General features: G+C 33.0%; 2 protein-coding genes across 4 annotated transcripts; both read right to left on the reverse strand.

Annotated features, from left to right (window-relative positions):
- Positions 1 to 20,727: 20,727 nt before the first annotated feature.
- LOC120092461 (probable protein phosphatase 2C 41) lies at positions 20,728 to 26,005 on the reverse strand. The gene is made up of 6 exons (XM_039050553.1): positions 25,775 to 26,005; positions 24,598 to 24,842; positions 23,281 to 23,565; positions 22,574 to 22,691; positions 21,605 to 21,828; positions 20,728 to 21,100 (listed from the first exon to the last, which is right to left on the reverse strand). Exons 2-6 carry the CDS (start codon positions 24,820 to 24,822, stop codon positions 20,906 to 20,908), a joined length of 1,047 nt encoding a protein of 348 aa, XP_038906481.1. The 5' UTR covers positions 24,823 to 24,842; positions 25,775 to 26,005; the 3' UTR covers positions 20,728 to 20,905.
- An 11,880-nt stretch (positions 26,006 to 37,885) lies between these two features.
- Positions 37,886 to 49,311, reverse strand: LOC120067147 (phospholipase D zeta 1). 3 transcript variants are annotated; one of them, XM_039018592.1, is made up of 20 exons: positions 48,746 to 49,311; positions 48,114 to 48,215; positions 47,504 to 47,619; positions 47,257 to 47,398; positions 46,328 to 46,498; positions 45,104 to 45,277; positions 44,639 to 44,881; positions 44,403 to 44,519; positions 43,346 to 43,485; positions 43,094 to 43,243; positions 42,676 to 42,832; positions 42,026 to 42,556; positions 41,468 to 41,578; positions 41,179 to 41,325; positions 40,882 to 41,079; positions 40,332 to 40,433; positions 39,899 to 40,030; positions 39,656 to 39,721; positions 38,457 to 38,518; positions 37,886 to 38,370 (listed from the first exon to the last, which is right to left on the reverse strand). In XM_039018592.1, exons 1-20 carry the CDS (start codon positions 48,989 to 48,991, stop codon positions 38,124 to 38,126), a joined length of 3,354 nt encoding a protein of 1,117 aa, XP_038874520.1. In that variant the 5' UTR covers positions 48,992 to 49,311; the 3' UTR covers positions 37,886 to 38,123. The 3 variants fall into 3 exon arrangements, with proteins under 3 accessions (XP_038874520.1, XP_038874521.1, XP_038874522.1); XM_039018593.1 differs by having other exon boundaries at positions 47,504 to 47,594; positions 48,746 to 48,785; XM_039018594.1 differs by having other exon boundaries at positions 47,504 to 47,644; positions 48,746 to 48,768.
- Positions 49,312 to 62,719: the final 13,408 nt, after the last annotated feature.

A 62,719-nucleotide genomic window follows, 5' to 3' on the forward strand; every position in this document is an offset into this window, starting at 1 on the left:
TCATAGATAGAAGTGAATAAAATATCATATATTATTAATCATAGAAAATGTTTGTTCATACATGGTTTACAAACTATGGGACCCTACGAGATTTAGGGCATCAACCCCAACATGGTACCTTATTCTAGTAACATTATTGAATGCGACCTGCTTTGTAGGTAGTATAAACGATATGATCCTAAATCGTCCATGTGGAGACATGAGAAGTGGGGGCGTCCTATGCAATGAGTTTTCATAAGATCAGACCAAGAAATAAGTCACTCTTACTTTATAACGTTATTTAATGTTTAAGACTGATTGTTTCAAATAGATGACCTAAGTAACTCGACCTTAATCCTAAGCTAACTATGAACTCCTGTTTATGCGGGATTATCCTTAGATTTGCATAAGTGATGGTTGGGTAAATAGCATTAGCTCAATAAACCTCTCATTTCAGGGGTAAGACCGAGTAGATAGCTAAGGACATAGGGTGCAAGATGGAATTCGCACCTACCTGATTTAGGGATAGTAGAAAGGTTGTTCTATTAAGTACTAAATCCAGGTCTTGAATAAAGGGCCCCACCCTTTCATTGGCTTGAGAAGGGCTTGGTTTAGTGATTGGATCACAAACTAATTATTCATTAGAGGATCAGTGGGACTTAAGGAGCAAGAGGTAATTTCGGGGATAAAACAACATTTGACTCAACCATTATTACGAACAATTTACGAAAGGTCGACTTACTAGTTATGGTTAAATCAAGTGGACAGAAATATATCTATAGTGAGAAGAGTGCAACTACTAAGCTATAGTGGTGTGTCTCGGTAGTTAACGAATATTGATTAATTCGATTTAAAGAGTTTAGCCAATTAATCTCAAATCGTTGGAGCTCATGATCTGTAGGTCCATAAGGCTCATCTACTAGCTCGTAAATTGTTTATTAGTATATTGAGTGAATTTGAAGCGTTCAAATTTACTTTAGGAATTCAATTTGAAGTGTTCAAATTTTAAATTAGGGTTTGAATTTGAATTGTTCAATTTCAACCACGGTAGCACCTAGTGTGGTCAGAACCAATTGTATTCAGGTCACAAAGCTTACACTCATTCACATTGGTTCATCCAGCTATGCCTCAAGCCTTTTGCTCTTCTAACATAAAAAGTGGTCGACCATTCGTCAACGCTCAGGAATCCGCTTGACATCTCAACGGCGAGATTGGATACCCACATCTGATCGAAGTTAGGGTATGAATAATTTTATTCGATATAATTAAATGTTTAATTTATCGAAGTTAAATGAAATTAGAGAGTTTACAATATTTTAATGTTGGTTTAAATATTAAGTTACATGCATAGGATTCATTTATGAATTAGGTATTTGATTAATTTAATATTTGATATTAAATTATTATTTAATTAATTAAAATCAAATTAATTTTCAATTTTTAATTCAATTTTAGAAATTGATTTAATTTTGAATTAAATAAAAAATATAATTGAAAATATAATTGTGTTAGTGGGGAAATCCATCTTACAAGGTGGATTCATCTCCATAACAACACCTAGCCCACTTAATTGTTCCAATTGAAGTGTCAATGGGATACCTCCTTTAGTGGCGGAATGTATATGATACATAAAAGCTCAAATTTTTCCAGATTCGAGGGGGTGAATGCTGGAATTTTGGAAATTCTGCACAATTCTCTCTCCTTCTCAAACCCTCTCCTTTACCTCACTTAATTCCCATCAATACTGAGTTCCACCATTTAAATCTAAATTGGGGAATAGTAGAAAATACTCCCTTGGTGGTTCACTACTTATTTGAAGGTCAAATTCGTGGAGAGCAACTCAGATTTGGAGAATTCTTCAAAGGTATATGTTCTCGAAACCCTTCTATTTTGTAAATCAGTTTTGCATGCTTTTAGAACTCAAATTAAGTGTAATTAGAGTGCTTATCGATTCTAATTACTTCTGTTGCATGCCCATACTTTCCATCATTTAATGTATCTCATTCATTTAATAATAATAATAAAAAATCAATGTGTCACACAAAGCGGACGTCGTTGATTTCGAGCTAGTTGTCGTCGTCGACTTTGAACTTGAGGTTACTTTGGTTTCTCTTGATGTTGCTCTGATACCTCTGTAGGCGCTTCATAGTATAAATATTCATTATGATCTCCATGGCTACACCCATGTCCATGCAGGTATGAAGACGATGGACTAGCCTCTAAATCATAATATCATTAACCAAATGCTGACATCGTCATCATCATTAGACTAACATAACCAGTCTGGCCCTATATCTAAGTCATAGGAGGAAATTTTTCCATATCATGGGCGACCTCATCAAACTCATCTTCTTCTACTCGAGCAGGTCCCCTATGTCTAGGAACTGGTGGAGGAGTAATAGGTATATCATATATATAATGTATCTCCTCTATATAGGTCTCGTTGTTACTACATATAGCAAGAACTTGGTTTTGATCATTTGCAACATCACTGAGGCTACTGTTGTTCGATCTCTAAGAATTATAAACGATTAGAAAAATTTTAAAATAAAATAAAATTAGAAATAATTAAATAATATTTATTTATGTACCAGATGACCCACAGCTGCTCCGGATGAGTAACGACCTTGTAATATTATTGTACCAATCGATGTAATTTTGAGTATCATCTCTATCAAATTGTCCAAAAGAAACCCCCATTGCAATAAACCTTACACGATAATGCCACCACATTACCAAATGTGCAACTTTTTCAGACCAATCTCCAGTTCTTAGGTCGATGTCATGCAGTAGAGGTTCAGTAATACAAGGTGATGGGACATTCTGTTGGAAATCAAATTGTCTTATTACCCTGTTAGGAAGATGACATTCACCAATGTAAAAACATAAAAGAGGACTTATTGTCCACCATATATTTTGACCGTTTGTACAGAAATTAGGCAAAGTGTCTATGACAACTTCATAAGACTCCCAAATAATCTGAAACATAAAATATTATATTAAAAACAAATACGTTAAAAATTTGTATAAAAAGTTCAATTTGGTTCAATATTCATGTACATGATCAGGTTGAAGTAGATCAAACATGTATCTGTACTAACAAACTACTTGTGTAGTTGTCCTAGTCACACAAAATTTGTCTCTCCACCTATATTGTTAAATTAAAATTTTAGATTTTAAATTAACTAGATCAGTCATATAAAATAATTTGTTAAATTAAATTGAATTAAAATAATATACCAAGAACCGTAAGCTCGTCCAGCTAATTGAGCGTCATTTACATGTTGGAGCAATGAAACCATTGTTGGAAACCGTACCTAAGCCCATAATTGCAAAAATATCAGAGGCCCAACGATTTCACGAACTTCAGGTTTTGTTGCTTTGCATAGCTGTCTATACAGCTATGCCAAATATGCTCTACCCCAAGAATACCGTCCCGCATCATAGAGGTTAGCTAACAATAGCAAGAACATCAAGTGAACGAAATGACTTGATTTGTCAGAAAACAGACTTCCACCCATCATCTGTATTATATATGCTCGCGTATATCTTAGGACGGCTTCCTTGTCTACATCATCGACAAGCTCATGAAATTGTGTCCCTAACTATGTCAAACTTCTCGATCATTTAATTTTATCGGTGGGTGGGGTCACACCGAGTAACAGTTGATAAATATTCAACTAGTCATCATGCATTACTCTGGAAACTGGCTCGCCGTCAACAGGTAATCCGAACAACACTTCTATGTCCTGTAGGGTGGGGTGGGAAGTGCAATGAACAACTGCCTCTCAAAATTTAGATATCTCGCCAGTGGTATGATCTTCCCATACAATTGATGATCGATGAATCAATTGATCATACAGAACATCAGGATCAATCGATTCTAGATTCAAAGTCATGATCCAAAAGAAAAAAAATTATTTATTTCTCGAGTAAAACATAAAAATAATGTAGAGCTTCATAAATTATAATAATAATAAAAAATAACTACACAATAAAAATAATATTTACAAGTTAAAATATTAATAATAAAAATCCCTAACTGTCTGGAGCTTGTCTTTGTAACAAATGACACTTCCTTCAATTATGACCTAACTGATAGGAACAAAATTTATAATTCTTTTTAAAAAAATTAAAATTTAATAGAGTAAATATACAAATCTCACAATTTGATGGACGAATGTGGAGAAGAAGAGGATTTAGTAACAATTTTTTGAAGAAAAAGAAGGAAAAAGATGATCTTGTTAGGGTTGATGCCCTAAAGTCTCGTTTCCTGTAGTTTGTAAATAGTTTATACGAACGCTTGTGTTTTATAATATATGATATTTACTTCACATCTTGTATTTTGCTCAGTTGTATGTTTTATTTGCTTTACCACAAACCAATAAACATAAAATCTCTGGTTATCTGTATGTGACTCAAGCATGTATGTGGTGACATACAAGTGGATTATGTCTTGAGTGATAACCAAAATGGTCTATAGTATATGGATATAGGAGGGAAACCTTATCCTGGTAACGCTATGGACGCGACCCACTTTGTGGAATGGTCACAAGTGTTGTGACTTGTCACAAATGGTCTGATCCTGATCATTCGTGTTGGGGACATACGAGCGAGGGCGTCCTATATAAAGAGTTTGTATAAGACCTGACCACGAAGCTGTCTCTTATACACATCTAGATGTGTATAAGAGACAGAGCGAAGGTGTCCTATACAAAGATTTTGTATAAGACTTGACCTCGAAGTGTTAACGTCTCGTTATATAACATCGTTCATGACAGAGACTTCACTTCACTAGGATGACCATAGGTAACATGATCTCAATCCTGAGTGAGTTGGGAACTCCTACCATTGAGGGTGGTTCTTTGATTTGTATGGGTACGAGTGGCCAGGTCGCCGATTCAAACCTACCATTTTGGGGATTCGTTTGATTTGGGAGCTGGGAACTCAGCTACACAAGATGGAATTCACTCCTTCCCCGAGGTAGGGGTAAGTAGATAGATAGCTCCCTTAAGGGCTGATTCTGGGGCTTGAAGGATGTGGCGCCACACACCTTCTCTTGGCCCAAGAGGTGTTCACACATAGTTGGACTATGTTGTATTGTTCATGAGAGGAATCAGTGGTACTTAAGGAGTGAGATGTAACTACAGCGGCAAAACAGTAATTTGGCCCAGCTATAGTTACGAGCATCTGTGAAGGGTCATCGTACTCATGATTGGTTATATCCAATGGACACATAAATATATATGTGGTAAGAAGAGTTCAGCTGTTACTTTATTGGAATGCCTGACAGTTAACGGATGATGGATCTCGTGGCTAAAGAGTTTAGTCAGCTATTCACGGTTAAAGAGGTAATAGGACGGTTAAAGAGGTAATAGGACGACGTCTCTTCTATTTTCATAATGGATAAGTAAGTTGAAAATCACTTTGAGACTCTTAAATAGCTCACGATATGTTAAGCATTGGATGCGCGGACATTGTGTTGAAGAGTGTCATCGCTTACTTATACAATAGTGCTGAGCGATTGTTTAACGATTACATCCGCGCGTGCTATTTACTAAACGACCGTTTACCTTTTCCTAAGTGATTGTTTAACGCCCGATATTTATTAAACAATCGTATAGACGATCACTTAGCTTTTCTTACACGACCGTTTAGACGATCGCTTACCTTTTCCTACACGATCGTATACTTCACCTAAACGCTCAAGCATTTTTGTCTATACGATAAGCGAGCCTATCTCCTACTTGCTTGATCGTTGTATACGATCTCCCTTCCTCCTTCCCTCTACCAAATCCAAACAAAGCCCACCCTTTGGATTCTCACTCTAATAATACTGAGGGCTTTGAGTGATGGTGTTGTCCTCGTTTCTTTCTGTTCATGTGGAGACTGTTCGAGGTAGACGATTAGGTTTTGTTGAGCGATTGCTTACCGTCTCAGCAAAAACGAGGTTTGTTGTGAAGAATAAGTCTACAACTGGTATAATCTCTCGATCTCTTATTTATTGGTCCTTTGAGCATGTCAATAATTTAGCATTATGAATGTGTATTAGTATGCTTGAATGTATATGTGGAAATTTTATGACAATGAATTGGAAAGATCTACTTTTGCTCATAGGTACTCTTGAATAAGAGTTCCTTCACACTCCACTAAAGATATATTGTGTCCATTTTAACCAATCAACAGTGCGACAACCCTTCACAGATCGCTCGTAAGTACAGCTCAGCCAATAACCGTTATGCCCCTGTAGTTACATCTAACTCCTTAAGTACCACTGATCTCTCTAATGAACATAAATTATAGTCTTACTATGACTGAGTCCTCTCTTCCAAAGTGAAGTTGTGGCCACTATGTTCAAGCCTCGGAATTAGCCCTTAAGAGAACAATTAATCTACTTACCCCTGCTTCAGGGAAGAAGTGAATTCCATCTTGTGTAACTGAGTTCCTAGCTCCCAAATAAGACAAGTCCCCAAAAAGGTAGGCAGGTTGAGTTGGCAATCTGGCTACTCTCACCTATACTAATCAAAGAACCGCCCTCAAAGGCAGGAATTCCCAAAACACTCAGGATTGAGGTCATGTCACCTATGGTCGTTTAGGTGAGATGTAAGTCTCTAGTATCAACTGCGTTATATACAGAGACGAATCATCTCGTGGTCCGATCTTATACAAACTCTTTGTATAGGACACCCCCGCTCGCATGTCTCCACATGAATGGTAAGGATCTACCATATATAGTAGTTCACAATACTTACAAACCTCTACAATGCGGGTCGTATCCGTAGTGTCACCAGGATCAGGTATCCCACCTTAATCCTTATACTACAAACCTATTTAGGTTATCACTTAAGGCATGATCCACTTGTATATCTCATATACATGCTTAAGTTTACATACAATAACCATGGAGCTTTGTTTATTGGATATGAGTAAATGCCAGAATGAAATAACTCATATTTATTCAAAACAATGTGTATATATTAAAAACAACGAGACTCTGGGAGAATTAGGACATCAATCCTAATAATTCCCTACTAATAATCATTACGTTTGTATAGAAAAAAGACGCTTGCAACAAGAACGCCGATCTAAGAATAAGTACAATCATCGAATTTCAATTAAAGGTTATGCTAACCTTGTTGAGGAGATGGTAAGAATTTAGTATATGTTCTCACGATTCCTAAATTTATTACAATATCTAATTTTTTTTCTTCATTTGAATGTAGAAGAAAGTATCATCAAACGAAAGTGATTTCGATCGAGCTAAACTATGGAAGAAGGCTCGAGTTAATAAGAAAGGAGAATACGACAAAGAAGATGTTTAAGAAGTCGTCAATCGAATAGTAAGACAAGTATTAAATTTACATGAAGTATATGACATATAGCTTGATTATATTAAAGATAAGTATTAAATTTACATGAAGTATATGACATATAGCTTAATTATATTAAATTCCATTTCTTTTTAGGATGAGATCTCAAAGAATAATACAGATTCATTGTGCCACAAACATCACTCTCCCAATGATATCTTAACACAAGCTTTGGGTACTCAATAAAAGCACGGGCGTGTGCATGAGGTTGGTGGTTTTGTTACTCCAACGGCTTACTTTCATACAGTGAAGCGAAAGTCAAAACATGGGAATGATGAAAACAAGAAAATTGTATGTGAGAATGAAACACTTTGTCAACGTGCTAGGAATTAGAAGCTCGTCTTCAAATTTCATCTTCTACAGCATTTTCTGGACATGGAAGTTGCTCCAAGCAATTTTTAACAGATCAGATCGAATCTCAAGATAAACAAAAAGACAACATGAAGATTGCATATGAAAGAAAAAAAAAACAGAAAGAGAAGATTAAGGTGGAGGAGATTAAGTCTCTAGAGAAACGAAGAGACAAGATAAAGATGAATGTAAATTGCAACGCAAAAGATTTGAAAATGTTTAAGGTAAGTGGCACTAATAAAATCAATTAAGTTTTCTGCTTTATATACTTTTGTTGTTATGATTTTACTGCATTAGGAGAAATATTCAATGGAAATGATTAAGAAAAAAAGAAGTTAATGACTCAACATCGGTTCTTCCTGTATCTTTATATCCATTCTTAGATATGCTGAGAAGGTGATGGCAAAAGAGCCTAGTATTTCTTTACAACTTTCAGTTGGACTTTTTGGCATCAGCCGAAAGAGTTGTGTCCTGCGAGAGGACATAATTAACTTTTGTAACATGTATGAAGTCAAGAGAATGACTTTGGTGGCTTACATGGCATAAGTAATGTTATTACTTTTGTAAACTTCAGTTCTGACGTTTCTTTCCAATTTTGGTCATCTATATTTATGTTATAAATCTTTTGTAGATACTTGCACTCATCTTTTATTGATTCAAAGGAAAGTTCACAATACACTATGGTAGATCCATCTCTCATTTCCTCTAGACATAACTCTCAGGAAGTTAAAACTCGAAACCTATGTAATAGACTGATGTTCTCAAAAGAAAACCAATCAGTTCTTGCTCCTTTTAATCCTGGGTGAGTTAAAACACGTTTTGTTTTTATCAATTTCCATTAGCATTAAAAATACTAATTATATTTTATTAACTAGTGATCATTGGGCACTACTTGCTATAAATGCATACGATGATACTGTGTACTACCTAGACTCAATAAAGACAACATCACAGGCAGGTGAACGATATATAACTGACACGTAAGTTAACTTTTTTTATTTGTAGTGTTTGTTTTAAAGTTTACTTTCTCTTATAATAATTTGTGGTTATTTCTTGACAAATAGGGCAATTGGGATGTTTCAGTCTCAAAAGAATATTAAAAAAAAAGCTGGAAACAAACCTTATGGAGAACAGTAAAGGCAAGTATAAATTAACAATGACTACTTATTCATCATATGTGTAAGGATTACTTCATTCTTTTTTACTGGTTTTTTCTCTATAGTGTCCTTTACAAGTTGGGAGCATCGAATGTGGATACTACGTCATGAGGTATATGAGCGATATTGTGACTAAAAGAAGCATTGTCATCTCAGATTTGGTATGCTATCGTTATTTTGACATTTCAAATAGCACAGAGAAAAATAGAATCCATTATATTATTTGGCTTTTATGTTTATAGATTGATACAAGGAAACCGTACTCACAAATCGAGTTAGATGAGGTGCGGATAGAGTTGGCTGATTTTTTAGGTTGCTACATGTGATCGTGGTAGGTCATTTTGGATGTGTTTGTTCCGGCTGATCAATTTATGGATTTACTTCATATCCATATAGGTGTAAATATGTTTTGGTATTGTTCAAATATGCACCCGAGGGGGGGAGAGGGGGTGGGATAGTTTTGGATTGATACATGTGTGGGTAGATAGATGGTTTTGTTGATAGAAGTTTTGGAAATATATTTTTTAAAATTGTTCATATTGGGTTGACTGTTAGAATTATGTTCCTTATATTGTTTTGGAAGTGTCCGTATGAGTTGACAGTTAGAATTATATTCCTTAGGTTGTATATATTGACAATGTTAAAGAAGTTAAGTTTTTATAAAAAAAATATATTGGTGGTTTTTTGTTGATATATAAGTTTGTCAATGTGTGTATATTGTTTATTTGATTGATGAATGTATGTCATATATATACCAAATGTGGTTGTTAGATCTAAATACATGAGCAAACGTCAACATTGTAGATTTTCCTAAAAAAATCACAAGCAAATTTCTTGACCATTTTTAAATGTCAAGTTCACAAAATCTCTTGACGTTTTTTCCTTGTCAAGAATGCCCATATTCTTGACATTTCAAAAATGTCAAATGTCTGTGTTTCTTGACGTTTTTTAAATGTCAAGTTCACAAAATTTCTTGACGTTTTTTCCTTGTCAAGAATGCCCATATTCTTGACATTTCAAATATGTCAAGTGTCTGTGTTTCTTGACTTTTCTAAATGTCAAGTGTCATTTTTCTTGTCATTTTTAAAAAGTCATGAAACACTATTTCTGTAGTAGTGAGAACAAGTTCCTCGACATTGGTTCAATCTTTCATTCACGAGTTATAAATATACTTTATAGCCTCGTGTCGAACAGAAGATGACGGTTGCCCAAATATATCCTATAATGACACCATAATTTCATGGGCTGTGAACATGGCTTCATGTTTCTTGTTGAGCACATTGGATGTGCTCGCTAAGATATAGGCCCTTGACTTTTCATTCTCCCTTACCCACCTATCATAAGCATCCCGAACGCTTTGGTTTGCAGTCGAATTGGGAATAAGAGGACATTCCTCCGTTAACACAAACCTCAGATCATCAACTACTAATATTGTGTTTAAATTTGACTTCCAGTTGGAACAACCCTCTCCATTAAATTTGTCAGAAGTTAGAAGTTTTATTATTGGTTTGACATGCTGAAAAAATTAAACAAATTCTATTAATAATGTGCATCTAAATCCAATTTTAGCAAAAAAAAACTAATAAAGTTCTCATATATCTTTATTTATTTCCAACGATACTATAGTGAGTTAGAATAAGTGCTACCTGATGATGTCAAATACTTATTCACTAAAGCAAGACATTCTTGACTAAATACTGTCTCCAGAATATCTCATATTCTAACAGTCATTTAGCTATCGTCTTTCGATCAAGAACTTACTTAGTAATTCTATAAGTGTGGCCTGTCATTTTCAGATATGATAGAATGGTATGAACATGCCCCCAAATTTGAAGACAATGTACAAGATGGAACTATAAGACAATATTCATTTATGAAACTTGAGCTGTTCTAAATCCTATGTTACAACCTTCTGAAGCGATCGCCGCTGTTAACGACTAGCTAGTGCCACCTAAAAACGACAGCAGACACAACATAGGAATCTCACGGTTCAAACTAATGGAGGAGACCGTAGGATACATTGACACGTTTCCTTCACCCACTTACTATGAAATACTTCCCTCATTCACTTTGTTATTGACTCATGCAAACACTTTTCGAATGAAGCAGTCAAGATAAAATCAACACAAAGTCGAGCATGGATCTCACGGTGTGAACTCTTGAGAACGTGAGAGCTAAAAACGATATATCGTATATATGTTAATACCACTGAAGAGTTCTAAAAGTTTGGGTATTCTATAACTTAGGTTTATTACGGCTAATTTTAAACAACCTAAGTCTATATGTTTATTATCCAAGTATAACGTTTATATTTGGATTTAACCTACGATATTAAAACTGATTTTAAACCTCACACCGCTCACACAATACTCATAAAACCGGTTATCAATTCTCATTATTTCAGTCATAATCCCCATGTAGGAGGTGTTATGTAAAGCGTCAACTTAAATACTCTCAACCTTAGACAGGATTGTGAACTAATTGAGTTTGTAACCAAATTTTATAAGATAACGACCTATTTTAACTATTAAAACAAGTTACTAACCTAAGTGAGCATGCTTTTTATCTTTATTATGGATTTTAATGTCTAATTTAATTTTATAACAACTTACAAAAATAGACATGTTAAACATCCATAACATGCATAAAAGGCATTCAATATTTAACATAACCTTTATATTAAAACAATTGAAACCCTATAAATGCATACTATACATTATAACAATTTTATAACATACTTCAATACACGTAACATGCTTCCTATGGTGGGATTTTAATTCTACATGGCATACTTTATACACATACAAGATTTATTTAATTATAACATACATCAGATGCATAAATAATTAAACACAAAACTGATATGGTTTTGGTTTTGGCATTTCCAAGCAAACAAAGGCCTAGATATTACATAAATCAGAAAAATCGGCTTCAAAGACCTTCTGGACCGCTTGAACCACCTTGAATCGGGAAAAACCCATCGAGTATTAGCAAGCAATGAATACCATCGAGCATACCACTCAGCATCGAGTATGCTAGTGTGCATTGAGTATGACATCAAGCATCATCGAACATCAATTATTTCACAATATACCGTCGAGTAGATGCCATCGACCATCAAGTAAGGCATCATGTATCGAGCAGTGAGTATTTCATGAAATATCATCGAGTGAACGAATCGAGTATCATCAAGTATGGCATCGTGCATCGAGTATTTCATGAAATATCATCGAGTAAACGCATCAAGCACCATCGAGTATGGCATCGTGCATCGAGTATTTCATGAAATACCATTGAGTATTCCATCAAGCATCGAGTATTTGACAGTGATTTGAATTCCCAGTTCCTGTTACTTGACCTTCTTCACTTCTTTCTTCAATTACATCCTAATTGCAATTCTAATGATTTCAAACGAATTACAGACACTTAAACACACATTAAGACTCATCAAATAAGAGTCAATTACAAGAGTTACAACATAATTGAAAAGATTTAAATGCTAAAACACTGAAAACCCATATCAGTTCACCATTTTCGTACAATTTATGAAGAACACTGTTGTGACATAAACTATATAATGATGCAAGAAAGGTTCAAGTCCATGTCCCCGTTACCAGTTCCCCGAAAACGGCGCTATAAACTTATAAAAAAAATTTATCTTATGCATCGTAAACTTGTAATGTAGATTTTATGCGATGATATGTGATACTACTTCTAGATATGTGTTATTAACAAATGTTCTTGTAGTATGTTGTGCATTGTCACAAGTTTCCTTGCGTTGAAACCAAGTATAATTTTACCACAAGTTTCTTGGTGTGATCCGATGTCAAACACAGGGACTGTTTTAGGTTATTGCATTATGTTTGTGATATATGTGACCAAGGGTTTTTCAATTTATAAAAGAATTTGTGTACAAGTAATTAAACATGCGATAAAGTAAAGTAAAGCGGTAAAAATACGATGATAACATAAATTGCATTAAAGTAAATTACGATAAAGTAAATCTAAGCTAAGATGATACAAGATACAGGATTCATGATACAAGATACTGAGGTCAAGGCTGGCTGTGAAGATTATGCAAAGATCGTGTAATGCGGTGACAAGTCTTATGTACGAAGCAGAAACAGAAAAAATAACTAATATAAATAGCACAAGTTCCTTAATTACGTTAAAGATATAAGTATCGTTCCGCTTTTCCCTTGGCGTACACCTCTCGGTGATCGGCCATGTTCCCACATCTCTGTGATGAAACAGGGATGAACGTATGAACGCAAGGTTGCTTCCATCTCTGGAAGTACTACTCACTTTAGTTAACGCATTCTTCTAACTTCGCTCGACAGATCAGAATAACATCTTTCACTTCTACTCTCACAGGTGTAGATGCCGTCTAGCATGCTTAGCTAATCATTATCTCTTTAGCACAGATTAAGTTATTCGTTTAATCCATATTTAATTACCAAGGTATTAAGAAAACTTCATGGAGAAAACGATTAGAATAGGAACGGAAGTAGACAGAAAAAGTGGAAGTGAAGTGATCGAGACATTCAATAAAACTATTTAGCGTCTGATACATGATTTGTGAATGAAGAGATTTATGAAGATGAAATACACTTTTATAAAATAGAGTTAGAAACAATACAAATAAGCGGCAATGTCTTAGCGCCGATCTGAATAGAGATTTGCTTGCCGGCGTGGATGAAGTGAACGGAAGGATGAGCTTCCCTCTCAGGCTTGCTCAACCGGTAGCAGGGATCTAAGCACAGAGCTTCACAACGACGATCTGGCAAATTCGCACTAAGACTCACCTCTCGGCCTTCTTTGTTGCCACGCATCTTCTCAGACCTTTTCCCGGTTAGATAAACAGGAGTCGTAATTATTGTCGAAGACTGAAAAACATCTCATGGAAAACCTCGACTAACTCCTCCAAGTAATCTGAAATATTGCCATCATGCATTGTTGGAACGTGCCTGGCGCATTGCAGAGTCCAAATGGCATGCATCGAAATATAAATGTACCAAATGGGCACGTGAATGTTGTTTATCCTGATCTTTTGGCGCAATTGCTATTTAATTGTACCCTGAATAGCCGTCAAGAAAACAGAAAATTCATTTTCCGCAAGTCTGTCTAACATCTGATCAATGAACGGGAGTGGAAAGTGGTCCTTTTAGTAGCCAAGTTTAATTATGATAATCCATGCAATTCTCCACCTCGTAGTCGTTCTTATGGGAATTAATTCGTTTTTGTCATTAGTACAACTGTCTCCCCCTTTCTTTGGAACACTGCATTGGGCTCACCCAGTGCTATCAGATATGGGTAGATGACTCCTGCGTCCAACCACTTTACTATTTCCTTTTTTCAACCTCCCTTATAGCCAGGTTCAAGTGGCGTTGCCTTTTCTACGTCATGTCTATCCTTTTTCCAAACGAATCTTGTGCATACAATACGAGGGACTGATTCCTCGAATGTTCGCCAAGGTCCATCCTAAGCCTTTGCGTTATTTCTAAGGATCGTATGAGCGCTATATTTCTCGTTACTCAGCGATACGAAATGATAACTGGTAATGTGTTGTTACTTCCTAAGTAAGCATTACTTAAAGTGCACGGGGCAACGGCTTTAACTCTAGTACAGGTGGCTCTTCCAAAGATGGCTTAATGCATTGTGAGGTCCATTCAGATAAACTTGTCGGTTCAAAATTTGATTCAGTATGAATTTGCGGCGCAGTCCTCCTCCATATTGTGCGATTTCAAGATCTTCCTTCAGCTTCTTTAGGAGTTTCATGCCAATGTTCTTCCCGCATTTCCTCAATATATTGGAGTTTTCCATGTCACCTGGGTACTTCAATGCATTGAACACGTTGAATTTTACTTCCTGATCGTCACCCTGATGGTCAATTTCCCTTTTTGCACATCAATCAGTGCTCGCCCTGTTGCCGAGAAATGGGTGACCCAAGATGATAGGGACTTCTCTGTCAGTCTCGTAATCCAATATGACAAAATCTGTCGGAAAGATAAACTTGTCCACTTGCACGAGTACATCCTCTATCTTGCCCTCAGGATGCTTTATTGATCTATCGGCCAACTGTAAAGTGATCGTAGTTGGTCTTGCATTGCCGATATCCAGCTTCTTAAAAATCGACAAGGGCATTATATTTATGCTTGCCCCTAAATCGCACACGCGTTCCCGACCATCTTCCCTTCTATCGTGCAGGGCAATGTAAAACTTCCAGGGTCCTTCATTTTAGTGGGGATATTGTTTTGAAACAATGCGCTGCATTCATATGTTAGCGCAACTGTTTCATTTTCCTCGATCTTTCTTTTATTGGCAAGGATATCCCTGAGAAATTTTATATAACTCGGCATCTGCTCTAGTGCTTCTATTAAGGGAATGTTAATGTATAACTGTTGGAGAACGTCCAAGAACCTCTGAAATTGCTTACTATCGTCTTTCTTCTTCAACCTGGATGGGAAAGGTGGAGGATACTGCCTTACTTCTTATTGTGTTGACTGTTTGATGAGGTCATATTCTTGTTGTGTTTCATTATCTGGAGGTTGCGTTGATTGAGAATTCAAGCCTTGAGGAGCTTTATCTTTTGTAGATGAACTTGCTTTTGAACTGGTACTTTTGCCACTATTGGGTGACTAGTCATCTTCAACAGTCAAATCTACTGGTGTTGTTGTCGCCTCTGATACTGATGGCATAGGGGTTGTTGTTTTGCCACTTCTCAATGTCACTGTGTGACATTGTTCTTTACCTCGCTGCCCTGATGCCCCTGGGTTACTGTGCCACGTACCAGACGCTCTCTTCTTTAATTCCCTTGTAAGTTGATCGATCTGCTTTTCTAATTCTTTAAGGGAGTCATCTTGCGATTGTCTCATTGCCTCGCTCTTTTCAATGTAATGTTTTAACGATGTCTCTAAAGACGAGGTGCTGCAAAAGGTATCATATAAGAATGGTTGGTCACAGGGTGATATACCCTGAGAATTACCTGGGTTACAGTCCGAAGTAATGAAGACCGGAGGGTTGCCTCTATCCTCTTGATAACTGTTCTGATTGAAACTAAGGCTCCCCTGGTTGTGATTCCCGTCCCAACTTGAAGTTGGGTGATCCCATCAACCAGGGTTGTAGATGTTGCCAACCGATTCATCGTAGACAGAATATATGGGTTGTTGATTCCATGGGGAGACTTCTACTGGATGTCCCTCTCCATATTGGACGCAATTCATTGCGACCATGTGAGTCACTGCATTAACTTGCGCTGATCCTTAAGAGAGAGTTCTCTGTTGGTTAGCCACCGCTCTGCGAAGTGAGGTCACTGTGGTCATTTGATCGACAATGCGCCATTGTATCAAATTGACACATCGGCACTTTCTACTCTTTCTTGCTCTAGACCTCTACCTCAAGCCCCGTATCAATCCACTCATCAGAATGCGCGAGATGCGATCCAAAATATTCTTTGCTTCTGTATATGATCTGTTATTAATCCTCCTTCTGTGGAGGCATCGGCAACTGCTTGCATTGATTAGTCTAAGCCATTATAAAAGGTTTCCATCAGAATACTATCGGGAATCCGAATGCGGACAGCTCTTCATTAATTGTCGGAATCGCACCCATGTGATGCTCAATGTTTCATAACCCTTTTGCTCAAAATTCAGACATCCCTCCCGTCTCCTTACATTGACGGTTGGAGGAAGATTATTCATGAACCTATCAACCAACTATCTCATGCTTAATCTCATTCGGCTCTAATGACTAAGCCCATCTCTTTGCTTCATCCCGCAATGTGTATGGAAAAGAATAAACCTAAGTCTTTCTTGAGTCACATCATGATGGAGAAATGCGCTGCACATGTCTACAAAATTCATCAAATGTGCATGTGGGTCTTCTCCTTGTATCCTCCAAATTGACCCATATTCTGAATAATCTGCAGCATAATTGGTTTTAATTTCAACGCTTACATTCTCCTTAACCATTTGTCTTGTGATTCCTGGTGAGAAGTGCCGCATAGTCTCTTATTGGGACATCATGATCAGCAGCAAGAAATATGGAGCCTTGCGCTGGCCATTTTCCCCTTTGATTCCCTGCGGAAGCCTTGTTAATTATTAGCCATACTTCTCTCACCACTTAATTCGGCCCTGATGAACTCTTGCGCGAATAATACACTTGATCTCTGGGTCCACTTAGAATTTCTGGATCACTCCAGCACTCCTAAGCCGTTAGACTGCTCTTCGCGTTGAACAGCCAGTACAAAGAGATTTGTCTTGCAAAATACCACAAACATGCTCAAACAATAAACCGTTAACTAATCTCCGGCAACAGCGCCATAAACTTGTTGTGACATAAACTCTACAATGATGCAAGCAAGGTTCAAGTCCATGTCCCCATTACCAGTTCTCGGCAACGATGCCATAAACTTGTAAACGCAAAATTTATCTTATGCGTCGTAAAATTGTAATGCAGATTTTATGTGATGATATGTGATACTACTTCTAGATATGCATTATTAACAAATGTTCTTGTAGTATGTTGTGCGTTGTCACAAGTTTCCTTGCGTTGAAACCAAGTATAATTTCATCGCAAGTTTCTCGGTGTGATCCGAGGTCGAACACAGGGACTGTTTTAGGTTATTGCATTATGTTTGTGATGTATGCGACAAGGGGTTTTTCAATTTATAAAAGAATTTGTGTATAAGTAATTAAACATGCGATAAAGTAAAGTAAAGTGGTAAAAATGCGATGATAACATAAATTGCGTTAAAGTAAATTGTGATAAAGTAAATCTAAGCTAAGATGATACAAGATACAGGATTCATGATACAAGATACTGAGGTCAAGGCTAATTGTGAAGATTATGCGAAGATCGTGTAATGCGGTGACAAGTCTTATGTACGAAGTAGAAACAGAAAAGATAACTAATATAAACAGCGCAAGTTCCTTAATTGCGTTAAAGATATAAGTACCGTTCCACTTTTCCCTTGGCGTACACCTCTCGGTGATCGGCCATGTTCCCACATCTCTGTGGTGAAACAGGAATGAACGTAATGAACGCAAGGTTGCTTCCATCGCTGGAAGTACTACTCGCTTTAGTTAACGCATTCTTCTAATCTTATCTCGACAGATCAGAATGACATCTTCACTTTTGCTCTCACAATTGAAGATGTCATCTAGCATGCCTTAGCTAAATGCATTTATCTCTTTAGCACAGATTAAGTTATTCGTTTAATCCATATTAATTACCAAGGTATTAAGAAAACTTCATGGAGAAAACGATTAATGGAGGAGCGGAAGTAGACAGAAAAATGGTAATGAAAGTGATCGAGACATTCAATAAAACTATTTAGCGTTTGATACATGATTTGTGAATGAAGAGATTAAAAAGATGAAATACACTTGATGAAATAAAGTTAGAAACAAATACAAATAAGTGCCAACGTCTTAGCGCTGATCTGGATTGAGATTTGCTTGCCGGCGTAGATGAAGTGAACGGATGGATGAGTTTCCCTCTCAGGCTTACTCAATTGGTAACAGTGATCTAAGCACAGAGCTTCACGACGGGGATCTGGCAGATTTGCACTGAGACTCACCTCTCAGCCTTGTTATGCAATCAGACCGTCAAATCTGCACAACGGTTAGTTGTACACGTGTCACAATCCTCCGCATTTGCATTGCTCAGCTGCATCTTTCGATCGGTTGCTCGCATGCGGTGTTGAAATTCGACTCTGGATCAACTGTCGCATTGCGCCATCATTGTGTTAATCATTTTCTCATTGTGATTTAACGGGCGCAATATAACAGAGATGCGTTGTTCAGTTTCTCGTTGAGCCTTGATCGCAAGCGGTGTCTTGGTTTCCTGCAAAATAGAGTAAAAATATCCTCTTCTACCATCTTGACGATGTTAGTGGGTGTAATTGCGATAATTTATATTTATTGTATTTCTGAGCTAATTTTCATACAATCGATGCATATTCCTTCTTTTTGGCTGCAATATCTAGATAAGGCAGCATAAATAACTTGTATTTCTACAAGTTATCAAACACCCATCAAACTCAAATTAACTATAATTGAGTACTTAAACCATGCTCTGATACCAATTGATTGAGTAAATTAACAAGTAACAGAGAAAATCAGAATCAATAAGCATTATAACTATACTTAATTTGAGTTTACAACATACTTCAAAGTAACTATTACAGAAGAGGGTTTGCTTAACACAATACCTTTGATGAAACCTCTTCAACACCAGCTGAGCTCCACGTAAATATGCATCAATCTACAAGTAGACCACCACGAAAATCTTCTCTACTATTCTCTTGCAAGGATTGTGTGGTGGAAACACTAAATTGAGCTGGATTTGATGAAGATATGAAAAGGGTCTGGAGGGTTTCGAATTTTGCAGAGTTCTTGAAGTTCTGAATGCTTAGTCCTATCATTCAACCCAACACTTTAATTTATAAAGTTTTCAACATGCAAATTCAAAACTGGCATGAAGGTCAGCTCCTTCTTCATAAATTAAGTGGAATTGGATGAATAAGGTGCTTTGCACCATAGTGGAGATTTCCAACTTTTGGAAATTGCCACTTTTGAATTTCAAAATTTGTTTTTGTTTTCAAATTTTATTTTCAAAAATGATTTCTAAAATCAAATTTACACTAAACCAATTTATTTATTCTATTAGTTTTATAAAAATTAATTCAATTAATTAATTTTAAATAAAATTAACTAATTAAATCTTTTAATTAATTTTGTTAATTTAATATCTAATATTAAATTAATAAAAATACACATTTCACTATAATGAATGTAATTTCATATAGTTAATAAAGTTTAGAACTAGGAAAAGATATGAAAAGTAGATAACGAGAGAAAATGAGTAAGGATTCACATATCCGTACAATCCCAAAAGCTAGCTTGTAATGATAACTTCTAGGGACAATATAAGAAAGGGTTTGATAAACCAATCTAAAAAAGGGGAAGGGGAGAGCGGGAATCAACCAAATTCTGATAGGCTATTCCCAAAGTAAAAATGATTTTATGTTCGCTCGGGAATTTACTTCATTAAGCCACGTTAATGACTACACACTCGACCCAAAACTCAAGAGGTGCACATCTTGAGGATAGAGCATTTACAAGTCCAAAAATAGACACGTCAAAGGGCAAACAAACATGTTACACTATTATGTACGTTATGACTAAACAACAACAAATATACTTTCAAATTTGAATCTTAGCACTCAATCCTTAATAATTAGTCTCAAAATCCCAACACGAGAGTAGTGGGCGAATGTTATGGATAATTCTAGACCGGTGAACGATAAAGACAAGAGTAAAACTAGGAGAGTTACCTAATCCAAAAACGGACCAATTACTAGTAGGAAGTGGACACAAGAGTGTTCCTAACAAATTGGGAGAAAAGACAATTGAGTTGAAACCCAATTGGCCTGCCTCGACCTCGGAGGCCGAGGCCAAGACCAATGAATCTCTCGAGAGTAGCCAATCCGGATCAACCCTCTATTCTGGAGCATCCGTAGTGGCCCAAGTCCAGCCTTGAGTATCCAATTTCCAAATAGGTAGAGGAAGTATTCCTAACTCTAAAATGATAAGACAGACTCCTGAACTCCATTATAAATAGAGTATGACAACCCTGCAAAAGGTAAATTGATTTCCTCCCTAAAACTACTTGCTATGACCTTTGTGCTGAGATCTGACTTAAGCATCGGAGTGTTTGTGACAAGCACCACACGAGTGTGTTATTTTTTATTATTTTGCATGTAACCCTTTTCTCAAATTATAAATATACATTGGCAGCACGTGAAAGTTAGGTTAGTCCGTTCGGCTAGATTTTGCCATCAACAATATTCATTATTAAAAACTTGATTTCAATGAAACCATATAAATATATATATTATGATCACATGTCCTGAGTATAACATATCAACTACTCAACTTATAAGAACTTACTTTCATGAATATTGCTTTTATTGGCCAAAGTTCTTCATCCTTATATTTAGTCTACTTCACATTCAAGGGAAGGAGTCTTATACTATATCTATATTTACGAGTAATCATTTTCTGTGGGTGAAGCATGAAAAAAGAGGCAAATGGCCGACATGTCGTCCCTCGCGAACCCTCGTTTCTTTGATTTCCACGCACGTGCAGCACAATCCACTAGCCTTTTGGCCGCCATTTCCCTATTTGGTGTCGAAGAAACTATGTGAACCGCTTCTTGATTCGACATGACGTCCCATACCTGAGTAAAGAATTAATGAAAATTTAGAGAGAAAAATATCATTAAAAGAAAAAGAAAACTCGAACAGTTCTATTAATTTCTTAAGAATTTGGAAGAAGAATTATAAAATTTTCTCAACCGAATGACATTTTTCTAGCTCTAAATTTCTATATTATGTATGATGTCATCATAAGTCTATTAGTCGTTAATTTTAAAAGTCTAAATTTAAAAATAAAAATAAAAATAAACTCCTAATTTTACCAATTATTTTTCAAAATTGCAATATTATTCTTAAACTTGTATAAACAGATAGAAATCTTTTTACATTTTGAATAAAAATCAAGACTCGAAACAAGATGATAGAGTTACTTGAAATGATATGTGGTGAACAAAATTTTTGTTTTAAATCACTACCATATACTATTTCAGACCCCAAATTTTTATCATAATACTAAAGAATCCCTATTCTAAGAGGGTATTTTTATACTTTAGCCATTTTGAAATGAACTAAGGGAAAATGCATACCCCATCAGTGGCAACAATGACAAACTGGTCTCCAGTGGTAATGACTCGGTGGCTTACATCAGGCACAGAAATGAGACCGTATTGTTTGGTGCAATAATCACCAAAAGCTCTAGAAATTGCTAAGCCTGGAGTCCCTGAGTCGGGAGTCCACACTCTGTAAACTCCAGGTTCATCTTTTAAACATAGCACTCTCCCTTTCGATTGTTTTATTCTTTCCGCTTCCTCTGCCATAACACAAAACCAAACCACTTATTAGTTTGAATCTTATATTAAACATTACTTTCACCTATGAGTTTTTTTTTAATCCAACTTTTAATGGAGCTTTTAAAATCAAACTAATTTGTTAAAAAGCAAACAGAATATACTTTTAAGAACTTATTTTTATTTATAAACTTTGACTATAAATTTAAATATATGTTTCTATAAGAATGATGAAATTCATGATAAATAAATTGTGAAAGAACAACTACTATTCTCAAAAAATAAAAGGACTATAAAACTGGGTTTACATGATATGATTTGTAGATTTGTCAAACTGAGATATATAAAGTTAGACAAGGCTAAATTGTAAAAACAAAAATATTCTCTACTTTTCCTTTTTTTTAAGAAAAATATTCATATTCTTTTCAAAGTTATAGTAAGTTTTGATTTTTTATAAACATTTTAAAATTGTAATTAGAGTAGAAATTCTTTAATGAAAATTTTACACGATTGAAGATGACGTAGAAACGGTTGTGTGACGATCCGGATTTTCATTTAGTTTACTACCACACAATTTCAAATCCCAATTTCTATTTGAAATTTGAAGAAATATTCTTACGGCAAAGATAATTTTGAAACATTTATAAAAATTTAAGACTAATATTGCAACTTTTGAAAGAATATAGATACTTTAATAACGGAATTTTTATAAGTTAAGAATCAAACAAAACAGAGGAGAAAATTAGGAATTTGATAGAAGGGTCTGACCAGGCAAATTAGGTCTGAAATCAATGGAGAGTTGAACTGGTTTCAAGCAGCCATCATCAGAAGTTACTGCCAACACAGCTCGTGAATCCCCAGCATTTGCAACAACAAGATGTCGGCCCTGAAATTCAGTTTCATACCAAAACAACAACCACCCCAAAAATAGTCATATACAACCAAGGTCTCTCTACAGCTATAGTCTAATAGAACACCTCATTGATGACACAGAAATTATCAAAAGCTTTTAATTATATGGATCTTGTTTGGTAACAGTTTTATTTTTGAAAATTTTACCTCTTTCTTCCCAACTTTCAAGGAAAGATTTAAATTTCTAACTAAATTTATAGAGCATAAAATTAAATTTTTAAAAACTACTCGTTATATTTTTTTGGCATCAATATGTCTATTGATTAATTTAAAATAATTATGAAATTTAATCTAATTATAATTATTTTAAATAAATTAATAGATTATAAAAAAAAAAAAAAAAAAAAAAAAAAAAAAGAATATGTTTAGTGAAAATCGAGGTTACAAAAGTGTAAATCTTAAAATTTAAGGATCAAATTGAAATAAAACTCAATAATTTGAAAGTTAAGGATTAAATTGAAATCAAATTCAAAACTTAACATTTTAAAACGTAAAGAATTTAGGAGTAAAAAGATATTTTTTTCCTAAACATAAAGGATAATCAAACGAGGTCTTAATATTACCTGTTTAACGACGGTTAAAGCGGTGGTTCCACTGTAAAAGGAATCAATGCGAGGGTGTTGCTTGAGCTCCTCATCAATGGCGGCATAAGTTTTTAAGCAAGATTGCTTCCATAAGCTGAAAGGGAATAGATGGTTTTGGTCGGTTTGCATGGAAAGGTTTTGTTGCCAATTGGTGAGTAATTGAGAAGGTAATGACTTTCTGACTTGTTTGCTAATCATGTGACCCCAAGGCCCATGTCCATCAAACATCCCACATAAAACTACATCTCCTTGGCTACCATAATCCTGCACAGCCACATAATATAATCAACGTTAAAAAGAAAAAATGAGATCCAATTCAATTATTCGAATTAGAATATATAAACATAGGTAAATCTTTAAATTCTTAAAAATATCATTCCGGTCTCTATTCAACTTTGTTCACTTTTAGTTTATATACTTTTAAATGTCTAATTTTAGTCTTCGTACCTTCAAGAATCATTAAAAATGTAGTCCTTGATGCATGTTTATTGTTGTTTTTTCAAAAACTTTTTGTTATTTACTAGTATTTTCCTTTTGAAGTTTGAAAACATATTCATATATTATATTTTCTTGCATAAAATATATTATTATTTAGTCAATTTCGATAAAAATTAACTTTTGAGGAACTAAAATTAAACATTTGAAAGTATAAAAATCAAAAGAAAACAAACAGTGATCAAAATGATATTTTAACCTAAACGAGCAAAGTGCATCTAACTTATTTTATGCATCTCACTCCCACCATACAAAAATAAATAAATCATTAAGGTCCCGTCCGATATTACTTCTACTTCCAAATTTCTTTTTTGTTATTCACGTTTCACTAATAATTTAAAAAATCAAGTCAAATTTTGTGAACTAAAAAAAGTAGCATTCAAAAAGTTGTTTTATTTTTAAAATTTGGCTAAGAATTCAACTATTGTACTTAAGAAATGTGCCAATTATTATAAGAAATGTGGATGAAATATGCTCAATTTTCAAAATCGAAAACAAAAAACTAAAGTCTCGTTTGGTAACCATTTGATTTTTTTTTTTTTTTGTTTTTGTTTTAGAAAATTAAGCCTTTTTTATCATTTTTTACAATGATTTATACCTTTCCATTTTTAACAAAATTTAAAAAACAAAAACAAAGTTTTGAAAGCTATTTTTTAGTTCTCAAAAATTTGTTTGATTATTTAAACCATGGTTGAAAAATAGATAACAAATGAAAAAATTTAGAGGAAGAAATAACGATCACCAAACAATGCTTAAATGATTATCAAACAGGATAGGAGAGAAAAAAGAGTGAGAAAATACCTCCCAAACAACGAGAGAATCTTGATTAATTCCTTTATTTCCTCTCTTGGAGCAAACAGAAGTGATATCATCAAACTTGCTGGTTTTAACACTTCCGGATAAACAAACCATGGATCTGTTCCTTTTTCCCTCTTTAGCCCCTTCTTTGCCCCCATCTTCATTATTCTTTTTCTTTATCGACATATTTCTTACCATTTCCTCAATTACTTCCGGAAAATGCACCATCAATTCTCTCCCAACTCCCCCTTAAATCAATTACAACATAAAATACTTCAAACTTAAACTTCTACTTTTAATCAAACTTAAATTTAGTTTTTTTAAATATATTTTTACAAAAAATCAGTTATATGATACTAAGAAATATAAAATGTGAATATGTTTTCAAAATTTATAATGAAAATTCTAATAGTTAATAAAAAATATTGAAAAAATCAACCCTAACAAGTAATAAAGATTAAATTGAAGATTTATTAGAAGTACATAAACCGAAATTGAGTATGTGAAAGTGACTAAAATTGAATAAACTTCACATTATAGAAACCGAAATATTATTTTAAGAAAAACTAAAAAACAAGTATATCCTCCTTTTATTAAAAAAAAAGAAGGTAAATTGTAAAATCTATACCTAAAGTAAGGTGGTGGTTGCAAATATGACCTCAAACTTTCAAAAGTTGAGATCAATGATATAAGTTTGACGGTTCAACTTTGATAGGTAGATAGTTCAATTTCTATAACTATTATAAATTGAATCTAATTTTAATACGAGAAGTGAATTTTTATAATTAAAAGTTGTGTAATTGTAACTACCATCATATTTCGAGCTTTTGCAGTTTGTTCTTAAAAAAAAAAAAAAAGAAAAAAAAAATTCCTAAAAAAATTCTTAATCGAAAAAACGAGGACAAAACCATCATCAAATTAAATCAGTCCCAACCTCTGATTAGTACATGATCGGAGCTTAGAACAACCGGAAATAATAATCTCGAGTGCCAGAAAGGCACTCAGAAATGTCGTATATCAATGAAATCAAAAACAAAAACCGAGCCAGAAATTTTCAACTCTCATCACTTTTTCAAGCCAAAAAAAAACATTGAAAAAGAAGCAAAAAATTGATTTCCATTGAATCATTAAGATTGCATCAAAGAAGAAGAAGAAACTAATTAATTAAATTAAAGCGTACCAAATCTGAAGTGCTACCGGAACTATTATTGTTCAAAGTACAAGCTCTACGGTAAGTTCTATATGCCGGAACTGATCTGAAACAACCTCCTGAAAGTGATCGCCGCCGACCGGAATCCGAATATTTCCGGCGAGAGTAAATTTCTAGTCGGAATCTTGAAGCCTTGCGTTCGTTGATTCTCCATTTATTTATTTCTCTCTCTCTCAGTTGTATAATCCAAAGCGTTCTTTACGTGAGTGTACAAATTCGTTACCGCGGCCCTCAAGGCGCATGATGTCCTTTGTGTGAAAGTTCGATAATGCCCTTGTAGTAATGACTACATGTCTGGGTAGTTTGGACAATTTTAAAAGAATACGTTGTATTTTGAAATTACGTCACTGCCCACTGTTAGCTGGATTTTAAATTATGATATTATTGAGAAAATAAAGTTTTTTTTTAACATTATTGAGAAATTAATTAGAAGAGTAGGTTAGCTCTTAGAATATATAATTTTGGTCAATATTCATTGTTCTTGTTTTATGAATTTTTAAAAATTTTATGTTAAATTAAGTCGATGACTATTTAATTTTTATTTTTGAAGCTTTCTTAAAAACTTAGTTTTTATTATCAAAATTCTATAATATTTTTGCAATTCATGCCGTATGTGTTCGAAAATTTATAAAATAGGTTAGTTGATAAATCTTTGATTTATTATATAACTTATAACTATGCTTTTGAAATTCATTCCAAATTTAGAAAAAAAATGGTTTAATTTTTGAAATTTAGCTTAAAATTTTAATTTCTTTAAATGGAGTAAAAATCGCACTAAAAAAGTTTTCAAAGTCTTAAATTTTAATATCATTTCATGTTTATCTTTTGGTCTAGTTAAAATTTTTGTCATTAAATGCTTTGATATTTATGTATAATAAATTCTCAAATTTAAATGTAGGTTAAGATTTTGAGAGTAATTATTTTATATAGTAAAATTATAAAAAAATATTTTTAAACATGATAAAATATTATTGTCTATGATAGATCGCAATAGACTTCTATATCTATCACGAATAGATAATGAAATCTTTCTATTTTTATAAATAAGTTAATTCATTTTTTTTTATTTGAAAACCGCTCTGAACTTCAAAATCCGTGCCTAAATTTTCCATTATTATCTAAAGGAATAAGTGAAAAGGAAATTTCATGACAACCCATGAATATACATTCTTTGATATCGTCAAAAAGGGGAAATAATAATAATAAGCAAACAACTATAACTTTTTAAAAAGGAATATGATAAAGAAAAAACAAAATATTTTTCTGAACTCAAATAAGACATTTGTTCAATTTTCATTGGTGGACAATAAAGATGAATGCTTATTATTGTTATTTTTTGTGGTTTTAAATAAATTCATTCAAATATATTACGGTGATAAATATATAACAACGTTGTAGTCCTTACATTTCAATAATATTTTTTAAATATATAGACTAAAATTAAATAAATCTTAAAATATAATGACGAAAATTATGTTTTAACATTGTTATAATAAGAGTAGATAAAAGAAATTTAAAATATTAGAAGTTTGTTTAAAAAAGATTAATAAACGTGGAGTTTAACCTAAACAATGGGCACATCTTTATGTCATTACATGGACTTGGATGCTAATTAAACAAAATTATCGGAAGCTATATTTTAAATATAATAAGTTCAAGGTCGGTACTAAATTACGCATAGATATAAGCCAAGGTGATCTATTTATAAAGTAAAAGTTGAAAAAGAAATTATTTATAAATAGTTGAAAAAGAAATTAAATATGATATTTGTGTGTTGTACTAATATATACATATATATATGTGTGTGTATATATATGATATTTGTGTGGATGGGAATTGTTGGGAGCTTCAATTGATTATTATTATTGTTATTGTTATTATTATTATTATTATTAAAAATATCTTGGATTGGAGTTGTTGAACAAGGTTTGATTACCATACAATTTGCTCGTCTTTTTCATCATTTAATAATTTAAATTCTTCCTCATTTTTTTTATACATTGTTCATTCATATGACAATTTAAAATGAAATTTATTGAAGAATTAGTCTATAAGAACAAATGAATTGAATTTGCCCACCATTTTCCAACCAGATTTATAAGAAAAGGAAACAAATCTAGATATTTTAATTATGAATCGATAATCATTTTGAGTTTGTGAGGGTTGAAAAATCTACATTGCAGAGAGCCCAGAGACAATTCTCCTAACAATCAGAAGACTCCATGGATTCTGAAGCTACACACTCCTTAAAGTCTCTTGAAGATATAAAGACTCTTCCAAGATTTCGATTTTAAGAACATCACGTGTTCTGCTTCTTCAAGTCAAGCTACGCATTCAACTGAGAGAGAATCAGAGGATCAAGTAATAGATATCGAATCACATCGCATCAAATCAATATCAACACCAACTCAATTTCAACTCCACGAAACAAGTTTTTCTAAAAATCTTGTGTGAACAAATTGACACGCCAAGTGGGACATCTCTACCTCTCATCTCTCTCAACATTCAAACAAATCAATGGCACCAAAGAAAGTTACATCTAAAGTAACTGCTACAAGCGACTCCTACACGAGACATGTCACCCGTAGTTATTCAAAGGGAGTTATGCAGGAGCAAAAGCAAGGTTTCGTCATCGCGCATAACATCTTGAAACAGATGATAGAGTATCCTAAAGGACGAATTGTCATCAACGAAAATCCCTTATTTGACAACTCTACTTCTGCCTCCAACAAGTCAAAGAGGGAATCACACCCGGATGTGATTTCTGTCATGATGGCAAATGCAACAGCCGAGGCGACCATGGCAAAAATGGAAAGAAAGATAAATTTTTTTATGAAAGTTATAGAGGATCAGGATCATGAGATTGTTGCCTTAAGAGAGCAGATACAGGCTTGTGAAACTACTGAATTGAGTCAAACTCTTACTGTAAAAGCAAATGACAAAGGAAAGATCGAGTTGCAGGAAAACTAACTACAAAAATCAACTTTTATTGCCTCTTTGTTGGTCCAACAACTGCAAGATATGATCATGACCTCTATAAGGGCTCAGTATGGAGGCTTGTCTTAGACCTCTTTTATGTATTCCAAGTCGTACACTAAGAGAATTGACAACTTAAGAATGTCTTCTGAGTACCGACCCCCGAAGCTCCAACAATTCGGTGGAAGTGACAACCCGAAGCAACACATTGCCCATTTTGTTGAAACATACGAAAACGCGACAACCAGAAGAGACCTACTAGTTGAGCATTTTGTCAGAACTCTGAAAGAAAATGCTTTTAACTGGTACACTGACCTAAAACCCGAGGTGATCGACAGTTGAGAGCAACTTGAAAGAGAATTCCTAAACCGCTTTTATAGCACCAGACGCACTATCAGCATGATGGAGTTGAAAAACGCCAAACAGTAGAAAGTGGAGCCAATCATGAACTACATCAACCGAAGGAAAGCTCTGAGTCTGGACTACAAAGATCGACTCACCGAACTGTCTGTTATAGAAATGTGCACCCAAGGTATGCACTGGGGACTTCTTTATCTTTTGTAAGGAATAAAGGCTCGTACGTATGAAGAATTGGCAACTCACACCCACGATATGGAGTTGAGCACCGCCAATAGAGGAACGAGGGATTTCTTGATCCCTGAAGTGAAGAAGCACAAGAAAAAGACAAAGGGCACTGAAAAGATTGCGAAAAGTGCTACGAAGGAATCAATGGTTGTTAGTATTACCCTGGTAAAACTTTCTTCAAAATGAAAAGAGGAGAATGCTAAGAAGAAGGACAAGGGAGGGGAAAGACGTTGCCCAACTTTGAAAGTCACTTGGAAAAATTTTATTCATTTCCTAACTCTGATGTTGTAGATATGCTTGAACAACTGCTAGAAAAGTAACTTATCTAGCAATCGGAATGTAAACGACCGGAACAAGTAGGAAAAGTAGACGATCCTAACTACTGCAAGTATCAAAGGGTCGTTATTCATCCGGTTGAAAAATGTTTCGTGCTGAAGAATCTGATTTTAAGGTTGGCTCGTGAGAGGAAGATTGAGTTGGATCTAGACGAGGTTGCTCAAACAAATCTTGCTGTAGCGACAGTAACTTCGAATGCTCCAACATCAACTATATGTTATGATGAAAGAGATAGTTTGGTCTAGTTTGGGACCCTCGAACTTGTGGTCATTCGGTTTCAACAAGTGATCCGAATGACATATTTTCAAAATAGAGAAAAACATGTTCATAATGAAAATGATGAATGATGGTTTCTCGTAACGCGTCAAAAGAAGAGAAAGTTGAGTCCTACTCAAAAAGAGTCGTACTTCTATCAGAGTTATCGAAGAGGGAACTGGACTTAGAAAAGGAAGAGAAAAAAAGTAGGCTTGGGAGCCCAAACTTGTTGAGGAGGAAGATGAGGACATCCTTCAACCCAGGCAACAGTTGACATTAGCATATTTCCTTCCAAAGAAGTTTTATGGCCATTATTTGAGGAAAATACAATAGGTTGTTGCATGTCACGTTGTTATGCATGAAAAAATAATAAAATACTTCTCTAAGTTCATCGAAAACAATGTAAGAACCAAAAGACTTACCATCGTGCAACATAGATGACCTGTTGTCACTCCCTCAAGCAAATAAGACAGCTCTCATCAATGCATTGTTAGAGTCAAACATATCTAGCGTATCGATCTCTAGGGCATGCACAAATGCTTCTTACTGTGTTCATAGGTTTCTCGGATGAAGATCTACTGCTGGGATCAAAGCTTCATAATAGGCCATTGGATATTTTGGGATATGTTTGAGAACAGAGAGTTGAACGAATTCTCATAAAAAATGGATTAACCATCAATATAATGCCTAAGACGACTATGAAGCAATTAGACATCCTCAGAATTTTCGAACAACAAGTTGGTAATTTAAGGTTTCAATCAAGGCAGCCAAAGGGCGATAGGCATGATACACTTATAGCTCTTCATTGGCAACCTGAAGGCCGACGCATTGTTTTATGTCATAGACTCGAAGACTACCTATAAGCTACTGATGGGACGTCCTTGGATTCATGGAAATAGGGTGATAACGTCGACACTACATCAATGTTTTAAGTTCAATCAAGATGGGATTAAAAAAGTTGAAGCAAACTTTAATCCCTTTTTAGAAGCTGAGTCTCATGCAAAGTTTTATTTGAAGGGTGAGGAGTTGGTGAAGCAGTGCCCGTGGAGACTCCATTAATAAATGATGGAGATGAATCCAAGTCGAAATAACAAACAGATGCAGAAAAAGAAATAAGCAATGAGGCACGAGCCTTTAGCTTAAAAGGGAGTGAGGCATCCACCAACATTACAAAGACTTCGATTTTAAAAGACGAAAAAGCTCCAAGTCCTTTGATCTTGCCGTATGTCCCTTTGTCAAGATACAAGAAGGGTGAATCACCTTTTACGGAATGCTCAAAAGGCTTAAAGGTCGGTGATACTAAAATCTTAAAAGAGAATTTCATTACACCACTCACGTCGATAACGAAGCAGGAAATCCATAAATCAAAGAGAGACTTGACCAAGATAAATCCACCCAAAACACGAACGAAAGACGGGTTCAATCCTAAAGCTTACAAACTGCTAACGAAAACAGGTTATGACTTCACAACTCACACTGAGTTTAAGAGCTTGAGGATTTATGGCCGACTCGAGCTTTTTTCAACCCAGAAGAAGCTTTTACAGAAGAGGCATGCTATACATGTATCAAAAAAGGGATTTAGATATAAGTCATCAGAGCCAGTTCGCATAATGTAAAGGGTGAAGGAAAATATGGTCAACAACAATCATATAACTGCAGAGGAAGTTGATGATGTAGGAGAAAGGGAGGGAAAGGATAAAAGAACCTTAGTCTTTGGTCGCATCAGACCGCTTGTTGCTCGTGCTTTGGTCTTTAAGAGATTGAGCATGGCGGAAGTAGAGAAAAAAAGTCCACATATGACCCCTGGCTCTTTCCAACACTCAGCCTTTCAAAGGTTGACTTTGCCTTCTAAAGAAGAAGAAGGAATTGTTTGTTAATCTTCAGCAGTGACGCGACCATCAACCTTCAAAAGATTAGGTGCAGTTTGAAGAAAACTGAAGCAAAATCCTGTGTGTCTGTTTTTTATTGCCTTAAGCACAAGGGTGTTGAGGACCACTTCAACAAACGTGTCTCCAATGAGATATAAGGTAAAAGAGAAACTCACAGTGTCATCCCTAATGTAGCCATAAGGAAGAAGGAGAAGATATCTCGTGCGTCAATTTGGAGGCACCTCAGGCATAAGGATACCGAAAGTCCATTAGGTGAGAAATCATCTTGTGAGTAAGAAGTGATGGGGAAGTTCACAGTGTCGTTCTTTCACGGATGAAAAGAAAAATCTACATTACTCTAAACACAAGCGAGGGTTCCCTGAAGGTGAAAAGCATGATGTTATCTTCATTAACCCTTAGTATGGAAGCTTAAAACAGGAGAAAGGTGAAACTTCATGTCACCATATTACCATCATCGAAGAGTCCGAAAATGAAATGACCGAAGAGGAAGTGAAAAATGTTCCACTAGGTCTGGAGGATGGTGGTCAATTCACAGTGGATAAACTCAAAGAGGTGAGAACCTTGGCACAGTAGAGGAGTCGCATTGGAGTTTTATTAGCGCATCTCTCTCTAGAAGCAAGAAAGGAACCTCACTTTAAACACACTCTTTGTGAAGCAATCGTCTATAGAGCCGAAGAGAGTAAGGAATTGCATACCACGGCTTGATTCTCTACCTCTCTCTTTTTCCACAGTTGTCTTTTATATTGTGTAAAATGTTGAAAGAGATTTATCTTTTATCCATCTCCTCAACTTTTATCATGAGCAACAAATTTCTTTATGGGTTGAGAATCATTGCTGCTAACATAAACTAAGTAAGGCTTAATCATGCGTTCAACTTGTTTTATGTATGCTTTATAAACTATTCAATCTAGGTTTGAAAAGGCCAAAAGTTTTAACCTCATAAAACAAGAAGAGCATCTTTATAAATAAAGAAACATCTTTTGCATGAAATAAAGAAACATTTTTTGCATCAAACACTCATCACATACATCCTAGAGATAGGATATGGTGGCTAAATAAATTGAGAAGTGTAGGTTGTAATTTTTGAGTAGTTTGCTTGAACACATGATTTATGTATTTACTTAGGAATGATAGTGAATATTTTTCTCAACTCTACTTTTATTCATTCGAATCTTGTACTTCTTGTATAGACTATTTCACTTACGATTTTGATTTCCATTGCATTCATCAATTTTTATTTTAGGAATAGAATAGGATCAAAATTATCGCATATCTATTAAACAACTCGTGTCAAGATTGAAACAATATTTTCCAAAGCATATATAGAACGCAATCCTTGAGTTTGATCTTGAACTCACCAAGACTCTAATTGAATTTATATTTGGGTCTAACTAGGTAAAACAATGTGTTAATAAGACATCATATAGCACTCACTCATCGCAGGCCTTTTATCTATGTAACATAATACTTGAGAGTTCCTCTCATAATGCTAAATGCAACCTGTATCTTTGTAAAGTTAGTATCTGAATAGGGATGGGATTTAAAAAAATTCGAAGTTCTTGATGGCAGGGTTACCTTCCTCTTCTGTGATTGCAAAAAGAATTGAAGTTCTTGGTCCAATTTATAGGAACGGCATCTCAAAATCCTAATGAGATTTGAAATCAAATCAAATCAAGAGGATCTTTTCCAAATAATCATTTTAGATTTAAATTGGTTTGTCTTGAGAAGATTTAGGGTAAATTTGCATGATTTAGCTTGAAATAAAATATTTTAGCTATCCAAATTTACCTAAAATTAAATTTGGGTATATTCTAAATTTTATCTCAAATAAAATCAATTTTAACTTTTATCCTCAATCCAAATCAAATTGATGGTAAAACTCAAATTAAAATTTGGTTATAGTTCTTATCTTCAATCCAAATAAAATTGAGAGTAAAGTCTCAAGTTAAAATTTTTATCAAATTCCAAAGTATATCTCAAATTCTAGTTAAACTTATGTACTAAATTCATAATTTGACGGACACGTCAAATGGAGTTTAAATCAAGAGCAAATAGTATTTTGATTCCAACTTCATCTTTTTCGAGATTCATCCACGTGCATAAATCTCGAAAAGGGTCATTTGTTGAAATAGAAATTTTGGATCAATCATAAATTACCACGTCATTTACTAAACTAATGACAAAATTCCAAATAACTGAACTTGGGACTAATTAGAAGTTGACATGCATCCTGGAGTTGAAGACATAAATTGGCGAATTTCGATGATGCCACGTGTTTTCTTCATGATCATCAGATCGAATAAAATTAATTTGAGCCCAAAAATAGGCTTAATTTGACTCAAATGTCAAATGAGATCCAAATTCAACTAATTGGGCTCAAGGGGCCAGATCCATAGACCAACCAAGCCCAAGCCCTCGAAGCCCACTAGAGAGCTTTATAATTCTACATTGTAGAGAGCTCAGAAGACTCCTAGGCTCTTGTAGACTCTTTCAAGACTTCGATTTCAAGAACATCATGCTTCTTCAAGCCAAACATACACATTCAAAGAAAAGAGAATTAGAGGATCAAGTACTAGAGATCGAACCACATCACATCAAATTAGTATCAACACCAACTTAAGTTCAACTTCACGAAACAAATTTCTCCGAAAACCTCATGTGAACCAAATGAAAGATTTTTTAAAAAAACTAATTTAATATGTTTTTATTCATATTTCAAATTCTTTTTCCTAGAAAAAAATTAAACTAGTAATGAAATTGGAAAAAATATATTATGTGTATGGATTTCAAAAGAAAAAAACTAAAATTAAAATCCTTATAATCAATTGAAGTCTTAGTTTTTAGTGACATCAATGGTACGAAATATAATGAAATAAATCTGTTTTTTTTTAATGTAATTTTAAGAAAAGATAAAGCAAAAATATTATACAATGTTGCATATTATCTTAGTTGATCATCTTTTAATGGTAAATATTATCAAACTTCAAATCATACTTTTAAGAATTAAACTTAAGATAGTTGTCTAAAACATGCTACTATGTATAGAACTCGGTTGAAAATTATTAGAAAATAGAAAAATTAAACAAGCTTTATTATTATTATTATTATTATTATTATTATTATTATTATTATTATTATTATTATTATTATTATTATAGACTAATTTAATTTAAAAGAACCTAAATATCAAATGGGATGTGTTTTATTGATATGGTTTAAAAACCTAAAAATGGAGTCAACTCTCAACAAAAATAATTGTATGATGAATATTCTTAAAGACATATTTATAAAAGTCTGGTTCTTATTTTTCATGAATGAGCATCAACAGACAACTCCTTCTTTGCTATTTTTTTTTTTATGATTCAACATGAAAGTGAAAAATTTTAACTTTAATTGAGTATACACACATTTTATATCAATTGAATTATGTTCATGTTGACGGTATACTTCATATTTATTTGTATTAAAAATTTTAAATATAGATAAGGTAGAATATTCTATTTAATCCCAACCAATATTAAATTGATAATTGAGTGTGATTTGTGATTAATGTTTTGTGGTGAGCTTTAATAGAATGTAAAGTCAAATGGAGAGATCTAAAATTGGTGGCTGCCGATGAGCCAGCTGGCCTGCGGGGGCCGAGCGACCACATTTAGTGAATCTCATAATACCCATACTGGGTTGGACCACATTTTTTTCTTTTTCTTTTTAATACTTTATTTATTTATTCTAATTTTAAAAGGTTATAAATTTTTTTTTCTTTTCTTGAAAAAAAAAAAAACGAAAAGGTAACAAAACGCATACTCATTTCAACGGTGAATATGTCAATTTAATATCAATTAATAGTTTTAAATTTTAATTAATAAAATGATGAGTTTAAATTTAGATTGTTTTTTTTTTCAAAAAAAAAAAAAAAAAGGATCAACTTATTTACAGATATGGTAAAATGTCACTGAAATATAGAAGTCTATTGCGGTCTATCACTCAGTGATAGAAATTTATCGTGGTATATCACCAATAAACATTAACATTTTATTAATTTAAAGATTTTTTAGTTGTTTTATATATATATATATATATATTGGCATGAAAAATAAAAGGTCGAACATTTTCAAAAATGGAAATGTGTACTAACTTATGAAACTATGACTTGGTCAACTTTTCTTAAGGTTTAATCCATGAGAGAAGAGAAGACACCCTAGACTAGGCTTATCTCCCAATACTTAACATATCACATACTCATTAGTTTGATTGGTAATTAGATTTTGTTTTATGTTTTCAAATTTATTGAGTTCAATAAATACATGTTTGTCAGATAATTTGAATTTTATTTATAAAAAACTGTTTTCAAATTTTGTGATCCAAATCGTGTAAATTAAAAAAAACATACACACAATTTTTTAATGTTTTTATCGAATCTAGATTTTGACTTTTGAATTCTAAATTTTAAGATGCAGAATTATATTAAATAAAGATCAAAATATTTAAAAATAAAATATGTATTATAAATTATATAATATTACAAAATAGTAATTATAGAATTTTTCTAAACATAAAACATGTTTGTTAATAAATTCATAATAGTTTATCGTTAACTAATATTTAGTGAGTAACTATTATTAGTTTTATAATTTATAAATTAGTATTAAACATATTTTGGACAATTGTTTAAATTAGAATCCAGTTTTGAATTTGTTATCAAACACATCTATTAAAACATGAACTACAATTTCTTTTCATTGAATCCATTATTTTCGAATTTATGCTTTCAGATTTCTCACCAAACATGCCCTAAGTCTTTTTAACTTAATTTTAATTAATAATTCGAAGTTTGAATTAATAAAATTATTTAAATTTTAGGCAATGAGCTTTTCCTTTTTTTTTCTTTTTTTTTTTTCTTTTTTTTAAAAAAATACATTCTCCAAATGTTAGGAATACAACTTTACATTTTCCAAATGTTAGGAATACAACTTTTCCATTTATATTATATATAAAAGGTGTTTATAAAGAGAATTTTTACATCCCCATTTTGCGCTTACAATTTTTCATAATTCCTATTTTGTTTTTCATCATGACTATTCGGGTTGAGGTGGTTACAATTTAAGTGGAGTTTTCTTTTATATAGAGACATGTTTGAACAAACAATCATATTTTTTTTCATTACAACTATCCGAGTCAAAATCGTATATCTTTTCTTGTATGAGTATAATGTCGACCATAGATATGAAAAATCATGATCTAACAATAAAGATATATTTGTACAAAATCATGTCCTTTATCAAGTTACAACTATACAGGTTGAAGTGGTATATCTCACGTACAAGTATGATTTGAACTATAGTTATAAACCATCACTATCTTGTGTAGATATATTTAAGCTTTAAAATTTTCTTAGATTCGTATTATGTCTTTCCTTTTCAAGTAATTAAAACTATATGGATAAAACAATGTAAAAAACTATTTTATAAATTAATTAAAATATTTTTGAATTTTTATTTTTCTATGTACTAAAATAATCTATACATCCCACGTGTTGTGGACTAGTAAAATTAGGGGGAAGTTTTTTTTTTTTTCTATTCATGACAGAAGAGAAGACAGCCTACACTTATCTTCCAATACTCAACAATACAATGTGAACTCAAGAAAATCTCAAACGAAATTCAAACCATCCATCAACTGATCGTCAACATATTTTTATGTGCGATAATATCGTAGGCATTTGAATTAATTTTTGGTACTTTTAAGTGAAACATTTAACATTTTTGTCTTGCATAAACAAAATTCAACCGGTCTATCATAAAGCTCAACTAACCTAAAACATGAATTCTTGATTAAGAGGTTAAAAATTTGAGTCTCCCACCTTAATATTGTTAAAAAAAATAGAAATTCTTTTAGAAAGAAAAGAAAAATATTTATACTAGAATTGGCTCAAATATTAGATCTTTAAATACTCAACCAAACAATCCATCAAAAGAAAGAAAAATAAATTAAGGTGGTAGTTTAATACATAAAGTGAGAAGGAGATGAAAACGACAATAAATGCCCAAATTAGGACAAGAGTATTGTATTAATTGAATGAATATTACAAAATCCTAACTTTTGTTAAGGTGCCTTTTTGAAGGCTTATATCATGAGCCTCCACCCACCCCACCTTCTCTCTCTTATTTTTCTTTTTTTAAAAAAAAAAAAATGGTAAATATAGTATAATGCAACATTTAACTATAAAATTAATTAAGTTAACCTAACAAAAAACAGGGCATATTTATATATATAAAGATTTAATGAAAAACTTGAGATGCATAGTATTCACTCTCATTGAACACAGGTCTTAAATCTTCTTTGCTGAGGAACTCCAGTGGGAAGGAAACAAGATGCCCCTTCACTGAACTTAATCTCTCCATTGGATCAATCCTTTCAATTTCTCCATTCTTATAAAACTCAAGCTTCTCAGGGGCAATTCCTAAATCTATTGTCGTGTGTCCCAGTCGCTCTTTCCATATCGCAACACTCTGTCTCAGTCCAGCTCTGTATTTTAATGCATGTAAAAACCATTACATTGCGAATAAAAAAACGGGTTATGACCAACTCAGTATCGAAAGCATAAATCATACCTGGAATTTATGAGGTCGTTCGGTATGCAAGAAAAAACATCTTGGTATATTGTTGTGTTTGTCTGTTTGAAAATCATCAGTTTACTGTCAGTGCTTTAATAAGATACAACAAAACAGAAATCTCATGCAGTGTGCTTTGGGGTCCTGGGGATGGGGTAGCAACATGGAAGAAGAATGCAAACATTTATTCTATCAGACCTTAACTATCTTTTGGTAAAAAGTGCTATCATTCCTAAGAGAGAAGTGCTATCATTCCTAAGAGAGGAAGTTGCTTCATTAATCTTAAAATTCAGGCGATTCCTTAAGCATCGTTTGACAACCATTTGGTTTTTAGTTTTTGAAAATTAAGTCTATAAACATCTCTTTTACCTCTAAATTTCTTACTGTGTTATCTACTTTTTACCAATATTTCAAAAACCGAGCCAAAATTTGAAAACTAAAAAAAATAGTTTTTAAAAGATTTCATCCTTTACCAGTCAATTTGGTTGTAATTGGAATAACTTCCCTCAATAAATTGTTTACAATTTGTATTTTTGGTATAACTAGACATTACGTTCATGAACTATCCCACTAATCTTCGAAAAGATTGCACCTGACATACGTACCAAGGCCAACTCCACGAGATAATAAATATTTAAAATTATCAAGGTCCCGTTTGGCAAACATTTGGTTTTTTAAAATTAAGCCTACAAACACTTCTTCCATCACTCAATTTCTTACTTAGTTATACACTTTCTACCAATGTTCTCAAAAACTATACCAAGTTTTGAAAACAAAAAAATAGTTTTTAAAAACTTGTTTTTGTTTTTGAAATTTGACTAAGAATTCAACTTTTTTACTCAAGAAAGATGAAAACTATTGTAAGAAGTTGAGAGAAACTAGGCCTAATTTTCAAAAATCCAAAACCAAAAGCCGAAAATTAAATGGTTACAAAATTGAGACAAAAATTTTTCACCCAAGAGGTTGCACCTAGGACCTACAAGGTATTTTTGTAATACCACATTTTGATTCTTTCTATGTACCAGACTTCAGAAATTCAAACATTTTTAAAATCTCAGGGACCAAATAGAAACAGTACTAGTTTTGAAACTTTTGGAACCAATAGAAACTAAGCATAAATCCCAAAGGACCACCAATAATATATTTTACTCCAGAGATAATTAAAACAGAATCATAGGGGCGATCTTCTATTCTCTCACCTTGGCAGTTGCCATCCACATATCCTTGTAGGTTGAATCGGCAACTGGATCAACTATTTGATTGATCTGGAAAAAAAGTTCACATCATAATCAGCTAATTGAGACAGAAATGGTTAAACATTTAAATTAAAGCCTCGTGGCATATAAAATGTTACTCAGCGCCAGATAAAAATCTGACTCTTCAAACAGTGAAAGTATTGTTTACTAGTCCTAAGACAGATGCTTAATTTGCCACCCACTAACCTGTCCGGGACGAAGACCGAGATGTTCAGACCAAAGAGAGAGACGTAGACTCCAGCAAAATTTTCCAGCTTTCCATGGTTGTCCTCCCATATGTGAATTGATGAGTTCGTTATCTTCAATAACAATAGCAATCTGAGAGGAGTACGTTTATTAGTTATTGAACTCATTCAAAGCTTTTCAGCGAGAGAGAGTATTGAGAACTCAGATTTTTAAAATTTCCACTGAGAATAAACAGCTTCGATCAAGTCAAGAAGCTCAGAGTCAGATCTATAACGTTATTCACCATTACCAAGATGCAGAGCAAAAAAAAATTATGGTTGTTATTTGTTGAATTTTCAGGTACATGGTGAATTAACCGCTATTAAACATTTTATTAATGGGAAAAAAAAAAAGAACTGGAAAGGATCATAGTTTTCCAAAAGAGAAGTGGTACCTCGGAGTCCCTACTACCGAGTAAACTTCTGTCATTGATATTAGCCGATCCAATCAAAGCAATACAATCATCGATAATCATAATTTTACTATGCACGTATACCTAAATTCACAACATATAGATGTTAGAATGTCACAAAAAGCTAAAAGTCAATCAATTCTATGTCTATCACTCGGATATCTAAGATTGTAGTAAAGAGATGAATGTGACTATAGGCCTGTTTGAAATGATTTTCTAAGTGCTTATCCAGAATCACAAAGCATGCTAAACAAAGCCATAAAAGAAATATATAGAAAAATATAATATAGGAAAATTTTCGCAGATAAAAAAATGTCAAACTATTTACAAAAATAGCAAAAAAAAATACTGATAGACTCAGTGACCTATCAATTTCTATCACTAATAAATATTGATAGACTTCTATCAGCCTCTATCAGTCTCTATCACAAAAGATTCAAATTTTGTTATTTTATGTAAATAGTTTCCCATATTTTTCTATTTTTGAAAATCCCCCATAAATATATATATATATATATATATACATATATACCTGGCTTGTAGCCACAGGACCAACATCAAAGAGTTTACCATAAGCTCTAAGGCCATAAAATGATATATAATCATGAACTTTTGAACCAAGAACGTTATAAAGATTATGCAATATTGAATTTTGTCCTCGACATATAGTTCGGTACTGCCAATGCATTATAGCTCTAACCGATGCTGCACCACTGTCATCCAGACCCCCCTGTCAAACCGTAGATCAGAATGGAGAAAGATCAATATATATACACTCAAATAATAAACCAGCAAAGAAAAAGAGTGAAAAAATTCCAAGAACTAGAACCTGAAATCCAGGTAAGAGTGGTATGACAATAATGACCCTAAAAATCTTCTTTTCACGGTAGGCTCTCATTATGCGGCGGTATAATGCTTCTAACACACGGTTCCGTATTGAATCATCTCCCGCGAGGCCTGATATAAAAAATTGATTCTGGAAAAAGAAAATCAAGTTTCAATATCAACATGTTCAGTTAAAAAATGAAGGTGATAGAAAAAGAAAGGAAAAAGAACCAAAAACAAAAAGAACAAAAACAAAAGTATCAATGCAATAACACAAGTAAAAAAACATATACCTCGATGTAGATAAAATGTTCTGCTTTCTCAATAAGAGAGCAATATGCAATGTGAATACTTTCTTCAGTTTGGCTTGTCCCAGCAGACCACTGACTGACGCTTCTGATGACCTGAAAGGAGCAAGAATTAGCAACAGAACAATCTAATACCATAAAAACTGACAAATCACTGACCACCAATTAGCTTCTAGATATGGCAAATATGACTTTAAAGAGCCAGTCCTCCTACTCTACATCCATGTAGTTCAACAATTTGTTGGTTCAGCAAATTAACAATTAAGGATGCTTCTCTTATGAGTTTTGATATTCACACAGGTAAGTTGAAATTTTTAAATATAAATAATATCTATACAAACAAAACGGGAGTTCAGATAACCCCAATTGCAATATGAGCTTAGCTACTGTTATAAATATCAGAAAAGCAAAAGAAAGTAAAGTACTAAAGTGCATTTGAAACTGCAAAAAAACCAGCGCCAAAGAAAGCCAAAACCCAAAGCGATCATGCAACTTTTTTATCCACAGGTATAAAACTTCCAATATCTTCTTCATGCAACTCACCTGGCAGCGACATGAAGCACATGGACCAACTTGTCCAGATTCATCTGTGAAGCCACCATGATGCCCCCTGTCTTGTATTTCCCACCACTCAAAATCTGAACTTTTGACACGATGTGTTTTCCCATCTCCAGAGAACTTTCCATGGGAATCCAAATGGTCAAGATCATCAACAAAGCCTTTCATAGGCATATCGGATCCTATGGGTTCAACTTTGATCTTCCTGAGAGAAAAAGGGAGACCGCTGCTGACCTTACTTGGCTGATCAAAGGGATTAACAATGGGCTCCAGACCATTCAATTTTAGACCTTCATTGTCGGCATCCTGTCCATCAGCCTCTTGAGGCAAAAGCAATGGAATATCGTGGAAAGAAGATCCTCGAGAAAATGAATCCTGCACTGTTGTTCCTCTTGAATTCTCAAAACTCTTCTTTTCAACCTCCAACTCTCGGCTATTCCACAAATAATGAGGAATGACCATATGATGCTGAGGCATAAGTAATGGAATTGCCTGCTCATTTGGGGCTTTATTTCTCTGCAGGAAAATATATATTTTTGTTAGTAAAATGTTAAAACTTTCAAAACTATTGTTGTATGTTCTACGAATGCTTCATGATTCAACAATATTTGGACAGAGTACCAACGAGCACTGACCTTAGCATAATTCCAGCGTTGGACAAAATGCCTGGCTATGTCTCGACAAGGTGGTCCCCAAAGTGCACAGTGGACATCATGCCAAGGCATGCGAGGATATTTTTTGCGATCCAACTCATCTCTCATGGTATCTTCCCATGAATTTGGCTCAGATTCCCTGAGTCAATCAAACGTAAAATGAGCACAATTACACATAAAATCATCACGTGGAATCAAAACAGAATTCTAATAGAATAGCATGAAAGTTCTTAAATAATCATCACTATCTAGTGGTGTACTAGGTGACCCTCTAAAATTTTTACCGACTCACAATTAATTTAGATAAAAAAAAGAGATCATAATGAGGAATCATCCAAATAACAATGACCCAAAAAAACTTCAGGGAAAATGTTCAGCAGTAGAGAACAGTAGAACATACCTTGGATTATAGTAGTCCTTCCCAGGCCATACTGAAGGAGGGCAATCACCAACTTTATGTTGGGGTGTATCATAACGACCAAAGCATAAATCCAGTCCTCCGATAAAGCAAATATGATAATCAACAATGACAAGTTTCTCATGATGGGACCTATATTAACCACTCACTAGTATTAGATGCTGAAAAATCTAGACCGATTTGACACTAAAACGTATAGACTATGTCCTCAAAAAAAAGACACTGAACACATACCATAAGTACACGCCACTGGAGAAGTGGTCTGGGTAACGCAATACTCTTACATTCTCATGGATGCCAAGAAGTTTTCTCTTGCTATAAACACTGTTAATCTTTAAAGCAAGGGCAACCTCTTTGTAGAGAAGAATGTAGATCTGTATACAAATTACAAAAATTCCTGTCGTCAGAGATCAGATCAATACTGTGGAATTAGAAAAAGAGTGCAATACATTCATAATGCATAAGGTACGCAAGTTTTGTAACATTTGGAGAGAGAATAGAAAAGTTAATTCAAAATTTTATCTATTCCATGTCTGGTACTGTCTAGATCAATGGATTGCTATTCTATTAGAATATATTAGGTAACTTTTTGATGCCTCATAATACTAATGCTGGAGGCATAGAATTATTATAACAAAAATTTCTCTCCATCTCTGCAGTAAACAATCGAGTCTTTTTCTGAAAAAAAAAAAAACTTGAGGGGTAGATATTCTTTTGAGAACAATACTACAATTTAATACTATAAACCCATTTATGAAACAATTAATGCATAATGATAACCAAAACATTTTAGAAAAACAATAGTTTTTTCATTATCTAACTATACGCTACTACAGATAAATATAATTAATTTAACATTTAACAAGTATAAGAAAAACATATTATTTTTAATCGTTTACATTGCAAAGTAATTGATATATAAAAACTATCATTAGATTGAGACTTCGAAAGAAATTAAATTATACCAAAATTAGCTAAATGCATGAAATTAAATTTAAACTCCATGTTTGTGTAGTTTTTAAGTTATTCCAAGATTATTTGATTAATTTAAAAACTTGTAGTAATAGAGAATCCCTATTCCTGCCCCACCCCAAATGTCTTCACTATTAAAATTCAGCTGCAGCATTGGATAAAGATAGCTATGATTCAGTAATTATTTTCAATTCTCAACATCCCGATACAATTAAATAATTAGAATTATGAATAAGATATTCATGAGTTTACATTATAACTAACATGATATTCATGAATTCAAATTAAAAAATATATATGAAAGAATTCCAAAAGGTACCTGAACGCCTTCCTTAGCTTTTGCTTCAAGTAAAGCATCAAGCCTAGATGAAGCATTTGAAACAAAAGGACGCCGCAGATACAATTCTGGGCAAAGCCACCAACCACAAATGAAAATCTGTAAAAGACTCAATCAGCCAAAAATACTTGTCCACAAGAATAATATTGTAAAACCAATTCAGTCTCTTATGTTAGAAGAGAATGATTAAAGGAGGGGGAGAAAAAAATTAAGAATACCTCTGATTTTGCACGTTCAATGGAAAACGCAATAGCTTCAAAAGCTGCTAGGCCATCAATGAACCACTGAGCCTTACTACCATCTTCAGTCAAACCTCTTGGTGGAGCATAAGAACCAAAACGGTGAGGATGACACCAGCCCTCAGGAGGCCTCAGTCCAGCATCATTAATTGCAGCAACCCAATCTTTAACCTTGGATCCATTCTTCGCTCTTATCCTAATATTCCTATTTCCACATGTCACCTGACATTTTAAATCACAGATTTAAAATCTCCCTAAGAAATTCTTATTAGCACAAAATTCCACCACAAACAAAAGTGTACCATGACTAAATGAATAATTGAAAAAGTGAAATCCGTCTTAATTCTAACCACATAGGCAGCAAATGACCAGCACCACAATTATAACCAAAAACAAATTGTAATCACCAACAATATACAAGGCTTAATGCCATAATTTCACTACCTTAAATGAATGTCTTAACGGATTTGGCTCCTTAATTTCCTTAGCCAAAGATACTCGTCCGTCTCCGTTGCCATCAGAAGTAGGTAGCACATCAAAAACTATAATATCCATTGGTTGGGTATCAAAAGGATCTCCCAACAAGGCCAAAAACCCGGGTTTTAATACAGCCCACACCTACAAAGTCCAATCAACAACGTAGATTTGTATATTTAAAGCTTATCATTAAATAAATTCTAAAAAACCACAACAGTACCAATATGCCAAAATTGTCCAGTTAAAGACAAAGGCTCATATGCCAACAAGAAATTACTGCACGTGGAAAGAGACAAGGAGGGGAGATCCAAGAGATTAATAGCTAAGATGCAAAAGGCGGGAAGGAAAGCAGCAAAGTTGGTCCAACTCCAGAAGATTCTCATGATACAAACATCATCCCGAAAAGCATAATGCATAACCAGTAGTTTCTTTCATAGTGAATTGAAAAATCAAAACTCAGAAGAGCCACAGCTCATGATATAATTATGATACAAATCCAAGAAGATTTAGTTACAGTTCCTTAAATGTTTATAAAAGAAAGTCAGAACTTGAAAAAGGAAACAAGCATTTAAAATTGAACCTCCATGGAAGGAGAAAAAGAAGAGAACATCCTACACAAGTTCCTGGGGGGGGGTGAGGAATTTCATTTCCTGCCAGCATACCTACAAATTTAAGTGTCTACTTCAAGGAAAAACCATATAGTCAAACTTTACAATTTGGCTCCCAGAATAAACATATAATCATTCCGCATAAGCTGGGAGAACTGGGAGGATCCTAGTCCAGATATAGGGAATTTTAAAGAGGTTTTACTTTCATGACATCATTTGAGGGACATGCCACAGAGAGTGTTCGAACTGATTATTGCCCATTTCTTAAGGAAAACTATCAGGGGAACCAGAGAACATCCATATTCTAGAAACAGCACAACTCAATGTCTTCACATGAAAAGAATATATTGCATGTTCGCAGATATCCATACATAAACAAGTCTTGTATAAACACACGATAAGTGAAATAGATCAGAACATAACTGATAATAGGACAGACTTAATACACACAGAGAGGAGGAGGAGGAGATGAATAAGAAGAAGTCAACTGCATCCAACCAAACTTGCTTGGTCACTTAAGACACCATGGAAACCCAGACATAAAGGTAACTAAGGGAGGGGAAAAAATATAAAAGCCCCTTACCTTTTGCCAATTGTCATTACAACAACTAAACCATGGGCATAGACAACATTTCCTAGAGTCATCTTCCTTTGGAATTTTAGGTAGATGCTTCACCATGACATAATCCTCTTTCAACTTTGGGCCGTATTCTGGTGAAAATGATAACTTAGAGACCTCCAAAAACCTGCAAACCTACAGTTTATGAATTTAAAAGGAATTATAATAATAAAAATAGATCATAAATGAAAAAAAAAATGCTTTACACTCAATGCATGAAAACATAAAAGAGGAAATATCAAACAACTAAAATAAGGATCCTACAAATAAAGCCTAGCATCGAGGGTGTTCTATGTTAACATACAAGCATTAGAACATCTTGAATATAAAAAGAGAATTGATGGTTAAGTGTAAACACTGCAGTGGAGGTTGAAAGATTCAAAAGGTAGCAAACTTTAATGCAAGACATGCATTCCTCTTGATCAGATTTCAAACACCATTCACATCATGCAAAGAACAAGTGAAACAAGCAAAATACTACTCATTAATGAAAAGAGCAAGCTAATTAGAAATCTAAAACTACTCATTTGGCTCAGGTAGAAGATAAATTAAATAAGTTTTCTCAAGTTTTCAGAGAGGTAATAGCAAGAAAATTTATTAAGACTACACTGACTACCCACAACTGCAATGGTAAGCATCCCATGAATTCCTTGACCACGATATGTTGTAGTCTTAAGTATATAGTTGTAGTCTTAAGTATATAGTCACCATTTTTAAACTCGAGAAACAATTTGTTCCACAAAAACCCAAGCTTTCATTGAGAAAATACAAGAAAATAGATGGGCTTTAAAAACAATATCAAAGTCCTATACAAAAGGATCCAATACAGTGGTTTCAGAACAATAATAAGATATGCATCATATGTCTTCAAAATAATGTATCACCACTTATACCTCTCGTGAGTTGACAATATCCATGTTACTCAAAAAGTGATTCAGATACCCTTGCATTGCATTTTTAGCTCTATCAGACATAGAGTGCTGCCTTCCTAAAGCAGGCCGAATAATTGGCAGGGCTGCACTGGATGGAACATCCCTGAAATGAAGTACCACAACCATATGAATAATAGCATTTACACATATTGAACAGGCTACATAAACAAATTCTTCTAATGCTGCTTTGAGCATAGCTGAAAAATACCGATTTTTAGAACTTTCATCATGATGCAGAGGATCGGCCTCATCATCTGGTCCATCCTCATCTTGGGGCACCGCGGTTTGGTCTCCTATTCCTAGATTTTGAAGCCATTCTTTAACCTTTAATATAATGTTCCAATGAAGACTACATCAAAACCCCAAACGTTTATATTAACAATAACTGATCTAAGATTTCAAAAGCATAAGAGCATTAAACACCAAATAATTCATACGATCAGACCAAGAACAAAAACGTATAATGATAACAACCGTACTAATGATAACAACCATACTATAAAGTTTTTAGAGGGGTTGAGACACAATAGAGTTTATGTAGGGGTTGAGAGATCCAAAGAGCTGATTTGATCGCTTGTTTGATTCTCTGTCTTCTTTTGAGCCTTGGTGTGTAAGGATTTTGTAATTACCCTTTAGATCTTATTACGCTGATTGGAGCCCTTTGCTGTTTTCATTTGGCACTTTTTTTTTTTAATGGAAACAACAATTTTCATTTGGCTCCTTTTTGTGTGCCACAATTTTTCTTAATGAAGGTATGGGAAATCGTGAGCAAGATAAAAAGCAACCATACTACTATATAGACCATCTTACCCACATACCTGTTCTTGCTTCTCGTGAATTTCCTCAATGAATGCCCGTTTTTTTAATGCTAAATGCAGATAAATTACATGGGAAGCTTTCTTCAACATGCGCCATTTAAACTATTACAGGAAAACAAAATAGAGTTAACCCAGGAAATGCTCAAAGCTGCAAAGATGAAAAATCTCAAAAGAAAGAGAGAAAAAATCACTAGACTAAAAAGAAGGAATATTGGCGAGAAAAGTATTTTATAACGTCATAGAGAGTACAAACAACTAAATTACTCGTACTTCTGCTGGAGTGTATTGGTAGAATTGGGAAGTGTAATCATCAAATTCTAGAATTAGCAACAGGACATCGAAATAAAGCTCTAAATCCAATAGAATACGCATCTTCAATCCCACCACTACACTATATGATAAACTTGAGGTAACTCATCGATAATATTACACGTAATTCTACAATCGTCTTATTCGATTCCCTCAATGTTCTTCGCGAGCAAACAAACGCAATTGCACAAATCTAATATTACAATCCTAGACCAAATTGAAATTATAGAACACCTGAAGCGTGGAGTAATTAAGCTGCAGAAACGAAATCTCCAGAGGAAGATAAATTTAGAAACAACAAAAATTCAAAAAGAAACTCAAACCTGCTTGTACTGGCACTCAATTGTGTAAGAAAGAAGCATGGGACTGATATCGCCGGCATCGGGGCGAGAGACGGAAATAATCGTAGCCTTCGGCAACTCATCGAAAATCCTTGTCGGCTCAGGAGCATCCTGATGGAATGAAAAAAACGACGACATCGAAGCCGTAGGCGGCGAGGCCGTAGGCGGTTCCGATTGCATTTGAACGTATCGAGGCCCACCTCCGGCCATCAACTGCTCCGATCCCATTCCTAATCTGCCCAACGCCACAGCAGCTTCGTTTGATCGAATTCAGCCACAATTGAAGAGTTTTAATCCACAGAAAACAGAAACAGAGAAATCGAGAGATCGAAATTTCTTCTCGTTGAAGGTCTTTTTTTTTCCCTTTTTCTGAACTGCAAGCAACAAGAAACACGTCAAAGTGTGAATTTCGCGGGTTTCTAACGTGGGTTTCGGGTCAATCCACAATGAAGAAGAAGATCAAGGAAAATTTGTTTTTTGGTCGTTGTAAACGATTGCCGTGTTATATTTCAATGCTCCACATCGAAAAAACAATTTGTAAGTTTGATTCTGTGTAGGAATTGGTATACGATTACTAATATATAATAAGTGGGAAAAAAAATCTTACCCTCTAGATTTTGGATTTAGTTTTATATAATCCTTCATTTTCAAATTTTGAATGGTAAAGCTTTAAACTTCAAAAAGTTGGAATTACAGATTATGTTTTTTTGTTACAATTTCAAAATTCTATACTTCTAATCTTCATACTTACCTCGATAGTTGATGTTATTATTCGTTAATAAATTTAAAATAATTATGAAATGATATTTTAAACCTCGTTTTAATAGTAAATTTTTATAAAATAAATAAATAAATAGTAAAGTTATAAATGGTAGAATGTGTGAATATTAATGTATAAGGCCAAATAAATTTGACTTTTTAAATATAAAGTGTACGTTTTCTAATAAAAAAAAATGGCATTTGAAATTGAGTGGGAAGAGAGCGGATATGGTTGAGAAAATAGTTGAAAAATTGTAAATTTTGATACGAAAAATATATATATAAAAAAAATTAAAAAAAGGGAAAATTGATGGAGAAAATAATTGAAAATTTCTAAAAATTTAATATTAAGAGGCTATTTGGATTGCAAATATTGTTTCAGGGGTGATATGAATATTAAATGTCTAAGATTTAATTGTGTGGGTTTTAAATGTATGTGAGATAATTAATATATATGTTTGGATTGGTAGAATAATTAATATCTAGAAGTTAAATAAATGATTATGTTTGACTTACCAATTTTATTTCTAGAAACTAAAACTAAATAATAAGGTAGTCACAATTAAGTTTAATTATTTAATATATTGTTATATTGATGAAAAACTTAATCACTTAAAATATCAATAAATAAATATTTTTAATTAAAAATTATTTAAATTAATAAAAAATAATTAAATAAATATTAATTAATTAGAGTATTAATCATTAATAATAAAATTTGTATTAAATAGTTAAGATAATATGAAATATCAATGTTAAATGTATTAGTTGAAATTTACCCCGTCTAAATAATATATTTATTTTTAATAATTAATTAAAATTAATAATAATAATTAATTGATATTAAATAAATAATTAATTAGGTTGTATTCCTATTAAAATCCTACAAAGAGGGTACAAAAAACTTTACCGTTATCTCGATAATAATATATTGAGTTTTAAAAAGTGAAATCGAAATAAACACAAATATATAAATATGTTTGAAATCTTATTGCAACATATGTGAAACAAACCAGTGCTAAAAGTAAATAAATAATTTACTTTCGAAAAAGGTAAATAAATTATTATAATAATATATACCCACAAAAATAAAGAGGTTAACAACTCAATGTAATTGGTTCTACGTGTGTTAAATAAGTTGTTCAACTTTAAACAAAAAAATCTACAAAGTCTAATTATTTTGTCTAATAAATTTTTAAATTTTTACTTTTATATTTACTAGGTGATTTGATTTATTCAACTTTTTTTTTTTTAATTTTATCAACTATTGGGCAAATAATTGAAAATCTAATTTTTAGAATCATTAACTAAAGAAGTTAAATATGCCACATACGTATTTATCATTTGAAAATTTTACATTTTTGACCTTTTAGTTTGTGTTTAATTTCATTTGGTCCATAAATTTTCAAACTTAACATGTTAATAATTTTTTTAACAAAAAAAAAACAATAATGTTTATGCAAATCATTATAAGATATGTAGAGATGAAATAGGATTTATTTTAAAAAACAAAGATAAAAACTAAATAGTTATCCGAAAGGATTTTAGATTTTTTTTTTAAAAAAAAAAAAAAACACACTTTTGGTTATTGTTGAGAGCTAATTTGACATTCTTTTTTTCTTATTTTTAGGTTAGATTGGCTTAAATAAATTAATGTAATAATTTTTTTAAGTTGTTGAATGCTAAAAATATATTAATTATGATATTTCTTAAATTCTTAAACTTTAAAGAAAAATACACAACCATTTTAAGGTTTGGGTTTGATTGCATTTGAAACTCTTGGAGTATTCAAAATTGACATTTTAATCTTTAGAGTTAAGCTTATTTTCACCCCTACCTAGTTTGGTCTTCCATTATTATTATTATTATTATTATTTGTTAAAATACTGTATTGGTTCTTATACTTTTGACTTTTGTTTATTTTGATTCCTATATTTTTAAAATGTTAATTTTAGTTCTTATACTTTCAATTTTGATTTCTATTGGTCCCTCTATTTTTAAAATTGTTCATTTTGATCATTCTACTTCAAAAAAGTGACCATTTTGATCACTTAAAAATGAAATAAAAAGGAAAATGAAAGGACCAAATGGTCACTTTTTAAAAGTATAAAGACCAAATGAGCCAAAGTTAAAAGTACAATGACCAAAATAAATAAAAAAATTAAAATGCAAGGACCAAAATGAATCAAACGTAAAAGTATAAGAGCCAAAACATTGTTTTTTCAATTTACAAAAGAGAAGGAAATATCCTGAAAATTTTTGGCGAACTTCCAGACTTCTTCATGTATGCATTGGGCTTCATTGAGGTAAGCTAATTTCCTGTTTAAGATGTTTATTGCTGTTGAGTAGTCCAATTCAATCTCTTTTTGCTAAATCCTAACTTGATGGATAGTTTAATTCCTTCTAATATAGCTTTCAATTTAGTTGAAAGAGGTTCATAGACGAAGTTCAAGCAATCTTGGCATATTGCTTTGAGATTTCCAGTGAAGTCATAGCAAACTATTTTGATTCTCGTAATCGAAGGATTTTTCTTCCATGCAGCATCAACATTCACTTTAATTGTACTTTCTTTTGGTTTGATCCATTTCATGTTAGAGAGAGAAATTATAGTCTTCAGAATTTCTGAATTTGATCTGTATGAATTGTTTCTTTTTATAGTTTCAGTTAAATAATTTTGGATATATTGAATTCTGATTCTAGTGTTTGTGATGGGCTTATCATGGGTGACGTTGCTTCTATTAGACCATATTGCCCAGCATGCTGAAGAAACTCTAAAACTAAAGAACCAGTGAGTGGAAGCGGATCGTTCCAAACTCCATTGAGAAAGAACACATACATTTACAGTCATACAGAAACAGTTATGCATAAAGAATAAATTACATCATGCTTCTTAAGTAAATACAAGGTGATTCGAGTATAATACCTTTGAAGAACTCTTTCTTTATGTATTTTCCTCGGTCAGTCTCCAACGCGTCCAAAGAAGAACCCGAACGCAACGATCAGAACTCGATCTCAATGAGCAACTAGAAGATCCTCGATCACCAGCGAGTATAACTCGATCCTTGATCCTTGAACAAAATAAGACACCACCATAAGATTACTTTGGTATTCCCGGTATGAGAATCCAGGAGTTGTGGGCTCTGTATAATTTTGGATAGAGGGAAGGAAGAAGTAAACGACGAGTAGACAATCGAGTATGCAATCAAACGATCGTGTAGAAGAAGAAGCCTATCTTATACACTTAATACTCGATCGTGTAGTAACGAGTAACTATCGTATAGTAAACTCGACACTTGATCGTTTAGGCTCTAAAGCTATTATTTAGTAAAACTAGTTTTTACTCGATAGTTTTTCTATGAGATCGATTCGAATAGAATTTGCACTGAATTATTTGAAAAACAATTTTTCCTTTTTATCTCACAGTTACCATAAAACTGCTGGATTTTATGTCCTAAAACTAGCAATTTGTAAAATGATAAACATTTTCTATAATCAATAAACTTATTATTGATTTTATAAATTGTATAAAAGTCTAAATCCAATAAACTAAAACTCATGACTATTGCATGAGTACTTGAACATTATGTGGAGACATAAGAGTGGATCAAGTTCGAGTAAATAGTCAAAATGATCTATAGTACATGAATAAGGTTGGGTACCTTATTCTGGTAACACTATTGGATACGACCTACTCTGTAGTTGTTAAAAAGAGTTGTAAAGTGCTAATACGATGTGATCCTAATTCGTACATGTTATGACATGAGGACTAGGGACGTTCTATGCAATGAGTTTGCATAAGATCGGACCAAGAAATAAGTCACTCTTACTTTATAATGTTGTTTACTGTATAAGACTGACTATTTCACCTAAATGACCTAGGTAACTCAATCTTAATCCTGAGCTAACTATGAACTGATCGGATCAAGAAATAAGTCACTCTTACTTTATAACATTGTTTATTTTATAAGACTGGCTATTTCACCTAGATGACCTAGGTAACTCGATCTTAATCTTGAGCTAACTATGAACTCCTATTTATTCAGGATTATCCTTAGATTTGCATAGGTGAGAGTTGGCTCAACAGCGCCGTCTCAATAAGCCTCCCATTTCAGGGGTAAGACCTAATAGATAGCTGGGGACATAGGGTATAAAACGAAGTTCATGCCTACCCGATTTAGGGATAGGAGAAAGGTTGTTCTCTCAAGTACTGAATCCAGGTTTTGAACAAAGGGCCCCACTCTCTCACTGGGCTAAGAGAGTTTGGTTTAGTAATTGGATCACAAACCAGTTGTTCATTAGAGGATTAGGAACTTGAGGAATAAGACGTAATCTCGGGAGTAAAATAAGTATTTGACCTAGCCGTTATTATGAACGACTTGTGAAGGATCGACTTGCTGATTATGGTTAAATCATGTGGACATAATATATCTACAATGAAGGGAGTGCAACTATGAGCTTTAGTGGAGTGACCCATTAGTTAACGAATGAAGATTAATCTAGTCTAATAAGTTTAGCCAATTAATCTCGGATCATTGGAGCCCATGACCTGTTGGTCCGCGAGGCCCCCCTACTAGCTCGTAATGGACTAGCTCTAGAATAGCGTGATAAGTTAATTTGAAACGTTTAAATTAGAATTAAGGAAATTAGTAATTATATGAGATATAATTACATGTTTAATTTGAGAATTAAACGGAATAGGAGAATTTATATTTAAATATATAAAGATTGATGTGTGTAAAAATTAATATAATATTTGATATTAAATTAATTAAGTTTTATTTAAAAATTAATTTATGAAATTAAATTTTCAGTTTTAAAATCAAAATGGTTTTTTAAAAAATCAAGTTTTGATTTTGAGATAAAATTGAAAAATTGGAAAAAACAATACCCAAATGGAAAAACATTATCCATCTTCTACTTGCTCACACAAAAGCCATCACCATTGCCGTGTTACTCCAAGCATGAGCTACAACTCATGCAACTCTCTTCATTGCATGATGGTCTACAATATATTGAAGACTTTGGAGTGAATTTCGGGCATGCAATCAAGAGAGAATTTTAGAGAAAATTCGTGCTGAAGAAAGTGTTCTTCAACAAAATTGCTGTTGTGAGCAGTTCTCTATAATCCCTTGATTTAAGCTTGTTTTGAGTCTCACAACTCAATCTAGAGCATCAAGAGAATAGTGGAGAAGATCTTGAGGTGATCTGCAATAAGATTCAGAGAAGATTGTAGCTAGAGATCGTGCTTTGAAAAGGTTCTACAAAGGTATGTCATGAAACTCACTTGTTTTCTACAAGAGCATGCTTTATATTTTGTCAAAATTAATGAATTAGAGTGCTTAAATGATCCTTGTTGCTTCTGTTGTTAATGATACAATCCTACAAAAACCGCAAATAACATCCAACTCAAGTCGGTTATGGAGAAAAAGAATTATTAATTATCATATAATTAATAAATTATAAATAAATACAATAACTAACTTATCATATTATATCTATAACGTATAGTTTTAATATTGCATCATATGCAACATATAAACCATAGTTCTTTTTTTATTTTATGGTATTTAATATAAATCATATTTATATTAATTCCTCCAATCAAATAATAATGTATCAAATACATTATATCAATTATATCACATATAATTTAATTAATTTAATTATATCATATATAATCAAATTTCCTCTTGTTAATTTGAACACTTCAAACTAACCCAAAATCTGATTCTCAACTTGAACCCATTGAGCTACCAAGGGGACCTTATGGACCTATAGCTTGAAGTTTCAACGGTACGTGAATAACTGACTAAACTCTTTAATCACATCCACTGTGACCTTATTAACCTTATGGACCTTATGGACCTCATGATTGGCGCATAGTCCTACTCCATGCTTACCTTGCCTAGCCAACGCATCTCAACGCACGATCAAGCCTCCTTGCCTAAGGTCACCTAGCCCATTGTCGTGCGTGTCACCTTGTCCTCCTAACCTCACTATGAGGCTTGGCCAATGCATGGCTTCAACACAAGACCCCCTCTCCCTCAGTCAACCCTTAGGCATGCCCTCACCTACCTCAACGCCTAACTTGTGCTTACTAACCTCCAAAGGCTTAGTCCACCGCATACCTTATCAAGTCTTCAACCATGGCTTCCATACTTAGCCAAATTTTTCCCTCCTTAACCAAGCCTACTACACCTTCACTTACTATTCATGTGCTTCATAATCCTTAAAGTATTTTTCCCTTTTTTCATCATCCTTAACTTTATCCTTATAGTCTTAACTCATACTTAGACCTCTTTAATCTTAATGTCCATGTTTTTATTTTCCTTTAACAAAACTCGAGGGTTTACACCACCCCCCACCAAGCACAATCGTCCCTCAACCAAACAAATTAGATTGAAACGATAGAGTGAGAAAATCGAATGATGCAACAAAAGGAATCAAAGGTTTGGAGCGGCAAGGGTAAGAATGAATGGACACGTTTAGAACGACGACGAGGGTGAGGACGTCAGACAAAACCCCAATCGACAAAGATGAAGAGCCGTGAATCCGTGGTTGGGTTGGATTTGGTTCATTATTTAATAATGGTTATATGGGTTGAAGAAATTTATAACTCGAACAATTGGATTGGATCTATAAAGAGCTTCAACCCAAACTAAAAACACCACTCATCACACATCTCGAATGTATAGAAAGTTTTCTTTTGCATAGATTGTTGTTAATGAGTAACATATTATTTAAATATTTTCATATAAATATTGGAATTTTATTGAAAAATTTCAACTTTCACATCCTATTCCACCAACTTTCTTCGATCCTTGTTAGAACTAGAAAGTCCTAACGAGACCTTGTTTATACACTCTTTGTTGTCAAGAGATACAATTCATTATATATTGTCAAATTTATCGATGAAGAATTAAAAATGTAAAGGGAGTGCTTGGAGTAAGGAACGTAATAGTAAAGAGTAAAGAGTTATGAAGTCTAAAGAATTGAGAACTACTAGGACTCACAGTGTAAAAAATTGATTTTTTGAGTAATAGGACCCACTAATTTCTTGGACTAAACAAGAAAGGAATTTCATAACTCATACTTCACAATTGTTTAGGTCAAACGGCCCGAAAATTATATAAAACTAAAAAGATATTCGAACCTTTAATAAAATTAAATAAACCAAATCATTATTGTTTATTGAAGTTGAAACATTCAAGCAATGGTCAAAGGAATCTGAAGTCCTCGCATGTCCTTCCACTCGCTAACGACTTCAAGCCATTCAGAAGAGTCTCTTACTCAAAACTTGTATACAACGATCCATATTTTAAATATTAGGGGAAAAATTAATAATAAATACTTTTGATCATAAATTTATCGAGTTGTATTAATTTTAATTCTAATTTTTTTTAACTTTAAAAAATGGAGCAATTACGAAAAGAATATAGCAATTTTCGTCCTCTTATAAGTTCTTACTCTAAATATTATATATATATATATATATAATAAATTATAAAACATATATACACTACAAAATTGATAAAACTTTAGAGAAGACCATGGTTAATGTGTGCATGGTCAAATGTATTTGTATGCAAAATTTTATTTATTAAAATTAATATTTATGAAGGTCGTAAATTATATCTGCTAAAATTAGAGAGCGAATCCGTCAAATTGAATCGAAAAATAAATGATGTAGTATTTATTTAAGTTTATACTTCAATTTGATGAAATTTAACTTTATGATTAAAATTGATAACATAAACTAACAAAGTTGAAGTTAAAATTGTCTTTTATTATTATTATTATAATTAATTGTGATGGAGGAATCAATTTATAGTTCTAAAATTTTGAGTCCAAACTAAAGTAGATGGATTATTTTTCTTTTCATTTTGAGTCTTAATTGCGTTCCTAATTCACGTGGATACTCATTTCTATTTTCATAACTATTTATTAATTAGGGTTTTAGCCAACAATACAATACTATCGGAAGCATTCTTAAATACATAGCATAATATAAAACACAATAATATTAAATACATTAACATTAAGGAGTTTCATCTCGAGATGAGTAATCTATCTATTTTATAAAGAGTGTGAGATTCTCGGTCTTTCTAACGTAGGATCCTCAATAATGATTAGAGGTATAAAAAAAATTCCTCGCATACTCTTTGAATGTGCTTGTGTTGGTATGTGGACGATATGTAGTGAATGAATTTTGAACGATTCAACAATCTTTTTTTCCACTTTCTATACTAAAACAAAGGCCATATTAGGAGTTCCAAAATGTATCTATTAGATATGATTTTCAACCATGTACTCAAATGCTCAATGGATGAATCATACAAAAGTCTAAAAGACTTTGTACGAGAATCTCTTTTACACACGTGTGTCGAAATTATGATGTGATTGCGGATTCTTTGAAATTCATAAAGGTGACCGTTGTCAAGCTATACTATGAATATCCTGATTTTTCACGTTGCCTTCTTTCTTTGGCCTTTGTCAATTATGATAAGTCTGTAACTTGAGTTTTGTATTCAATTTTGTTTTTTTAAAAATTCTGACTAATAATTATATTATTTTGAATCTTAGTTTTTCTTGGATCCCATAGCTCGAGATCAAGGTATCAAAGCATCAAAACACAAGCAACGGGGTAACAAAACCCAAAACAAAACCTACAAGATAAGATTAGAACAAAAGCAACACAAAAGAAAACAAACTCGCAGACCACTAGAGAGAAAGCCAGAGAAAAGAAAACAAACTCCCATAAACAAGGGACAACAACAAAAACAAAGAACAACGAGAAGTATAACAAGAAAAATATTCGTAATCACACTATATATAAGACCAAGAAGATCCGCCAGGAAGAAGCACGAGCATGAACCGTAGAGATCATAAGGTGAACTAGAGTTGACATCCACCTCGGTCTATTTCCATGCAGTCGCCAATTACGTTATTGCCAGATGTATATGAAAGCACACTAAAAAACACGGAATAACTTACTACACACCCCCTTATCCGACCCCACTCGACACAACCAACTCAACTCCACATCCCAACTCGCCACCCGATACGACGAGCCCAACTGACGCAACACACCAGACCATACCTCTCTCCCAAACTCACACTCTGAATCCTAGTTTTTCATTAATGAATCAATTTAGATAATTTATTATAATTTAATTTTAAAAGCGTTAATGAATAACTTTTTCATGTTAAATAAATAACTATTTCACACGTGTAAACAAATTCCTTAGGAACAATTATTAATATAAATTAGAGACAAATGCATTAATTACGTTCTCATTTGTGGTCGTCTATTTTTCTCACTCACTCATAAAGAATTTAATGATATTTTATTTACTACTTTAGTAAATTTTTGGAGAAAATTGATTTTATTTAAATGATATTAAGGTTATTTTAAATAAACCCAAGTGAAAAATAGCTCAAAGTTTTTAATCAATAGTTTTTTTAAAAAAAAATTATAAATCAATAATTTAAATTGATTCACTTATGAGCAAGAATTTTATTATTTAAATTGATATAGTTATCACTAATGTTATAATTTATACAATTTAGAAGTTAAAAGGAATATAAATAGATATTAAATAATATACGAAAAATATTAATTTATAATCCTAAATTTTAGGTTGAAACGATTAGGTAGGGGGTATATCGATTAAAATCCTAAGTTAATAAATGTATCAATTTAATTACATCTTAAACTTTCTTAATTGTATTAATTTATATCATCTTTTAAGTTTCATTGGACTAATATTGTGTAAAATTTATAATTTGAGTCAATTAAACTACTCAAATTTCATAGGTCAATCAATCTAAACTTTTCATTACGATTACCTTTAAAAATTATTCATACATTAGTTCTCAAACATATGTAAATTTATCTTCAAATGCCAATTTAACAAAAGTTACGATTTAAAGTGAATGTATAGAAGATTTTCAAAGAGAATTTTATCTAAGAGTCTAAATTGATCCATTTATAAAATTTTAAAGTCTTATTTATAAAATCATATATTCCACGTGAAGTCTTTTTAAATATAATTAATGGAGGATATAAATTAATATCTATAAAAGAAATTAATATAATTTTTAATTAAAGATTTAAATGGATATTAATGTTACATATGTGTACTCAAAATTACAAAGAAAATTTAGTAATTTTGTAGGTTGTGAGGCTGCGTTTGCATATTTTTTGCTTCTACAAACACGTGGAAGTAAGCTTATAAAAAAACGACGCCAACACATAACCTAACGCCGTCCCCTAGGCCGGATTTTCTTTTCAAATACATTTTATATTATTATCGAATTATGGAATCCAGGTCAAATTCATTGTTTTTCTATACTATATTATTGACTTGCATAGCTTATAGCACCACTTGTTGGTCTTATTATTATTATTATTATTATTATTATTATTATTATTATTATTATTTATATGTTTTATCAAGTTTGTTAGAAATATACCACTCAAAATTAATCTATGAAGGCTTTGTCATCTAATTCGTGTCAAGACCATCTTCATCAAATCTGTGAAAAATAAACCACTTAAATACTGAGCTATGAAGATTTCATTATTATCCATAAAGTCTATATCAGGATCACCTATAGAAAGGACTATAGATCATTAAGGTTTTAGTATTATCCATCAAGTTCATCCTAGGACCACCACACAATGGGCTATGGGTCATCAAGTATATTGCAACAAACCACCCAAACAAAGGGCTATGAACCATTAAGTTGATCACAATAAATCATCCAAACAAAGGGCTATGGATCACTGTAAGGATTTAAGCCCTATGTTCATTGAGAATTCTAAAATTATTTTCCTTGTTAGGTATTTGGTTAAAGGATTAACCAAATTCTTCTCATACCTCACATTACAAGGAAATAACTCATCTCTTGAACAATTGTTTCACAGTTCCATGTCTAAGACGTATATGTCTCCTTTTGCCATTATATACACTATTCTCGGTAATACTTATGATAGCCTGTGAATTACAGTGTACCTACTAGTACTGATGTTTCCCACAATTATACATCCCTAGTAGACTTCTAAACCATTCAGCCCCTTGTCTTGCTAATTCTATAGCAATAAATTCAAATTCCATGGTGGATCTAGCTATCAAGTCTGTTTTGCAAACTTCCATAATATTGCTCCTCCTCCGAGTAAAAATACATATCCACTAGTAGAACTGAGCTCGTCATTATCAGTTATCCAGTTTGTATCACAATAATCTTCTAATACAACAGGGAATTTGTTGAAATGTAAACAGTAGTCTATATCTCAACAGACAAAGAATAGTACCCCAATTATCCTTATCAGAATTATGTGTATATCTACTCAATCTACTCACAGCATATGTAATATCAAGTCTAGTATAGTTCATTAGAAACATATCACTACCCATGATCTTTTCATATTTAGACTGAGACACACTATCTCCTTTTTTTTCCTTAAGACTTACACTAGCATCATAAGGAGTTCTTACATAAGGATCATCAAAACAATAAAATCTCTTTAATATTTTTCAATGTAGTGTAATTGACACAGAGAAAATCCATTTTCAATTTCCCTTATTTTAACACCAAATATTGCGTCAGCTTCCCCTAAATCTTTCATTTCAAAATGCGATGATAATAACAACTTGGCATTACTTATTGTCTTTATATTTGTTCCAAAGATGAGCATACCATCAACATACAAACATATAATCATACATCTGGCTCCAAACAACTTTGAGTAAACGCACATATTAGAGGAGTTCACCTTAAATCCATTGTTTATTAAAGTATTATTGAATTTTTCATACCATTGTTTGGGAGCTTTCTTAAGACCATAAAGAAGTTTTTTAAATTTACATATTTTATTTTCCTGACCGGCAACTGTAAAGCCTTCAGGCTATATCATCTAAATCTCTTCCTCTAGATCACCATTGAGGAATGTTGTTTTTACATCCGTTTGGTGAATTAGAAGTCTACGGTTGACAGCTAGTGCAATCAAGACTCTAATTGTAGCTATTTTTGTTATAGGAGAATACATGTCAAAGTAGTCAATAGCTTGTTTTTATGTATACCCTACTACTACAAAGCTAGTCTTTCATCTTTCAATTGAACCATCTGACCTTGTTTTCCTTTTGAAAACTCACTTGCACTTAATAAGTTTACTACCTTTAGGGAGATCTACTAAGTCCCAAGTTTGGTTCATTGTTAGAGAATCCAATTCACTCTTAATGGTCTCCTTCCATAAGTTAGAGTCTACAGATTTTAAGACTTCTTGGTAAGTTTTAGGATTCTCATCTATTAGATACATATATGCAAACTGACAGTCAATATCATTTGGCCTCTCAACTAAAAAGACAGTCAAATTTTTTCTCAGTTCTTTGTCTCTTACTTCTTCTAGGTTCTATATCATGCATTCTATCTTCAGTTTCAGGCATACTACTAAAAGCTATATTATTTCCAGTTTCGTGCATAACACTTAAATCGTTATTATTTTCAGTTTCATGCATATTGTTAGATGAAGAAGGCATAGAAACAGATACATTCTCATAATTAGATGTTCCAATTGATTTAATTTTTCCCTTTTCAAGGGAAAAACATGCTCAAAGAATTCTGCATCCCTTTATTCACATATGGATCTATCATTCAAGCACATAAATCTATATGCAACACTATTTTAAGCATAATAAGCACACAATCAAAAGTTTTAGATCCTATCATAGGTTTCTTGAATGTGGGATATGGTACCTTAGCCAAATATCCCCACACTCTCAGGTAAGTAAGATTAGGCGCATAGTCTTTCCAAAGTTCGTAAGATATCTTATCCAGTTTTTTTTAGGTGCTTTATTAAGAATAAAACCGGCAGAAAGTACAACTTCCCCCACATATTATCAAACAATCTAGAACTTAACAACATAACATTTATTATTTCCTTAAGAATTCTATTTTTACGTTTTGCAATACCATTTTGTTATAGTGAATAAGGTGCAGTAAATTCATGAAGAATGTCATTTGGTTCACAAAGTTTTTTAAGGAAATTATCATTGTATTCACCACTTCTATATAACCTTAACCTTTTTATCTTTTTATCTTTTTATCTAATTGATTCTCTATTCCTGGTTTATACTTCAAAAACATACTACCAGCTTCATCTTGTGTTTTTAAAAGATAGATTGTAGTATACCT

The sequence above is a fragment of the Benincasa hispida genome, chromosome 12, assembly GCF_009727055.1.
Source record: "Benincasa hispida cultivar B227 chromosome 12, ASM972705v1, whole genome shotgun sequence".
Taxonomy (NCBI): Eukaryota; Viridiplantae; Streptophyta; class Magnoliopsida; order Cucurbitales; family Cucurbitaceae; genus Benincasa; species Benincasa hispida.

Excerpts from the sequence above, each read along its gene's own strand:
- LOC120067147 (XM_039018592.1), bottom strand. The coding sequence starts at position 48,991 with ATGGGATCGGAGCAGTTGATGGCCGGAGGTGGGCCTCGATACGTTCAA. Across the intron at positions 45,278-46,327 it reads GTAATGACAATTGGCAAAAG|GTGTGGGCTGTATTAAAACC; the intron begins GTAAGGGGCTTT and ends TGGACTTTGTAG. Across the intron at positions 41,579-42,025 it reads GTGCTTCATGTCGCTGCCAG|GTCATCAGAAGCGTCAGTCA; the intron begins GTGAGTTGCATG and ends TGCTCCTTTCAG.
- LOC120092461 (XM_039050553.1), bottom strand. The coding sequence starts at position 24,822 with ATGGTGCATTTTCCGGAAGTAATTGAGGAAATGGTAAGAAATATGTCG. Across the intron at positions 23,566-24,597 it reads ATTCTCTCGTTGTTTGGGAG|GATTATGGTAGCCAAGGAGA; the intron begins GTATTTTCTCAC and ends GTGGCTGTGCAG. Across the intron at positions 21,829-22,573 it reads TTTCAGACCTAATTTGCCTG|AGGAAGCGGAAAGAATAAAA; the intron begins GTCAGACCCTTC and ends GTGTTATGGCAG.